Raw genomic sequence first — 72,089 nt, forward strand, 5'->3', positions numbered from 1 at the left:
ACATGTGCTTCGGAAGATGATAGAAAATCTCCCAGGTTGTGTTGAGTGGGCGGAGGTGAGTTTTCGTGAAACGGCGTGTGTGAGAGGCGCTTGTTTTCCCACAAGTCTTCAGGGGATTCCCCTCTCCTCTCTGTGCTGTAAACCAGCATCACCGCGCTGCTGATGGACGTCTCTGTTTGGCAGGTGCTCATATACTTGGCGCCTACTGTTGCCCACAGCGATGAGGCTGTCAGGGCAGAATGCCTTCCAAGAGTGCAGGGGAACATTATATTTCACATTATCTCAGAACAATAGGCCATTTCCTGCTCGCTGCAGGCCAGAGAGGCTGATCAGGGTCTGCCAAGCTCCAGGAAGGGAGCACAGACTGCAGGAGAGGTTGGCGTCTAAAGGGGGGGGGGGGGCTGTATGAAGTTGATGAATTGTTGTGTGGGTGGTTCCAGAGTGGGTGCAAACTAACCTGCCAGTTAGTGTGAGCAACAACAGCCACGGAGTTTGTTTCAGGTAGGATTTGAACAGAAACACGTGTCCATAACTTTACAGCCAGGTCGGGTTTTATGGCTCACGATAGTCAACGCTAGCTGCCAATGTCAGTCTGTCGGTCGAACACATTGAGGCTGAAGTGTCTTAATTATAAAGCAACTGAATAAATTAATTATATTTGGTGGAGGCCTCTATGGTAACGAGAGGACCAACCCTAATCACTTTGGGGATCTCCTGACTCTTAGCGCCACCAACAGGTCAAAGACATCCATGTTTCCCTCGGGATGAACTGTAATCACTTGGGTGATCCCATCACTTTCCATCTAGCGCCATCATCGGGTGAACTGAAGACAATGTTAGCACGCGCTAACATGCTGAACCAAGATGGTGAACATTACCTGCTCAAAATAATATGTTAATACCATCAGTATGAGCATGTTAGCCTGCTGATGTTAGCATTTAGCTCAAAGCACCGCCACAATACGGCCTCACAGAGCCGATAGCAGGCCTGTAGCCTGCAGTCTCTGCTGCAGCGGCTGTAGTAAACCCTGTTGGCAAATCTCACAGATTTCAACACACTGTGGTTAACAACTGGGAGGTCAGCCGGGGTCACTGGCTCACCCTCCACTCCACCCGAATCCATCCAACCATTTAGCGCCGGCGCCAAATACTTCGCAACCTCTGGAAATACCTGTGTCACTGAGTTCTCTCTCTCTCTCTCTGTCTCTCTGTCTCTCTCTCTCTCTCTCTCTCTCTCTCTCTCCCCTTTCTTTGGGTTGCGTAACTGCTCTTGTGTTGTATTATTGAAACGTTTGGCTCTGATTAGTGCATCAGATGAAACGGCTAAATGCTAATGTGTGATTTCCCAGGGGGCCGCCTGGCTTTGTGGGCTGCAGGTGTTTGCAGGGGAAGGGGGGGGGCTTTTAAAGCGCATCGATGCCAATTACGCCCTGCATTGTTTGTGTTTTCTGTTACTCAACGGGGCAGGTAAACACTCCAGGTCGGCTCTCTAAGTATTTTCGCGGTGCCTGCGGATGCCCGGTACGCTGGGTATCGAACCCCCTCCTCCTGTGAGCTGTTAGGTTCAGTCAGGCGTTAAATATGAGAAATGTTGGGAGCACCAGGACCTCTCCTTGGCTGTGCTCTGGCAAGTAACATGGTATTGATTATCTTGATGGACACAAACCCTCCCACATATCAGCCCTAGGTCATCTATTGTTTGCTTCTCAATAAGATCTATGCTACCTGAGTACATTTCAACAGCTTAGCATCGCAGGCCTGAGCCCATTCTGCTCCGCATTTATGTTGAAAGATGTTTTTACAGCTCTGGCTCAGGAGGCGAGCTGAAGGCTTCCAGCTGTACAATATCCTGTGAGCAAACTCAGCTGCCTTCAGGATCACGCATCCAGGGTCCAAGGTGAGTAACTCTCTTTTACTGTCCCGTTTCACCCTGTCACTCCTCTTTTTAATCCCTCCATCTCCATCCTCCCGGGGTGGACTGTGCTTTTTTTTTTCTGCTGTGCTGAGCAGGAAGGCTGAGCCTCGCAGGCTTCGCTTCTCTTCTCCTTCATTTCATTTTTTTTTCTACAGTACATCGCCGCAGATTTATCACCTCTCGTCGCTTTCCTCCCGAAAGCGCCGGAAAAGGAGGGGAATTATTCCTGGGTCCTGACAGCAGGGGAGGGGGGGGGGGGAGGGCCTCAGGGCGGTGTGCAAAGGGTGGGGTGTGTGTGTTGTGAACGAACGAACGGAGGGAAGGAAGGAAGGAAGGAAAGAGGATGCTTGAGAAAGGGTCTGAAAAATGTGACTCATGTAAACGCTGCCGAGGAGAAAAAGGGGCATGAGTATAATTGATTCTGACGACCCGAGTCGGATGGCGGTCTTCCCCGGGGGGGGGGGGGGGGGGGGGCGGTGAGCGGATCCCAGCCGGAGTCGCCTCTGAGGGGGAAGGGACAGGAGACGAGATGGGGGTGGAGGTGGAGGTGTGGAGCATATCTCTCTCTGTTTTACACACACACACACACACACACTCAACTCACTTACCATGTAATACAACACATCCTCTTCCCATCATGCCTTGGACAAAATGCACTGAATCCAGGCCGCCCTCCTTAATCTACTCGATCTGTAGTTAACTGCAGAAGACATTACATATGCATGAGCTAATTGACCTATCAAATCAGTGACGGGAATTTCCCCACTTGTCTCTTTCTTGTCTTAATTGCACGTGGGAGGGAAAAGAAACAATGGGCGGATGATGGGCTCCGGCTCTCAAATCAAAACCTCACTTTCTCTCTCTCACACACACACACACACACACACACACACACACACACACACTCGCACACAATTCTGTGCAGAGGAACCTTCTTCCACTTATTAGTCCACGCCCACGGCTCCTTGGAGCCAGACTAAATAAATAAATTACCCATTCAGATGCCTGCTTACTTGCTAACCTTGTTAGGGTTTGCGCTACAGCAAACAGAAAGCTCCTTGTTTGTGTGTACGTGTGAGTGTGTGTGTGTGAGTGTGTCTGTGTGTGTGTCTGGTATGATTGCATTTCCGATTGTTATATCTGTGTGTGTGTGCTGATGTGAAGGGTCCATTCGTCTTCCAGCAGGCCTGATTCATTAACCTTATGTGTAAGTCTGCTGGGTAAATGTAGGTTACTGCTCAGGCAGACGTAATTCCCCAAAGGCGAAGGGCGGCATTAGCATCCCGTTATCTCGCCACATTCCCCGGAGCTAAGATGACTCCAGAAAGATGCTCTCTGTCTCGTTTGAATTATGCCGGACACCCACACACACACACTCATACACACACACACCCACACACACACACTCATACACACACACACACTCATACACACACACACACACACACACACACACACACACACACACTCACACACAAGTAGCAGAAATAGAAGCTGATAGAAAAGGAATGAGGACAGGACAGGGGTAAAATAGACCCATCATGACAGAATAAAGACGGCCGCATTTTTTCATCAGCTCCTGTTGCAGATGTTTCGATCTCAAGGTGACCTTCAACCTTCATCCTGACTGATCCGGAGCCTTTTACATGGAGCGGATCGAGGCTCAGAGAGTTATCTGAGAAGAGAGGAGAGGATTGGAACAGATGGCGGCTCCCCCTTGGGGCGAACGGCGCCTACCCCCGCTGAACACTGGGAGCCCTTGACCATCTGGACTAGAAGGCAATGAGCAGCACCCCGGAGCGGATTCCCCACCGAAGCGACATGGAAGTGAAGAGGCGTGCGCACCCGGAGCAATGTCACCAACACGCTGTCCATCAGCTCCATGTCAGAATAAGGTGTCCAACATACACAGTGTAGGGTTGAGCACGAGTTCTGTCGCTCTTCCTCTACAGGAATGAAGCGCATGGTGGGTTGGAGGTTAACACCTTTCAGCTGCTTACTTTTCCTGACATTGCACACACCGATAAGCTTGTCTTGTAGGCCATGTAGTCTCAGTGCTTACATGTCCAATCCTGGAAAGAAAAATCTTTTATTTCTAAATCCGGACAGATGCAACAAGATCCCATCTCGATCTCATTGTTCCATGTGAGCGCTTGCTTGCTGGAAGGTATGAAGTTGGAGCGGTTGGCTAAGCTTGCTCCTTTGGCAGAAAAAAGTCTTCTACAAATGAAAAGCATATTTTTGATTTGGCGCAGTTGGCTGTACCGCCACCTCTCATGCTGAAGAGATTATTGGATCCAGAACGGGAATGGAACAGGAGAGAGAGACGTGTGTTTAGTTCAGGTACTTGATACGAACCAGCGACTGAGTTGCTCTCTGCACACAAAATCTGATCTTTATATAGTTTACTTTACCATCCAACCCTTCACCTTATCTCGGCTGACGTCGGCCGGGATGACTAACGGTTGCTACTACGTATTGTCAGACGGACTTTTAGGAGTTTGTCATGTTGCGCCATGCAAGACTTCAGTATTATTAGATTCTAAATTGGCTTCATGTTATAAATAATGAAAAACAGGTAGAATGAGGAGGAAAAGAAGTGGAAAGTTTTGCAGAGAAATGGCAAGAAAGTTATTCCTGTGTGACTGTTTGACCTGATCTGTCCCCTTGTGGATGAACTTTGGTCTTAGATGAGGCAACACAACTACTTGGTTAGGTTGAGGAGAAGATCGTGGTTTGGGTTCAAATAACTACAGAAGAGTTAAGTACAGAGGACAAATAAATCAACATTGACTCGCTTAATGCGCGGCTTAAACAACGGCTTCCTGGGTGAAAGACCAGTGATGTTTTTACCCACTTCTGCCCCCAAAATGTGGGATTTTGTGGTCTTTATAGTTCCTTGTTCATAAATACTTGGATAATATATATTAGTTTTTGTCGGTATACCTACAAACGCTGTATGAGAGAAGCCTGATGTCCTCAAGTCACAAGGAAACGGCACTTAGAACATCTTTAGCTTCTGTAATGTTTTTGAGCCAAATATATGGGCGAGGTTAAGTTATTAGAGTTATGCAAATCAAATTGTTCTGCGGATTTGATTGGGTATCTTAAAAGTGGGCGTGGTTTAGCAATACAGAGAAGTAGAGGGCTGTTGGCTTCCACCAGCACACCCCTCACTCACGTTGTTCAATCAGGTGATCATCCGCTTATAGGTTCATCAAAATGAGCGACAATGTCACAGTTTTCACATTGTCATTTGATAAATTATCGTCATAAAAATATTGATAATGGCCACTTTAACAGTTGACACTGGGACATGCTACCAATGCTACTAGCGTCATAGGCCTCATCACAAGCCTAAGGATTCTCACACTTTGCTCCCCTTGAAGCTTCTGGACCATTATACTCAATCGCTGCACGATTATCCCCACATTGCACAATCTAAACAGAATTTAACAGAACTCTATAAGCAACAAACATTGTTCCATAATGTGGAGGTTGAGTTTCATTAAAGGGTGATCTCATGCATGCTTTTGAGAGGCCCGTGTCCTCCTGAGGCGTCTCTTTCATGAATCTGAGTCCCAATCAGCCCACACAGTGATGTACCTGCGCCTGCTCATCCTCCTGAGGTGTCTCCATCCCTGCTCCTTTTAGAGCCACAGCCAGGCTCGGATCGATGCCTTTCTCCAGCCGCCCGTCATCAATTATTCACCTGATCAGCCCTGCTGCTCATTAGATGACTAATCTGGGAGGGTGAGGAGAGACGGGACGCTTTGAAACCTGAGATCGAGAGGCAGCAGGGAAGGGAAGGGCGGATCACATCTCTAGATCGAGAGAGAGAGAGAGAGAGAGAGAGGGAGAGAGAGATGGAGGGAGAGTTCATAGATGTGGGATTACCGATTTGTACATCTAAGTCCTGACATCCAGGAGAGTTGATAAATCTTTGATGAAACCGTAGAATCACTTTGATGAATGTGCACACGTATCACCAACACATCACACGTGCAGACAGAGGCTTCACGGATGTTAGTGTATTGAGGCAGACTAGCAACAGAGCATGAACAGTGAGAAGTGAGAAGGTGGGAGTGGAGCTTCAGTCGGCCAAAAAGATTGCATGTTGCGCTCACATTACACCCCACCTAAGTTGTTCTCGAGAACATCTGTGGTCAGTGTTGGTCACATTTTTACTGTCCTATAAATCTCCCCCCTGCATTCTCCCAGTGACGCCAGTTTTGTTATTTTCCGTCTCCCTGCTTGTTGTTTCGCGGCCTTGTTTCCTCCCTGCTATCAGTGCGCCAGGGTCAAAACTACAGAGCTGTAGTAGACACACTAAGCAAGTACATTTCTGTTCATACATACCGTTTGTCCCTCACCTTTCTTGCTCAATCTCGACACTTCTTGGGGCTGCGGTAGTGCCGAAGGGGGAGCAAGACCCAAAGAAAGAAAGAACGAGAAAAAGAAAGAGAGCAGTTCTCCTTCTTTCCCACTGATCATGTACAAGCAGGGGGGGGTAGCTTTGATCTCCCCTGTCCCCCCTGAGAGCCACGGTGAGGTGGGAGTGCAGTGTGACGGCTGCGGTACACGTTAGCTCTGATTAAAGGGAAATATGCATCACCGTATAGCGCTTTCCTTTTTATCTGCGCCTGCGATGTGGTGCGATGGCGATGCGAGATTGGGCCCCGATATGTTCTGATGTCGCAGCTTTATCCGTGTGTTCCACTGGAGCTGAAAGCCACCTGAAGTTGAGTCGCTCTCATTTGAAACCTTTGAGTCCATGCAAAGTAGTTTGAAGAAGTTGAGGAGTTGACGTAAACCTTGCCGAGGTTGTTTTGTGCCGGGGAGTTGCTTCTTTTTTACTTTCTCTTGTCGAGCTGTTGCTTGTTTGAGGAGCAGCAGAAATCGCACCAGAAGTGCCCTTTGACCTTTGATACGGGGTCATTTGCCTCCAAATCAATTAGAGCGGAGGACCTGCATTCCACACTGGTGTGGCAATGACTCCAAGGGCCGGGCCTGCAGCAGAGCAGAGAGTATTTGGTACTGACGGCATTGAAACAAATAGAAAGCGCACTCTCTCACCAACATATTTGTCCCTCTCTGTTGTCTGTGAATTTGAATTCTGAGTTGTTTAGTGTTCCTTTTTGCTCTAAATGCATCCTGCAAAGCAGAAAAAGACACGCAGAGGGGAAACAGACATACTAATGTCATCTCCATCCATTAAATATGAAGCCGTCACAAGGAATATAACCATTGTTTTTGTGCTCATCTCAGAACATGGAAACCTTTCTCTGAACCTCGGCAGTCTCCAACCTACTATCATGTTGCAATGCAAAGCTACTTTTTGTAATGTGGCTCATGTGTGGTTCTAGATAGTTAAAGAGACATAGCAGTGTAAATTAAAACCAAACTGTTGGGAGGGGAGGAGCACAGAGGTGTGCGGCATATGTAGGCTCTCAAAAGCCCTTTGGCGATCGACCCTTACATACCGCACACCTTTCCAGAGTGAAATATCAATTAATCCCATGCTCTGAATCTCTTCTGATGAACACAGTGACTCTACAGCTCTTCACTCAGTCTGTCCTCGTTGGCTACAGTAGATGAGGCCTTTGCATCTGCAGGGCCGTAAATACACACAGTGCAAGCAATGCGGTTGCACTGGGGCCCGCGAGGTTGCTCTCTCTATGAGAGAGCGGAACGACTGGCAATGTGTCGGGCAGCGACCAAGACCGTCGGAGTGATTTAGAGTGCCACCTCAGACATACGTCTGTGTTCAAATGTCTTTATTTAAGCAGATAAGTCAATTGAGAACCAGAATGATTCAAATATTCGATGATTTCTGTGTAAATATCTTAAGGGCTGATCTGCACTGCATGACAAAGCAGGTCAGCAAACTCGGCGTGGTGCACCTGTGAAGCAAAACTGACCCGTGACTCACAGAAAATGGATATAGCACTCGCTCCCTTCAGCCTGCATGCAAGTATCAGGACATGAGAACGCACCAGACGGACGGACCACCCAGAACCAGCCTCTATTTTCTTTTGTTTCTGTCCCGGTGAGGCGTAAACACAGCACAGACACAACGTCCTCAACAAAGCATATCTTTATTCTCATAAACACAGGGTTCTTCAGGAACACAAACAGTCACGAACACAAACACTTTCAGTCTTTTTCTTTTTCTTTTTTTTTGGACACAGTCAACATATTAAGTGAGTCAAACACATCACATCACCTAATGTGGGATTTTTCACTTTCCGACTTGTGCTAACAGTGACAGTCATGTGTGCTGCTCATCTAACTGAGGAGGGAAGAGTCTGACCCTTAATTCTGTCACTTCCTGGTTTGTGTTGAAGGCTTGAAAACAAAGGACAGCTCACTGATGTCCACTCAGACATGCATTCAGCGGACAGCAGAACACGATAGTGTAGATGACGCCTCAGTGCTCTGCCCTTCATCCACAGTCCTGTGTTTTGTGTCAGACACATAAGGACAGCTCTGCATGGCTTTTGTTGCCAGTGTTGGCAATGATATATTCATCTCTCGTTTCGTTCCTCCACTATGACAGAACACAGCAGCTGATTCACTAGTTACTCTATGTAAATATATATATATATATGTGTGTATTTTTTCTCAATATATCGATATAATCTATCTATGGAATAAGTATATATATATATATATATATATATATATATATATATATATATATATATATATATATATATATATATATATATATATATATATATATATATATATATATATATATACACACACATACATACATACATACATACATACATACATACATACTTTTGGTAGGGTTTTGAAAACATTCAGGTACATTCACTTGACCCTGTGATGTTCTTTTTTTCTTCATATGAAAGATAAACACAGACAAATGTTAGCAGAGATACTTGCCTCCCATCAACAAACGAGACATTAAGCATCCCCCGACTTAGAAGAAGCAAACATAAAAGTCTCAGTGCCGGTTCTTTAAGGACCAACAACAAGCATAAATATACTAAAAGACCTCTGTATTCATCGAGAGTATAAAATAGCATATTTTCTGGACTTGACAACAGTTTATAATAACTCTAATAATAGAGTTTGGGTGCACACAATTCCACAGGTGCGTACATAAGCTGGCAACAACAGGTAGGCAATTCGATGGTTTCCTTTGCGTATCGACTAAGTCAACAGAAAGTATTCTGTCAGTGGTTAAAAAGCTTAATGCAAAACTCACTCTTACAATCACTAGTGTGAATAGACCCTTGGCATAATCACAGAATACACAAATAGGCATTAATAGACAAGTCAAGGAAATAGAACCTGGCCGACAGAGGACCATGCCGACGGTAAGCCACACCACGCATGAACACAGATGTTTCTTCAGAAGGCCACAAGAATGTCACTTGAGTGCTGGTTAGGAAAGTGTTCCTTCATGGGTCCGGGTGGCCAGAGGACCCTAATACTGCCCTTAATCGGACCGTGAAAGTTCAAGTCATAACTGAAATATTGATCTACCGTAACAAGAGCAATATTACATTAAAGGATTTTTAAACTGTAATAATCCAAGGCCAATAGATTAATTGTCAGCCAGGGTGCCCTTGTTAAGAGATTGACGTTTCTCAGTGTTTTAAAAAGGGTCAGTCCAACCAAACCCCTTGTGCTATCTAGCCATGAACGTGTGTCAGTTTCAGCGGAGAGAAAGAAGATCTTTGAATAATCCACGGAGTGACAGGGATACCGTTTCCACAATGAGATGTCGTTAAAATATTACAATGTAATTCTTCATTGGGGTGGAGGCAGAAAACGGTGCTCATAAAATGAGATTCATGAATTCTGGATCAGTGTCAGACTCGTATGCTCGGGTCAAGTTGTCATACCAACAAAGTCCCCTGTGACCATGAGACGACGTAAGGCCCAGCACAAAACCCCATCAAAGAATCTGTTCCCACACACTGTGTTCATAACTCTCGTTCTATTGCATTCTTGCAGACAGCGTTGCTTTAGCACTGTATGATTTATACCAGCAAGGTCACGAGGAACGCTCGCCGCACTCAGGAATGGAAGCCGTCGACAGGAACGTAGCCTGATGAGCAGCCGTGTTAGTGAGCCGCTTACATGACGATGGCCAGGTTGCAGCAGCACAGATGTCTTTGTGAGACCCCTTTCCAGGACGTGGACACACTCCCGAGTAGATTGGCACTTTACATTACTAGGTGCAGGCAGGACCAGAGACATACAAGCGTGTAGAATCACATCCACAATTCAATTAGGAAGTCTGTGTTTTGACAGGGGTTCACCCACTGTCTGCTCTGCTCTCACGTGTCCTACTGAAACTACCACCATCAAACGACGACGGCAGGAAACGCAGAGTGAGCGGCTCTAGAGGGACCTGGTGGAGGGAGCCCTCAAAGTTAACACAGTGTGGATCACTGACAGTTCATAAGCTTCCAACGGCCAGACAAACGGCAGAGGGCGATTCACATTTGTACGCCTCACTCTAGATGAGAGAGGTCTGGTTTCCCAGGGAGGCGCCATGGCACCCCATGGAGCAGTTTCAGAAGCACTGGAAACCACGGCTTCCCGGGGAAGCTCAGGGTCTACTAGCAGGAGGACGTGGCCTCCTTGTTGTCCAGCGTCACACAAATGAGTGGAATTCAGGAGAAGGCATTGAGAAGGCAGGCTGTCCGAGGTCTAAGTGAGCTAAGGCATCCTGCACCAGAGGATTGGTCCTTTATGCCGGGACAACCAGAGGGGACAATGCACTGGTTACAAAGCTAAGCACCAACCCTCAGGTTATGAACTACAAGTGACGAGTCAAACTGACCTACTATCAGTTTACTCAATTGCGAGAAAATGGAAGGAACAGATTGCTTGACAACATAACGGTTTTGTGCTGACCCCTACATCGTCGCATGGTCACAGGAGGCTTTGTTGAGTTGGTTGAGTTTATCCACCGAGTGGCACCAAAGAATGATGTAGAACTACATTATCTGGATGGCTAGATCCCATAAGAGGTAAGAATTTGGGAGAAATGACCCTTTGACAGTATTACTGTGTCAGCTAGGTTATAAATGACCCTTTGAACAAGATTTAAATAAGCAGTAGAAAAAAATAATCCAACAGGATATTAAATACCTCCAAACAAAATGTCCAAAAACAAAACAGTGCAATCAAAAAAACATGAAAAATAATATTACCTATAAAATTGGATTCTCTGACCTCGAGAGAATATCCCTTATGAACTGTAACACTAAGATCAATTTTCACCATTGATTTGATATTCTTTTATCATTTTCTTTTTTCATGTCAAAACCCTCAACTGGTGAGAGATGAAACTAGTGATAAAAGACATAACAGAAACTCTCCATCCCTGTGATGCTGTTTGTTAGGACTGAGTGTGAAAGGAGTCACCATAAGGGCTCAATGCCCATCTAAGGGCTAGGCTGGATAGTGTGGGCTTGGAGCAGGAGTGTCCAGGTCCCCATCCGCCTCAGCCTCTTCCTGGCCAGAGTAGGAGCTCAGTGCATCCCACAGAAGGTTGGACTGCTCACAGTGGTGGCGACTCCTCCAGTGCTCCAGAACCCCCTCTTTAGTGTCCAACACCTCGCTGCAAAGCACACAGTTGAAGGCCGCACCTGCTGCAAGGACCCCAAGGCCTCCACCCCTCTCTGGTGATGCGAGGGTCTCGGTGTCCTCCCCCTGCCTTCCACGGTGGTGGGACATGATGTGTCTCTTAAGCTTGGAAAAGGAAATGAACTCCTCGTCGCAGCTGCCGCACTTGACCAGGTTGCGCTTCTCGTTGAGCTGTCGCCAGTAGTGGGCAGCATGCTTTACCAGCTCATTCTCAGCCTCGCGGCCAACCCGCACCGATTGGTCATCATGTAATGGAACCTGGATCTCCTCCCCATGCACATGCAGTAAATGCATCTTCATGTCAGCAAAGGTGGGAGTGATGGCCTGGCAGCGGCCACATTTAATCTGCAGCTCCACCGGGTCTTCGCGATCCTGCTCGTCTGATGGCTCTGGGAAGTTGGCCCTTGTGAGGAAAATAACACTTTGTTATGACAGGAAAAAGTTGCCTAGTCAGGTCATTAATCAATGTATTTAGCCATTAAATGTATATGTTGACATCTCTGCATTAAACTTGCTATAAAGTAAAGGTCACAATGAAGTAGGTGCTCAATCTATAATCTCACCCCTCCACAGACGGGTCATCCTCATGGTGGCTGATGGACGGCTCCACGGTCAGCACCACCTTGTGAACTTCTCTCAAATGACTGAAGTAAACGCCCACATATCCAAACACTTTCTCGCAGAACTCGCAGCTCAGCGACCGGCGTGGGCGTACGTCGGAGTGGTGAAGCTTCATGTGGGTGCTCAGGCTGCCGGAGTGAGCGTACGCTTTGCGGCAAACTGGGCAGACGTAGGGCCGGCTGTTCGTGTGGCTGTTCATGTGGCTCTGGAGGTGATGCTTGAATTGAAAACAGCGGCTGCAGGTGGGGCATCGGTGGAGCGGACGGCTGCCTATGAACACTCGCGAATGGGAGGCACCTCTCAGGTGGAGGGTTACTGGGGCTGGTTGGGGAGGACAGTCCAGGGCCTTGGTTGTGGTAGTGGTGGGGAGCTGATGACCAACAACGAGCTCCTGTTCTTGGCCATCTGGCGTAATGGCAGGCAAACTAACCAGTTGGGGAACTGTCTCCATAACTAACATGGGCTTGGGTCGGATGCTGCGGTACTTCTTTGAAATATCAACTTCCTTTTGTTTGGAGCCTGGAACAACTGCTGGTGGTTTCTCTGGGACCCTCCTACGGAAGAAAGACAAAGACCTCTTCTTTCTGGCCTCAAATGCCAAGATGTCTTCCATGGTCTTTCTCTTTCTCCCCCTTTTCTTGCCAGGTGGTTTCTGGAGGGTTCCCAACACAGGCATGAGTGTGGTCTTGGCCTGGGGCTGAAGAGTTGATTTTGGCACCTGGTTGTGACCCAAGGCGTCAGCTGTCTCGAGGGTCTTGGATGTAGGATCTAAGGGGCTGGTGAGTCCAGTCTGGCAAGAGAAACCCTTCTTCTCTGGGGACAAATTGCTGAGCTTGGCAGCTGGGATAAGGGTACTTTTCATTTTAGAGTAGGGCAGAATGGGCAGTTTACCTTTAGGTGGGGACGGGATAATCTGGACTGCTTTGCTGAAAATGGCTGAGGACAGGACAGTGATACTGCTCTGGGGCTGGGCTGCAGCGGACTTAGATTGGCACAGCCTCAGTGTAGTCTTACTTTCTTCCTGGGATTTGCCTGGAGAGCCTTTGACAGCAGCGGGGGGGTACTGGAGATTCTGAATGAGACTAGTTGCAGTAGGTAGTTCAGAGCCATCTTGTGCTCGCTCTAACTGAGGACCCGGGTACAGGACAGCATTGTCTGGGAGCAGAGCAGTGACTGAGATGTCAGAGGAGGCTGGTTCAATCAGAATGACCTGCTCTGAAGGCTCCTCTTTGGGCACTAGGGTTTCCTTTGTGTGCTTGCACTCCTGCTGTTTTTTCTTCATCACTGTTGATGGCCCACTTACAACTGACTTAGTTTGCACTGTCACAACCTTGGAGGCTGTTTTCACCCTAGCAGATAGTGGAGGTGACTTGACCTTATCTGTGGTGCCCTTGCTCCTCACTGGCTGGTATCTGGGAATGGGCAACTTGAGGTTCTTTTGGGTGTGTTGCTGCTGCTGCTGTGGTGTCTGAGAGGACACAGAAGGGGGCAGTGCCACCAGAGAGAACGTGCCATCCTGACCTGCTATTTGCATCAGCGCATAGTTTTGGGCGGGCACAATGATGGACTTGGGGCTGGAGGCGGTGGTAGCCTCAGGGAGGGCAGAGGGAGGCTGGCAGGACAGGACCGCAGGGGAGGGGGAGGGCACCACGGCCTTGGGGGCGATGCTCCGGAACTGAAGGCTCTTCATCTGAAAGGCTGGACTCACTGGCTACCAACTGAAACACAACAAAAGAAACAGTTTTATTAGCTGTTGCAGTGACACTAGATAGCCCTTTCAACCTTTATTTGCCATTTTAGCCCAAACCCTCCTACCTCAAGTTTCAACATCAACAATAACTGCCACAGTCGTATGATTGCAGTCTTTAATGTGTTTGATCTAATAGGAATAACTGAGACCGCTGCATGACTTCCGCTGGTCTCTTCTGAAAAGTGCCAAGATCACGCCTGTAGATGTGGCCTCACTGCAAATGCATCAGTTTTTTTGAAAGGTGTTATTACTGTGCAGCCCAAGCAGGAGAGAAGCAAACCCACTGTCAGAAATACAGGCGTCTGCACGAGTGTGACAAGCTGTCCTATTACCATGTCTCTCTGGTCACACACAGCAGACTCACTCTCCCCCCGGCTAAGGACAGACTGCCCCCTTTGATTTGGGCTCAGCATGCAGCCGTGGTACATGCTGGGGCTCTGCGGGAGAGGGGGGGGGGGGCTTCTTATTGCCCCCCCACTTCCTGGAAGGATCAGCCAGTGGAGCGTGAAAGCTGCCAAACGGCAGGATCTTTACTAGATGAAGAGGGGCTCCCCTCTTCATCTCCCCCTCCACCGACCGGCACTGCAACCTGGCCGAAGGCAAAGAGGATGCCCCAGAAAAAAGCCCTGGATTTACTTCATCATCCCCTGTTCACAAATAAGGTTTCATGGTTATCCAACGGGGAAAAGGCTTTTTCACTCAGTGGATCACCATTCTGACTGTGTTGATACAAAATACTGCTGAAGTCTTCGGGGAAACTATGACCTCAAGAGTGAGGTTTTAAACAAGTCTATATTATATAAATCTACCGTACACTTTCCATCCATCAATCAAAAGCCACAGGTATGGCTTTAAAAACAAAAGTCCCTTCATGTATATCAATACTGAATCTTGATATCAAAGGGAGGGAGAGATTACAGAGGAATGCATCAAAGGGCCTAATTGTAAACAGCCTGTGAAGTTTGAATTTCACATTATGACCCGACTTTCAACAGCAACGTTTGATACAGGCACTCCACTCTGTAATAATAATCAGCATTAAGTGCAACAATCTGGAGGTGTCACAAAAGGCAAATATTCAACAACATAATTTCTCAATAAAAAAACCCTCTGCATTCATTTTCAAAGCAGCCGGAGCAAGACGCTTTATGCATTCAAAAAGAAACTCTGCAATGGGCATATTGTTTAACAGCTGGAAGTGTTTCTGTGCGTGGAGATTATTTATACAGTACCCCTACCGCATTACGACTCCATAAAACTGGAGATATTCCTTCTCTGTGTGGATAGTTGACTCCAGCTTGACTGTGACTTTGGCTGACGACCGAGTGGAATAAAACCGTGGGATGAGTGTTCCTCTTGGCATATTATGTGGCTCCAGAAAGTGGGAATTTGGGGTAGAGGCAACGCTTGGCGATTAATTCTGCCATGTGAAGGTTTACGGTTGGTGTGTAAAAAAAGGTGTGTATCAACAGCTGGAGAAGCAGAACCAGTAGGCCTATAATCCTTTAGTCACAGATGATTCAGCAGACGTCACCTGACACCAAGTAACTCCACACAAAAACAAGATGTGTTTTAATAGATCCCTTTGTCTTATTCCACCTGGAGAAGTAGCTAAAGGGTCAGTTAGTTAGTTACTAAAGGGAGCAGCATGTCTTCTTTCAACTTGGAGATGGCTAAAATTGTAAGAAAATCAATGCAGTTGATGCTAGACAGTAAGATAGCATTAAATTCATCACCAGCACCCTAAGAATGTAGGAAGCACTTAAAAACACAACGCTTGTCCCGCCAATTGTTCTCATTACTATGCAAATGTGTTGAGGAAGGTGATCCCACATCTAATGCGATCATGTACACAGATTGTTTCTGTCGTGATCTGTCCTTGGCTGCTGTGTCTACAAGCGTCCGTACACAGACGTGTTTGCTCAGACACACAGACGGCACCATGTCATCGGTGTCCCCGGCCTGTAGCAGGAGGACGCAGGGACAGGGAGGAACAGGAGGAACTAGACAGCAATTATTACCATCATTTCATCGACCTTATTTTTGCCAAATTAATGTATAAATGGAGATATGCGACTGTACTGACGATGTTAGCCAGCTGATCTTCAGCAGGCTGTTTACCATGTTCAACATCTTAGTTTAGCGAGCTAACATTTGCTGATAAGCACTACACACAAAGTACAGCTAAGCTTGAGGTTTTTGGACATGAACTAATGGGTAAAAAAGAATTCAGTCATTCTAAATTTGAGAGAATTTGTCAACTTTTCCACTTTCAATATTTCCAAAGTTATTCTGTACCAATCATTCAGTGTAGGTGGTTCTGGATTCAGCCACTTTCTAGTGATTGATACTTTGACTTGCCTCTGAAACGTGGCCCTGGTTAAGAGTCTCCAAGTTCAGGAGTATTTGAGTCTTGAATACCGTGCTTATTGATTTGTGAATGCCATTCCAATATAAAATCAGCATGGGACATATATGGAAATGATTTGCCTCCATTGAGCCACATTGTCTCCAGCATGTTAAACTCATATTTGTCTCCTGGTATGGGGTCTTACAATATCTTCATTTTTCCAGCAGTGTTCCAATCCATGGACTTAATTTAGTTGAAAACTGCAAATCTCCCCCACGAGTGTCCTCAGAAAGCCCCATTGCTGCTTCCTTTGCCCACTTTTTAATGTACGGGGCGTTTTCATTCTTAGCATAAAAGAGAGTATTGTACAATCTACAAGAGATTGACTAACCAAAGACTGATTTTAGGATTTTGTAAAACTCTGCTTCTGCTGTTGATAAGGCTGCAGGTCTGCACTTATGTTATATAATAATAACATGATGTCGTAACTGGAGGGGTCTGAAAAAGTCTGGTGACAATCCAAACAATATCTATATTTCAGTCTGGACTGGTGAAGTGGTGGATTCCTAGAGCCATTTCACTAATATGGTTGAAAATAATGAGGGAAGACAATCGAGTAGGTTCCATAGGCTGGTTCATTCCAGGCCTAGAGGGCCTTATTGCGAAGCATAACATTTACTACAAGTGTGTTTGTAGTTTTCAAATTCGTATCGGAGAAGACTTGGTAAGAAAAAGCTGCCAAGACCAACTGCATCTGTAACTGATCCGGCAGCAGCTGGTATCAGTCCTGATTCCCGGAGGCCCTGAAGCCACCAGTTTAACACATCCTCACACTCCCTGGGCTCTACGACAGGAAGTAGGCCGATACAACAGGTGAGCTTCTGTGATGAAGACTATGACTGTACAGAACGGCGCAGTCACGATGACTCTACAGAATCTCAGTGCGCCTCCATCTGCATAATCAGCATGAAAACAACTCTCCTTCTCCAGCTCAGTCCCCTGAGAGACGGTTGAGAAAAAGGCTTTATTCACTCGTTATGCACCAGCGGCGGTTAGCTCGCCCTGCGTCATCCTTCTCTGCCTTGCTGAGGCGGTTCTTGTTCACAGCGAGACACAGAGAAAAAGAAACAAACTGTCTGAAAGAAAACCAGAGAGCTGGGCCTGCATCTGATCCCGATGATCTAGACTCAGATGGGACAACGGCAGGGACACTGTGGTCAAACGCAGAGACAAAGCAAAGGCTAGTACTATATCAAGACGGTGTCACCATGTCCTCCAGTTGGTATTTTTAACACTTTTCCAAAAAAGGGACAATTCAAAGAAGTCAAAGGCTTGCAAAAATTACATTTTCAGTTTTTCAAATCATCTCCAATCAATTGAATTTGCCTCCAATCAAGTTCTACAGTATCTACAGATACATTATCTTCAGGAAACTATACAAAACACAAGGTAGACCTAACTCACTTATGCATGAAATTCAAGAAATTCATATTTCTAAAAACATGTTTTCTCTTTGTAATTACGGGTTTCTGTGAGTGGACAAACGGGCAAAAGGTACCCTTAATCTAATAAATCTAAAACACAAAGTGAGCAAAAAGTGAAGGGGTCTGAATACTTTACATGTAAACTAAAATGTATCTACATCACATTATAGGACTCCGGCCCATTAACCAGTTTCAGGGCTTGAAGATGCCCTCCACTTCAAACCTGTGTCTAACCAACTGGTGCTGAGGTCCGACGGGCCCGTCTGGATTCTGAGGGGTACAACACAGCAGGGCAAGGGGAGAAATGTGCAGGGAGGTCACAGATGCTACTCAATCTGCTGCTGGATTTGAAACGCCAACCGCTCTAATCTGACTGGGGTCAGAGGTCAGGGCTAGGGTGATGCAAAAACCCTGGTTTCTGGAGAGAATGTGAGACACAGGGGGAGAGAGAGAGAGAGAAGAAAAACAAGGTGGGGGTGATCCACAGAGACAGATTATCAGGTAAAGCCAGAGGGGTGAGAGGTGAGGATCTGCTGTTTATGCTGGAAACAGGTCAGGGTTGAGCAAGAGGGCAGTGTGGGGACGGACCAGGCATCCACCGGGAATGGAATGAAACGGTATGAAGTGAACTGCACACGCTTCAGCTCACACCTTCAGACCTGGACCAGCGTCACGTGTAGAGGCGCTCCAGCCGAGACCGATGGGCCGACCCGCCAGAAACCACCTGCCTATTGTTAGCCAGCGAGAGGCGAAAGCAGCGCTCTGTGAAATGTCAAAACACGGAGAGCGCTGTGTTTTCATCCCACACGCATTCTCCTCCGACTCTGTTTTGTCTCGCTTTTGGCCCACTACTGTTTCAACTGCATGGTCCTGGTTTTGCTCCCACAATAGTGCACGGGAAAAAATCAAAAATCAAATGTGAAGTGTTTTGAGGAAAGCAAAGCAGGGAGCGGAGTAGTGTGAGGTTTGTTATCTCCCTTGTAGGTGAGAGCAATGCTCATCTGGGACTCGAAGATAGAGCCTGGAGATGGAGGGGGTCTGGAATGAAGCGTGTGGTGGGGAGGGAGGGCCAAAAAACCCCCATCAGAGGCCAATCTCCCCCAGGTTTTAGCCCAGATGAAAGGCTAGGATCTGGGCTAGATAAGAGGGCAGATCACGGGGGGTCGGGGCCAGCCGGCTGTGAGAAGCCATGTCCAGCGGCCATCTTTCAACAACCTCCTCCCTCCCTCTCCCTCACACACACAAACACAGCATGTTGGATTAGTGAACCTGAGAGGTAATTAAAACAAAACAAATTTAAATTCTCTCTCGCCCTTTACAGACCATTATTAAAACAACAATAAAAAGGGACAGTCAGAGAATCTTGCGGTCCAAGAGGGAATTAGATCATTCCATTTGTTTTTTCCTCCTGAGTGAACTTAAGTGTTATCTGTGCTCGATTGCTTCTTCCTGCACGCATGCTAACTGCTCATCTTTGCTCCCCAGCCTAAGGTGTACGTGTGTGTACGTGTGTGTGTGTGTGTGTGTGTGTGTGTGTGTGTGTGTGTGTGTGTGTGAGCGAGCTAGGGGTCTGGAGCAAAGGCAGTCATGGGGAAAATGAAATCACTGTTTGCAGAGGTCCTTGTTTCATCCCAGAGCTCTGCTGAATGAGAGGGAGAGAAGGTGAACACACACACACACACACACACACACACACACACACACACACACACACACACACACACACACACACACACACACACACACACACACACACACACACACACGATTTGGTCGCCTCAAACTGCTGCTTTTACCTTTTCACGGCGCAAACCAACAGTAAAAAAAAAATAGGACATTACAGCATCATATGGTATTCATGGCATGCGCACACGCACATGGCCTGTTTCTCACACACACACACACACACACACACACACACACACACACACACACACACACACACACACACACACCCACCCATATGTCATCCACTGTCACCTGAGCAAATCAATGCAACTGAGAAATCCATTCCAATTAGGGTCCCGCTGCTCTGCCCTGCATGTGGATGTAGATTAATCGATAGAGAAATCCCTCTGCTAACCCGCCGTTCCTCTCGGAGAATACGCTGAACCGAGACCCTGGCTGCTTTGCTTTCATTGAAATAGAAAGAAAAAGAAATAAAAACTAATTCACTAATCATTTTCTTTCGTATCTAAACAAGGAAAGGCAAAAGAAAAACTCTCCCTCCATGGCTTAAGGATTTCAGAATTAGCGGTCACTGCAGACAAGCTGGACCCTCGGTAAAACAAAAACTAAAAGCGAAGCTCTTTGAAGGCAGGATGCTGTAAACCCTGACAGCCAATGACCTTTGACCCCATGTCCAACAAGGCCATGTGTCCTCCCCGGAAAACTGTAACGTCCTCAATCATCCATGCTCGCAGATGAACCAAATGAGCACTCACTCACACACACACACACACACACACACACACACACACACACGCACACGCACACGCACACACACACGCGCACACACACACGCACACACACACGCACACACACACACACACACACACACACACACACACGGCTGCCGGCTCAGAGCTGTGAGTGGCGTCGGCGTGGAGCGGAGGTGACAGCAGTGTGTCCTGAGTGCGCGTGTGTTCAAGGTCTTTGGTGTTAACGTGCTCCTCTCCACCTCAGGCTGCCAGCACTGCGTTAGCCATGCTCCACACTGAACCTTTACCCGACCTTTCCCTCTGCCGTGACATTTGGACCCTTCTGAATAGGTCAAACAGCACTAAAGAGTGGCGGAGAAAGGGAAGGGAGCTGCGGGAGGAAATGAAATAAAAAGAGAGGAATGAGGGCCGTCGGTGCAGGAAGGTGACGACCGACGCTGCGTGGGAATGTGTAAGAAAAACAAACATTGGGAACTGAAAGTTCAAATATTGCTAAAATTCCCACAATTGGACCTTCGAACCGAGGGGACCATTTCAGAATGCTTTACTATCCCATCACTCAGTGTGACGGCATGTGAGAACTCAAGTCTGTGGAAAAACACCGGCAGAGTCCCAATATTTTGAGTCACTGATGTCAGGAAGCTGCTGCGAGGAACAGGAAACGACGATGTGCCATAAGATTGCTACAGAAGTCGATAACGCACATGAAAGAAAGGGCAAACTGGTGGATGTATGACATGCAAGGTGAGCAGATAAAAGCATGGTGAGCTCAGTCAGATGTAATGTAGGACGCAAGGTGGAACATGAAACAAGCTGTCCCAGTGTGCTCACAGTGAACAGGGAATAGTGACTTTGAAATGGTGGCTACACATAGTTTGACACGGAATGACAGAGATGGAATAATGACCTGATTTAACCAGCGGATTTGTGTGGACTTGGACCGATCGGTCACCCTCTGAGAAGCATCAGCCTAAACACCAAGACCCCGTCCTCATTCCAGCTGGACAAGACAATACCCAAGACAAATTCTGTGACCACCAGCTGGTTATAAAGACCAGCAATGACTCCCAAAAAGGAGTCAGACCGTAGATCACGACGTTTCAAATTTCGAGAGGCAGGCACTAGGTCAAGTCACACTTAACCCTTCACTACCCCCCCCCTCCTCCATTAGCAGAATGTACTATGCTAATGTTAGCTCCACAGGTTTCTACGAAGAACGTAACGTTGTAGAAACGTACATCTCCTTCCAACCTCTCCGGGTAACGAGTATCACTATTAACAACATTTAACCATCACCAGCTCCACATCCACCACACCAACATCAAAATGAAGAAGATCTGAAAGGACTGCATGAGAGTCTATGGAGCAGAGCCGGATAGTCGTCTGCGATCAGTCTGCGTTCGAGGTCAGGACTAAGCGAAGCGTCAATTAAATAATTGAAAAGGACACGCACTAGACTTAAGGGTCCCCGGAATGCTTCAAACCAAGTCTGAACCCCTTTTTATCTAGACAGTGGGGGAGTAAATGTTATAACTTTCAAAAAATAATCCAAAATGATGCAGAGTCCCTGAGGTATAAAAGTAGACACGGTCCTCGTGTTTTACGGTTTCTATTTTTTTTATTCTTCACACAACTACGTCGATCCCTTTATGCGTGAAGCGTATGAAACGGCGAATGCCTTTGAGGACAGACTGTCGTGTCACACTTTGGAACCGAGATACAACATTCATATCAACGTCGTTACGAACACAGCGATATTCTCACTCCACAACCCAACCAAAGCTACATGAAGGGCAGCTTGTTATGTCACATGACTCAGAACATGAGGATGCTGCTGCAGGACACCTGTCATTTACTGTCTCCCTCCAGTTGACACGTCTCTTCTATTTGTTCTATGGAAGAAAATTCATCCGTTTTTTAATCAGGTACCGTTACAAATATGAAGTGTTTTTAAAATAGCAGATAAACACAGGTTGCGCACACACACACACACACACACACACACACACACACACACACACACACACACACACACGACAGGACCTGCCCATTTCCATCTAGCTCTGTCCTCCTGTCCTCTCCCTTCACCCTTCCTTTATTAACTCACACAAAGAAAGACGTGCATTGCGCGCTGTAACACATACACAATATGTAACACATTGACACACAAACACTCCCAATCAGGATCGTGAATGTTTTTGTTCCCGTTGGCCCTGCCAAGGAAAAAGGGGATGCCACCGCAACCTCTAGTGGGACGCTGAGATAACACCTGCGTTCCCGGTCCCACCTTAATGATCACTCCACGCAATGGGAGCACTTTAATAGGGGCTCTGGAAGGAGGGAAGGAAGGAAGCTGCCAGCTTGCTAATTTTAGGCACTCTGCATCTCAGATGAAACGCTGGAAAAGGCAGAGAGGAGGCGTGGAGAGGCGGGGAAAGTTCTCCGTCTCTCACTTTCTCGACTTTTTGCATCATGTCTTTCTAACTATCATTACCCTCTGCATCCGCTATGAGAAAGAGTCTCACAGCTCTTTGATTCTCTGAATCATTTCTCCCTCTCTTCCTGTTCCCAGCCCTCCCGCTCTCGCTCTCTCTTCCTCTTCCCGGCTTTCTCTGTCTCTTTCTCCCCCTTTTCCGACTCTTTCATTCTCACCTCCCTCCCCTTCTGTCGGTACCTGAGTAAATAAACAGTGTTGTGTGGGATGCTAATTAGAGCAGGTTCAGGGACGTGACGAGCCCAGAGACGGATAAACAGCAAGGTGAGGGAGGAGAAGAGATGAGATGGAGGGGGTGGAGGTGGAGGTAACCCACCCCAAGGGCAACACGGCGCAGACACAAACACGTCAGCTTAGCGGTGAAGGACGTGCAAGAGTGGTTTTGGCTTTCAAGCCAACTTTGGGCGGCTTTGAAGCGAAGGGCGGCAGCAGGGTGGAGGAGGATTTTGAAGGGGCTGCGACGGAGTGAAGGGCACTAGCAGGGAAGGGGGCGCGTGGTGGAGCTTCAGCCACGATTAGAGGAAGAGGGAACGTCGAGCGAACTTCCTTAATGACGGATGCTCCAAGAGACCCGGTGCGAGATCAAAAGAATATGCAGATGATCCTAACCGTTCTTCTCCTGTTGAGGTGAGCCTGGGTTTCCAAAAGCAGGTCAATGTGAGGCAGCTTTACTAAGTTAGTGAGACCGAGTGAAACCAATGCTTCATGTCTTAAAGCTGCATTCTCTCTAGTGTCCACCAGGGGGCGACTCCTCTGGTTGTATAGAAGTCTAGTCTAAAATGACTCTACTACTCTCTTGATTTATTCCCTCAGTAAACATTGTAAACATGGTAACTTCAGTTTATCGGTTGCAAAAATCAACAAAACGGCGACAGCCGTAATCTAAGATGGCAACGGCAAAATCTGGGTTTTATATCATCAGTCTGTGTGACGTCACGATGACTGCGTCTACTTCTTATATACAATTGATTGCAACGCTAAACTGTCAAAGCAAGAACAGACTTTCACCAGACAGGCTACTCAATGACCGTGTCACCTTAATTAAAGGTCTTCATGAATTTAAGTGAGTGAGTGTTTTGAGGAAGTCTTTTTAAATAGCAAAGTTTGTTCAAAGGTGCATGTGTTCAAGAAGTAGTGAGATCGGCATGAGTCATGTGAGAGCTTTTAAACATGTATTTTGATGACGTTTTGCTGATGTTTAAGGCTCCATTTACTTCCATTCATCAAGGCTTTTTTATGTTCTTTGATTCTTCGTCATGCAACAAAAACTACTTTTTCTTCACCAATTCCAAGTCACACGAGGTGAGTAATTGATATTCAAATGGTCATTTTGAAGGCAAAGTATTCCTTTAATGGTATTATCTTTTACAATAAATCCTGAGCAACATTACATGTGACATTGCAACAGAACTGCACACTTGAAACTTGGATTTAAGATAGAAATGCGAGGAGATGAAGCTTGTAGCTCTATTTCACAGCAAGAACTTCCCACAACCTGAATCTTTAAGGACTTTATGAGGCTTTGGTACGACTCTCCTCCTTGTATATGCATTGCATTTTTTTTTTTTAAAGTGGGACACTTTAGATGTGCTTCAATGAAAAGGCGAGAGTGCAGACATCATGTTTATACGCCGTTGCGTAGCGGATCGAGGTAATCATGTCATTTCAGACACCTGAGAGACCTGCGGCGGACTTGCACTTCGCCTCTTCTGACACGACTTGAAATTCTGAATTGGACTCAAATACCTTGAAACTTAAATCTGCTCCAAGAGACTTGGTTCCGACTGAAATCAGCCGAGCGTTAAACCAGCACAAGGGGGCTGCGTTGCTTCAGGTAGGAGGCGACGGATGAAACACAGTTTAATAGACCCGTGAATGTGAAGGCCAGCATTACATCCCCCCCCCCCACCTCCTAATCACCGTGGTTGAACACTTTAAACTCCGTGGAACGCCTACTGCTGTTTATAATCATTTGTGTTCTATTGTTTCTGCAGATCTCCAGCAGCCCGAGCTGCTCAGCGGAGAGGCTCAGTGGTCGACAGTGCAGCGCTTGTGTAAAGAGCTCCGGGGTGATGGTGTGTTTAACTGTGAATGTAAAACAAGACTTCACTGGAAGAAAACAGCACAAAAGCTCCATCACATTTTTTTCCCGCCCAAACAAAGTCTTCCGAAGAGAATTGGGTTTTTAATTTTCAGGGGTTTTTAATCTTTCAAAGCAATTTTGCTTCATGAAGATTTGGTGATTCCCTTATGTGTCTGTCTGTCTCCGTCTTTGTCTGGAGTCCATAAAGTGAGCATCTGCTCAGGTGTCGTTGTTGAGTTATTAAAACCGTAGGAAACGCTGTCTGGCAGGATCAAAGCCGGCCTTGGACCGTAATGATCACTGATGCTGCTGTTAAATTAACCAGACGGGAGCGCTGTTCACTCTATTGGGTGGTGGTGGTGGTGGTGGGGGGGGGGGTCTTACTCCACTGGCAGAGGTGGACCAGGTACAAGAGAGGAGAAGAGTCCCGGGGAAAAAGAACCAGCAAGACACAATGTCAAGAGAATCGTGTAAACGCCGTCTTTACTGTTACTCAGAGATGTTTTATGATTAAAAGACATCTTATGATCCCGGATTACGACAGATTGGTAATGACAGGTGGTGGTGGTGGTGGTGGGGGGGACCTTGCCGTTACAAGGGCTTGCGTAAGCTTTTAATCTCATGTTAAATCCAAAGCAAACACTGATGGAGAGACAGAGAGAGGAGAGGGAAAGGTAGAGTGGATCACGATATATATCTAAGAGATTGCGGAGGAGAAGGGGAAATGGAGGGAAATGTGATGGCTAGATAGATGAGCTATTTTTATAATGAGGTCAGTGTGAGCTGTGGGATTTCATTCTCCTGGGACACACACACACACACACACACACACACACACACACACACACACACACACACACACACACCATCACACACACACACACACACACACAGACACAGACACAGACACACACACACACACACACACACACACACACACACACAAAAGGGAACTGTGGCGATGTATCTCTCCTGAGTGGGGCTGCCTTTGTCCACAGGAGGAAGAAGAAGGAGAATATGAGGAGGAGGACACGGGCAAGAAAATTACAAACCCAGATGTCAGAGAGAGGATTTTAAGGACTTTTGATGATAACCCGATTGGTCGGAGCGGTTTTATTTCCTCCCTCAAAGTGCTGGAACAAGAGGGCCGATGTTACATAACAAACTGACATGTAATCGTCTCGCGTTTGTTTCCGAACAATCAAACAGATTCCTCCTCTCCCATGACTCCCGCTGTCTCACGTCCTGCAAACCGTGCGAACGCAGTGACAGAAAACGCCGCTACCTTATCGTATCCTAAAACAGCTGAAGTGTTTACCGATTGGATGGTCCCGCCTCCTCAGCTGCTCCTCTTTCTGGGTGGTGCCCACGTGGTGGTCCTGTCCCCCCCTCTCCACACTCCCCCTGTAAAGACATAAAACACTGACATTTAAAATAAAGTGGACAAAATACATAAAAAAAAACACAAGGCTATATATTATTTAAGCTATAAATAATACAACAAGTCATTATTATTTATGCTATTTAATATTGTTAATTCATTATAGAATTGTTCATTTTAAAGCATCCCTTGTCAAGAGTCGTATTATTTCTGAATGGCCGTTTGCCCCACTTTCATTTTCATGATGTCACTTTTCACAACACTGGCGCCGTCATAAGTGCCCGCCCCCTCAGCCAAAATTAGCCAGTTAGCTCCCGTTAGCTACAGCAAAAACAACGTCAAAGTAATTCTGAATCTACCAAGTAAAGGCTGCGGCTGTAAATACACACAGTATACACGCTTATAATATACTTAAACTCTCCTTTTATTTATCTTAATGCACGCTACCTAGCTAACGAGCTAACTAGCTGGGCTGGCTTGTGAGCTTAGCGCGAGGGTTGGCAGCTGTAGCTAGCTGGTTAGTTCAGTGTTGTCTCAGCAGCGTTGTGATTCTTATCAGTTTCTCAAACCAAACCATCAAAAAGGAATGGAAGACATTGTGAAGAAAATGATGATGAATAATGCTTTTTTCAGTTTATTAAGGTCTATGTTTAAATATAGTTAATGATATGATTATCATTAATAATTTAATGACGCTTTAAGTGTAACTTCACCACCAGGTCTGCGCTTCAGTCCACCCACTGCATAATGTTGAAAGATGGAGATAAAACCTGCTTCAGGGTCTGACACACACAACCAAACCCACCTCCGTGTGACGAAAGCCTCGACAGACAGGAGAGCCAGAGCTAATTAAGGAGCTAACTAGCCAGCCGCTAAATGAGCTGTGACTGTAAAGCTACACAGTGGTTCAAATAAAGTAAAAAGCATAGAGGCATGGGGGAGGGCCGAGGACGGGGGTCTGATTAGAGGGCATTAGTATCGATTCATTTCATGACTTTTATTAGTCAAAAACCTTTGAATTTATCTCAGAACTGACATCGCAAGATTAAGGCTTCGAGACAGCAAACGGCGCTTTGAGCCATTTTCAAACATAAAATGCAGATTTTTATAAATTTGGTAAGAAATACCAATATTAACACTGATGGATGCATTTCATCACAGTGCATTTAAATCATTTAGTTTACAGCTTAAACAACATGTTCAGGTGTGCAATTACTCTTTATATGTCCATCTAATCGTGACCAATTTTGTGCTCCATAAACTATAACCAAAAAAAGATCGGGGATATACTATAATACTTTGCATAGGATGGAGCAATATTCCAGAAATTCCTGGAAGCATTTTTTTTAAATAGTTGAAGGGTCTCTCATGTGATCTGTTGAGAGAGGTATAAAGAGTAGCGTGGTGCGACAACAATGTACATACAGCAGCGTCTCTCACACACACACACACACACACACACACACACACACACACACACACACACACACACACACACACACTCTCTACAAAGTCTCCCATGTACCCCTTTGCTCTCTCTAAATGCCTGTCGTCTTGGCCCTCCATTAAGCCGAGCGTCTCGTTTAGCCAGTGTCTTGGCAGTCGGGGACGCGGGGCTGCCCACTCAGTCAGATCCAGCCGTATTAAATAAATAAGGAGCGCTCTTCTGTGTAAATTATTCATTTAACACGCCTTATCCTCTTCCAACAACCTTGTTAGAGCAACTCAGGAGTGGAGAGGGGGGGGGGGGGCAGACACCGTGGCTCATGTGCGACTCAGCAGAACCTGTGGTGCATCTCTAAGCTCTCTGGGCGTTCAGTGGTAGGGGGGCCTAATTCGCCCTGACACCTCCTTTGTTTCGGGCAGGAAAGAGTTGCATACACACAGCCGCACATTTGCCCCGCATGCACACACACAAACACACACACACACACACACACACACACACACACACACACACACACACACACACACACACACACACACACACACACACACACACACACACACACACACAAACTAGGGGGAAAAAAGAGCACAAGAAAGGGTTTTTAGTGCATATTCATAGAATAATCATTGTAGTTGTCTGGATAAATTATTGAGAAATGGGAGTCCAGGACACGCCATGCTGGAACCGCGCTCTGTTTTTGTGTGCTGCATGAACTCAAAAATCAGACAAACGCAGCGAGTCATCCACTCGAAACAAGCCCATTCTAATGAGGCGGGATGAGGACGCTTCATGCTCACCGTGAAGAAAAGCACCGCTCTGGATATTAAGCTGGAGGACACACAGAGCAGCCATCGTTTGTACGACGCCAGTGACGTCGCTTGGTATTCTCCGTTCCCCCAAATGTAATTATTCAGTTATTTAGCTGTTATTCATGACAAAAAAAACATTTATTCAAGGGGAGTTAGGATGTACGATAATGAAAATTATTTTGAGGCTACGCATGTACACAGTACACAACTTCTACTTCAAACATTGAAGATCACAACGAGGGCAGCTCCTCAATCTTCAGGCTAATTCAGAAACCAAACTGCAAAAAAAACAATTCCTAATACCTGAAAACTCCAGTGATGCTTTCAGTGGCAATCTCAAAAATAAATGTCTGTAAAGAAAATAATTACTCAGAAAATGAGGAAACACAGTAGTGACTGAGCCTGTGGAGCATTAATGAAAGTATTGCTATTTGTTGTTTATATATTTGCAGTTTTACAAAAATGTGCCAAACTAAATTGCTGCGAATGCAAATTTTAACATTGTCTACTGTTACAGCTTCACGTTAAAAGCATTTAACCGGTGAAACACAAACAGACTTTTATTATGAAGTAGTCACAGGAAATGTGTCACCAAGTCTGCCATTCGGTTATTCATCCCAGGTAAGAGGGTATTAAAATGAGTAACATGACCTACCTACAATTTATTTAATTATTAGTTATTTATTTAGTTGGTCACATGTCACAGCGAAGGCAGTTTGTAGAAAAGGGCAAGTAAACATTGTAAACATGAGTTTATGGTCTCAATCTCTAGTTTACAGTCAATACAGCATGATGTTCATTTAGTACATTATGGTCCATTTAGAGTCACACAGACCATAAAGAGGAGATGATTTAGGGGCGGGGCTACACGCTGATTGACAGGTCGCTGCTACGGCAAAATAATTGAAACCTTTTTCTCGCTTAAAAATGTCTTACTCAGCGCTCGTTTGTACTTTGCTCCACCCTCTCCTGTCACTTTTGGTTTACAAAAAAAAACAACAATCTGGAGATGACCAAAAAAATAAACAAGATGGTGATGTGGCAAAAACAAAGATGGCGATGGCTAAAATGACAAAATCGAGGTTTCATCTCGACTTTAAATGTCAAAGTCCAGGGCTAAACTCAAGAGAGCTCCGACTGCAAAGAGAAACCAAAAGTGAAACACAGCTGAAACTGAGTGGGAATTTCAATGGTTAAGTTGCAGAACCACCCAGCACGGACAGAACCCCCTCCCCCCCCCCTCTCTACTGTTCAGCCTACAGAGCGGGAGGTTGTTATGTCAACTCTGACAGTGCTCATTACCAGCCCCTACGCTCTGAATCAGAGCTAACAGGCTTTGGCCCAAGCAGAGGCCAGCTAGACCCGACTGGTACAATGGGATCAGTGTGTGTGTGTGTGTGTGTGTGTGTGTGTGTGTGTGTGTGTGTGTGTGTGTGTGTGTGTGTGTGTGTGTGTGTATGTGCTGAGAGTTAATCACAAAATGCTCTTTCATTTCCAAATCACACCCCGAGGCCACTGTACATTACAGAGCCTCCGATGCCCAAATGCAGGACGACACATCTCCGGCTTATTTTCCCGCTCACTCGCAACCTCCTCCGTACGAGGGCTGATCACAGCCAGCTTCTGTTTCATCACAGCGCTCACCGACTGATGTTTGGATGAGCTCCGAGAGTTCGCACATTGGACAATTCTGTGGTTTGAATGATGAAACATGCCTTGGTTATTCTCATGGTGCAATCTGTCAGCATATGTTAGGACACATTTGTGCGTCAATGGCAGGCATCTCTATTTTACCTCAGTAGAAAGTACCACGGTGTATAAATACTCTGTTCAAAACAAGTCCTCATGTAAGAGTACAAAGCATTCGCATCAAAGTACACTTAAAAGTAACAACAGTAGAAGTATTTCAGAATAATGTACAGCGTTGGTTTACAATGATTAATGTGTAAAGTAGGAGTCAATATGAATTACTTAATCTACTGCTGGGTAGTCTAGTCCACTAGAATACATCAAAAAGTATTAGCTGAGTTTCAGTTATAGTTTGTATTAATAAATCAGAATCACTTCAATTGCCAATTAAATGTAATGAAGTAAAAAAGTACAATATTCCCTTCTGAAAGTAGTATAAAATGGAAAATACTCAAGTAAAGTACCTGAGGATTGTGCTAAAGTACAGTTCAGTATTTTGCTTTCAGAAGTAAACAAGTGGAAAGAAGAAAACAGAAAAAGGAACATCTGTCCCCAGAGACGGAGTGTAACGATCACACAGTCCTAAGCTTGTCTGGTCTCCTGCTGCTATCAGATGACCCCCCCCCGTCCAGTAACCAGCTAGCTATGTCAATGATTACACTTCTGATTAAAGCTTCCCACTTCAAACGGGCCTCGACATGGCGGCAGGAACACAGAGCAGCTCGTCCGACGCGTGTTTGTTTGTTTGCCTGGATGTCATTACGCCCAGGCTCTGAGGACACGCCCCAGGCTCTGAGGACACGCCCCAGGCTCTGAGGACACGCCCCCGGAACGACACACAGAGCGCCACTCTGCACATTACAGCCGCTCCTCCCTCGCTCCCCCCCTCCACCTACGTTGGGTCTATTTGTGTTGCTTTACATCCAGAGGGGGAGCGTTTTGTAAGGCAGAGGTGGGGGGGGGGGGGGGGGGGGGGGGGGGATTTATTTCTTGGAGGCTTACTTGAGAACATTGGTGGTTTTGCATCAGGCACTGGAAAGAAAATGTTACGAAAAGCTTTTTTAAGTCCAATTTCCATGTCAGTGTTCTGTTGGATGAAAAGTCTTCTAATGTCTTAGCAACAGTGTATCGACTATCACTACGTCTAAGTCTGGGCATGTCCTTTACATCACTGTATAAACAAACTGCTTTTTCCATATATATATATTTTTTATTATTATTTCTAGGCAGAATGAGAAACACAAAAGTGTGAGGTGTCCCACAGCTGCAGCACTGCAGCCTAAATTAGACCCGGACCACATGAAAAGCTGTCGTCTCTATTCCAGGCCGGGGCGGGAAAATTACAGCCCTGCTCTCTCTACTCTAGCATTAAACCTCAATTAGTGCACAACTACACCGGTGATGTCATCACCGAGGGACCCAGGAGCCTTGAAAATGAGGGGGGGCTTCGCTTAACGGCGAGAGAGAGGCGCCCCGTAACCGAACCGCCTCGAAACTTTCAGGTTCCTCTCCGAGGGGCTCGGCGGCGGAGACGACGAACGGCTGTAGGTTCCAGCCAGCTGGCGAGAGACGAGGGTGATGTTCTTTTGACGCCGCCTGAAAAAACAAAAAGCGGTAAAAAAAAAAAACAACCTGTGGCCAGGTTTGGCTAAATTCACCAAGAATTTTAATCCAGAGTCGTGACTGGAGTTCTCCTAAGAGACGAGAGGTCAGTGAGGGAGGACCTCCAGTGACCTGGCAGGAGACACAGGAGGAGGTGTTTGTACTGCCCATTCCTCAGAAAACCACCTCTATTACACTCACATAATCATACGCTGAGGAAATATTACTATTATTATATCTATTACAACCTGGGTCGTATTTTCATGAAATTGGCCATCTTCTACGGAGGATAAGGTCTGGGTTCCATTCCATACTTGTGCCTCATTTTCACCGCACGAGGTGGCTCTGCTGGGCTCCACCCACTGACTGCGTTTAAATGAACCAGATATTCACATGAGAAGTATTTCTCAGCTGATCGGCGTAGCGACGCCGTGTGAATCACCTTCAACGGATCATGGTAATTACTTTGTGGAGTACAACATCATAACCGATTAGAAAAAGAAAAAAAACTAGTCCAAGTCTATAATAAGTAATGTAATAAACCTGGATTATCCATTAACAGCGCTCTAGGTTTCCAACAGGAACATAAAAGCCTGAAAAGAGCACTCCCTGGCTGGTTATTGTAGTCTAATGTAGTCCCTCTTGCTGCGGGGTCATTGCTCCTTCATGTCGTACAAAGGAGGGAGCGACTTCAACCAAGGCTCAGCATGGGAACGCTCCCAGGCACCACCTCCTACCTTTCTCCTCTTTGTAACGCAGAGAGCCGTTCCCCACGCGGTGTGAATTATGCATCGCGGCTCCCAGCAACTTCTCACCGGGTTGTTCAAGCGAGCTGCCCGAGGACCGCGAGTCCTCTTCGGCGTACCTCCACCTGAAGAGACGGAGCGCTCTCACATCTTCAAAGAGAAGTCAATCACGCCATGGATTGTGAGTACCACCCAGTGGGTTTACACAACTTTCACTCGCTCTCTCGCAGGTGCAGAGAAAGGGGATGGGGCCCACATTTCTCAGAAAGTGGAACAGGATTTTTTTTTTTTCTTTTAAAGCCAAGCTCCGACAAAAACTTTCGAGCAGAGGGTGGGTGGGGGGCGGCTGAGATCAAAAGCCTGCAAGTTCCTGGCGAGCGGACCCAATCAGCCGAGAGGGCCAAGGAGAGGAGGAGAGACAAGCGCTTCCCTTTTAAATTGATCCCACTGAGACCCTCAAGGTTCCCCTCGCAGGACTCGCAGAAAAGCGATAAAAATCTGGCCCTGTGGATCTGACGAGGAACTGGGAGGGGAGAAGGCGAAGAAGAAAGACGGTTTTTGAGGGGGGGAGGGGGGAGACACAGAAAGAACAGAGGGGAACTGGTAGGGGGGGAGGGTGAGGGAGAGGAGCCGGTTGAGGCAGATCAAGGGAAGATGAGGGAGACGAGAGGGGTGGGCTCGTCCTCCGAGGATCCAGGGATCGCCGTGTGCCAGCGAGGAGCCGGAGCGGGGAGGGCCGGCGCTATCAGCCATCAAACCCGTGTTACACGTCTGACGGCGTGCTCAACCAATCAACCGCGGGTGCATCTCTATTCTGCCCAGGTCCTTGGCAGCCGAGACGTTGGACGGGTTCGCGCTGGCCTGAGATCAGACTCTGGACGAGGCTGGTGTCGTTATCCGCAGCATGTTGGGGTCCTCAAAAGGAACAAGCGCTATCAGAGCAACCCAGAGACCCAGCAGCCTGCCAGACACACCGCAGACCTGCCCAGCCACCAACAGCAGCACAAACACACAATGAAGCCCCGTGTGTGTGTGTGTGTGTGTGTGTGTGTGTGTGTGTGTGTGTGTGTGTGTGTGTGTGTGTGTGTGTGTGTGTGTGTGTGTGTGTGTGTTCGCTCCAATTCCATGGATGTATTTTGTGGTACAAAATGAAGTCATTATCACCAGGGCTCCACAGTCAAAAGAGGTAACGTCTGTCACATGTCAAGACCAGAGCCAGATGAGCAAATAATCACCTGCGAATGAAATCAAGTGGGATCTAAAAATACATTTGTTCTCAATCACATTCACCTCCTGCAGCTTTGATATTATAAATTCCACATCTTTCTCATGACTTTTCAAAGCAGGGTTGGACCAATTCCATGACCTAAAACTATGATTTCCTTCTGGTTTCTTATGTTGTTTGTTTTCTCAGAACGTGCTGAAGGGGTAAACAGCTTAAAGTTGGGCTGCGACAACAAAATGTATCAAAATAGCTGAAAAACAGAATCTGATTCGATTAATGTGCAGAACACGCGAGTGCATTCTTGTATTTTTGCAAAAAGGACCAACGCATACTGGAAAAGAACTAGTTCTGTTGACTGTGTGAAGGCTAACAGTCGGCCGGCAACTGTAAAATGTGATCAGCGGTTCTGTTGGAGTATTCTAGCAGCTTTATCTCACGTTCTACGATCCATTGATGAGAGACAACAAAGACAATCCAAAGAGCTCTGAGAGAGAGCGGGGAGGCGGTGCGATGCGGCCGTGTGACGGCAGGCTTTTTGCAGCACATTCAACTTTGGACGTTTTGAACTTTTGCCTTTAGACGCATTTTACAAACTAGACCGTTCTAAGCATACTGCACATGTAACAAGAGGAGCAGGAGGGAGGTGAAATCAGAGGGAACCGCTACACCAAAAAAAGAAAAAAGGCACTCGGTCAAAAGGAGAACTGGCAGGCTAATCGCCGGCATAATAATCCTGCGTTATGATCCGAATGAATATTACAGTAGTGAATGAACAAAGAGTGTGATTATCAGCTACTCCAGTAGCAGCACAACTCCGCTCTGTGACTGTTGCAGGCTGCAATGAGCCAGCCTAGCTGTTGTGATGGATAGCCGGTGCTGAGCATGAATAACTTAGGGTCCTCATAAATAAGCGGATCTCTACTAATATCATTAAAGGCGCCCCGGGGGCTGACACGCCTCCTTTATCCCTGTGCACCAGCTGCACCAATCAGCCTCCTTTCCCCGTGACAGACGCCCTGAAATCAAGGAACTATTTGGCGTCGATATTTTTGACATTTCATTCAGCCGATTCTCCAGACAGGGCCATTCATTTAACGGGCTGAATGGTAATCGGCAGGAGAGGGAGAAATTCAAAGTTACGTGACCGCGGCTCGGTTGCCACAGGTAACCTTTTTGGAGGGACTTAGCGTTGCAAATTGATTGCCGAGAGCGCAGACTCATCACGAGTGCTAATTTTCAGAAGCAGTGCACGGCAAAGCTGGGAAAATAAGAGGCTCTATTTATAACAGAGGGAAAGGGGAGAGGGGGGGGATTAGCTTGTCATTAGAATAAAGAGCGCAGAAGAAGAATCAATTTCAGGGGTTTAAAAAGCTGACAAACACAGTTCACTTATTCTCTCTCCCTCCTCTGGCTCTCAGCTCACCTTTTGACTGAGCAGCCTACGGCTCGCAAGATACCGAGGATTCCAGCCTTCGCGATAGCTCTTTTAACTAAGGGACTATTCAACGACACAACGGCTTGAAGATGGTAGTGAGTTGTCCTCATACCACCAAGACCGGTGACAGTTACAGCTACCAATTTCTCAAAAACATCATATCACTACTTTCTTAATTTGAGAAACAATAAATTAATTTACTTCCTGTGGATTAAACAAATAGAACTGATTGTTTGTGAATTGTCTCAATGTATATTAGTCAGTACGTGGTTTGTTTTAGCCTGAAGAGCCAAACAATCACAAACATCCAGGTAATCCGAGCAAGACCGTCACCGCCACGACATCAGTGACCACGCTGTATCCAAACCGTAGTGCAGAGGAGAAGGGGCCCCTCGTTATGTCAGCAATGAGACATCTTAAAATGCTAAAGATGGCGACACACGGACGGGCTTTAAGGGCAGATCATACAGGTGGGGTCAGCAGCAGCAAGACGTTATCATTTTCACCATTCACACCATTCACACCCACCTGGTCTCTGTACTGGTTGGAAAGAAATGTTTTCCCAGCATGCCTTTGGGAGCTAGACCAGGAAGGAAGCCTGGGGCTGGTTTTCAGGCAGAGAGGCGAGCGCTTTACCCGATCACCCATCGCAACGAAGCCCTCACCCTCTGACCCGGGCCTTCATGTGCCCGCTGTATAACCTGGGCAAGTCTCGGGGACAGGAACCACACAGGAAACGTACGCAACTCGACACGAACAGGAACTCACGCAAAAGAGGGGGGGGGGGGGGGGTAAACTTTTTTTTTTCCACCAACCAAACTCCGCAGCTAAGGCGAGTTCCCGAGGCACTGGTGCTTTTCTCTTTTCAGCCTGGGCTCACGTGGAGGAGCTAAGCTGGCTGTGGGAGGCAGCAGCGGAGGGATTTATCATTCAGAAGCAGGCCTCCAAAAGCAGGGATAACCTGAAGACAGCCTCCCGGTGTCGCCTGCGGAGGATGCTGCCAAAGCTCCTCGAATGACTGATACAGTAACACATATTCAATTAATACACAACGGCGGACAGCAACACTGAACTCTCCGATCCGATCCGCTTACAGAACATCTAATAGCATACGGGGAGGATGGATATTGTGCTAATTTGTCTTGTCTGCGGAGCGCTCTGACAGCCCCATTGATGCCTGCGTCTTTTTAACATGAGGTTAGTGGGTGTTTGGCCTCCCCTCCAGTCGTTTGTGAGCTGCAGAGCCTGGAAATGATTAGGCCTGGGAGGGCAATTAGCCTGAGCAACGCTGGGCTAAATATAGTCCGGCTTGGCCCAGCTCTGCCCCTGGGTCACATCCACACCGCAGCCTCCACGCAGGCGTGTTACTTCAATCTGGATCCCGTTTGTTTCATGACTGATGCGAAGGCCCCGCTGACTCAGGCGAGATACCATAACTCAGCCGTCGATCAGCTGTCTCGGGAGGGAAGGAAGTGAGTGGGAAGGTGCCGTGGAAGAAAATATGAAAGGGGTGACGTATTAGAAGGGAAGCACGTGTTAACCTCGATATCAAGAGAGTCAGAGAAGCATGTTCCTGAAGTTGACTGACTCGTATTTATTTATTCCCTCGCACTTTAAATGGGTCGACATGCCGGGCCTGGCTTTTTCACGATCAAACCTTCAGCTCGAGCACAGCCTCACTTCCCGAGAAACGCTGCGTCAAACGAACCACGGTTGGGAAAACATGCTTTCCCACAGCCTTACACCAACCGAACGGAATGCAAAGAAAGAAAAATGCTTTCCCATCCCACGTCTCCCTGCCCCTCCAGTCCCCGTATCTCCCACCCCCTGTGAGAAAAAAGAAGAAAAAATGAGTCGAGATTTTATCCTTAAAAGCAGGAGGTTCGCCCACTCGTTCACCTGGGACGGCTCTTGGACGGCGGAGGCAAGCTAGAAGGTTATAGGAGCCTGGGAATGTTTAACATCAAGAAAGCAATCAGAACGTAGCTGGAGCTCTGGGAATTGGACAGGAAACGTGGAGAGTAACCCCTTCCTGCCTGAGAGGAAAGAGAAGAGGAAGTGATTTGGGTTATGTGACGTATTTCAGCTGCAACCTGAAAGGCATTAATAATAGGTATACTAGATTTTTACAAAGGCTTAATTTAACAAGACTTTTTTTAAGAGCCTGAAAAGAAACAGTTTCACTTCTCTTGAGAGTAACACTTTTTTGATCTCTAGCTACATCCTCGCTCAGAAAGGTGATGTGTGAAGACCCAGGGCTCAAATGTGATACAAGAAAAGCACTGAAAAAAAAAGAAGAAAAAAGGTAGTGGCCTCTAAACTCAACATCCGCTTGAATTTTCCCATCACAGTCTCGACCCGGTGTGTCTTCCGACAGAGCGTGTGGACCGAGGTGAAACATAAGTGGAAATGTTCCGGCGCTGCACTGAGCTCAGCACAAATTGCACAAGACAGCTCAGGAAACAGGCGTTTGCTTTGTACCCTGAGCAGAGAACCAGTAAGTTCCACTGTAAGAGGTCTTCTGACCCAGACACACAAACCAAGCCATGGTTACATACAAGGGGGTTTGCCAGACTTCTGATTACTGACACGGTGCATGCATACACATGTGTACGGCACCCAGGTTACTACAGGACATACAAACATTGTCAGATTGTTTGTTTCCCCCCCAAGTTAAAGGCTATTATACACATATGCCTAGGGCTTTTATTGTGAAAGGTAAGAACGGATGGGGTGGATCTGGTCTGTGCTGCCTTGTCAAAGTTGAATGGAGTAATAAAGTTTGCCGTCTTGGTTCGGACTACAGAGCCTCCGAGCAAAAATATAGTGCGCTACTCAAACCGCTCAGCACGTGATTGGTTGATGCCTTCAAAAGTGACAGCTTGTAAAAATATACTGCACGTTCAAATTAATCACACAGGGCGAATAAAAACACCCGGTGTGTAAAGGCCTTTAGTGGTGTTCTGCGCATGGCATTTGTGATTCATAATGTTAAGCTTTCTGGTGTAAAAACTTAACAACCGGGTATCAGATCTTAAGCACGCATCTGAGAAAAAGATACAAAAATTGGGGACATAGTGCCAAAAAAAAACACAAATACAACCAGGTGAACCGGCAGGCGGACAAAGCTTGTTTTGTGAATGGAGAACATGTTTCCACTCAGTGAGTGGAACTCTTTTGACCTGCTGGTGGGGTTAGAGGAAAGGTCAGGGGTTCATTAGGATCCATCCTCTCGGGTACATTAATAACGGAGAAAAATGTCACGGTAATCCATCCACTGGTCGTCAACAGGAGCAGCACTGGACTGACTCACTGACTAACAAACACTGCCACCCTTTAATAAAAAAGACGGGAGTGAGTGTGGCTATTCTAAAGTGAATCCAATCGCGTCTTCAAACAGTGTTAACATGACATGAGAGAGCGCTGCAGCACTTCTTCAAAGTCCAGAGAAGCATTCTGCTCAAGGAGCCGCAGCGTTCAGAAAGCCGACACAGTAATGACAGCACCACCTAAACGCTGACTACCAGGAAAAAAAAAAAACTTCATCCCAGCCATGGATCACATCCACCGTGCGCCACTATATGAAACTCCCCAGTAAGCCCCAACATGATGGCCGTACCCATAGATGTCCCCGCAGCTCGTAGCAGCAGAATAAACCTGGAGAACACATCCATATGAAGGGAGTTACTCCGGCAGTGTGCGGCGATGATAAACCGGTGGACATGACGGCGCCCTGTTTAGAGACCGTTTGTTAATCTATCATTTGCCACCAGAGGAAGGAGATAACAGTACGGTGTGGCTTACAGTCAGCGCGGCCGCCGAGGAAAGATCGAAGCGTGTCCTTGGAGTGACATTATTTATTGAAATAAATTCACTCAGGCTGAAATATGTATAGCGAATGCATTATGAACAGTGCTTCTGATGGAGCAGCGAGGGCTTTAACGCGCCGGAACAGTGGCTCTCTCTTTTCAACAGATGTCCCTTGTGTGACACGCTGAGAGGAGAATAGAGAGGAGAGGGTCTGAACGCTTTACTTTACCCCCTTTCATGAATGGAAGGGATTTCCGTTTGATGCCCTCATTTGAACGTATAGACAATTTAGAGTCGTCCTCCGAGCAGAGATTCTGATCTTAATTACTTCGTTAATTAGCCGTGAGGCTTAGCCGGGGAGAAGCCTTGCCCTATCCAAGGGGGGGGGCTCCTCAGAAGCCCCCGGATCCTCGCTCCCATTTTTAGAGCAACAATCCTGCACTTGTGACACTGATGGGCTCTTTTTTCCCCATTTTTCCTCAAATGTCAGCAAACTCCATAGAGCTCCAGCTCTCTAATTTCTACCGCCGGAGGAGAGCGGTGCGATTCAGGGTTCTTAATCCCCCCCCCCCTTATAGACTTATATCACACAGACGCATTTCACAGATTCACGTTTATCGTTTAACCAATGAAAAGAGGGACGGCCGGTGCAACATCCAGCATGCTCCTGCGTGATAAATGAGGCTCCTTCGCTCCGACTACCTCAACCTGGCGGATCGATCGGGCGCTTAGCTAATCACAAAGCAAAGCCACAGGATAAAAAAAGAAATTAAAAAGGGTCGTCATAAGCATCGGGTGAACTCGCTGGACCAACAATGGCGCTTTTCATGTTGTTCGTACCGCTCACTCCAACAAGGCCTCGCGGGAAGTCGTCGCTCATCGAGGCGGACCGAGCGACACCTTCGCCGGTTGTTCTCTGGAACGAGAGGCGCGGAGCTTGAACACAAGTAGGTGTTTTGGCACGCGGGCTAGCTGGAGCCAACGGCAGGCCGACAGAAAGGAAAAGGTAAGGTCCAGCTGAGGCAGCTGCTTACCATTACTCCGCCTCCCCCCCCACCCCCCCCACTCTGGCAGGAAATAAGCAATCATTTAGTACTGACAGGTGCATGCTGAACCATTGCTATCTCTGCTCTCAAACCAACCAAATAATGGATTACAGCAGTTTAGTATTAACCTTAAGCCTCTCAAGTATCTTCGCCAAGGTTTGTCAACTTTGTACCTTTTCGGAGAGCGAACGTATCAAACATGAAGTAATGCTGGTGTGGAGCGTGATTGGTTTACTCTTCAAAGATAGAAGATTTGCAAACCCTTTCTGTGTGTACTCTAGTTACCTCCCCTCAAACATATGAGAAAAAGCAGTAATTTAGAGGTCTCTGGTGGGCTGTAGAGGGCTTAGCGTGTCCAACTGGATCTGGAGTGTAGCTGCAAACCGGCCTTAATGCACCGCCAGGTCAACTTTGCTGCGTGAAAATGGCAACACAAGGCCAGTTAGCATGGCCGCTCGAAGCGCTGGGCGCATAAACAAGGTAGCAGGACGAGCTAAAAGCTAAGAATGTTTAGCGACTGCCACTGCGCTCAGCCAGGACCACCAGAGGTAAGACATGTATCTATACATGAAACTACACTACGTCAGGGTGCAGCCAGAGACAAAAACAAATGCTGCTGTATAAAACTGGAACGGTACAAGAAAGTAGAGTAGGAAGACAGGGGCTGGCACAACTTAGAGGCAGCATAATGTTCATGTGTTTGGTAGCGTTGCACAGTATACTGATCCTAGAAAGGTATCATACCCTGCTGTTTAAAAACGGTACGATATTCCGTTTTATTAGTACCGGTACCTTAAGAATTGAATAAGTCCCAATCCCAAAGCAGAGAGCTAGCGCTAACCTCGAGGATGGAGTCAACAAATTAAGTTGAAACGGCAAAAAGTATAGTATCCAATATATTCTGTTTTCAAGCCTCGGAGTGGTGAAGACTGAAACAGAAGGGCAGCTAGATGACGGGTCTCTCTCTTCCTACCGTCCCTTTAAATAGCCGTACCCTTGGCCTATATGTTACTATTCGTTCCAATGAAATAAATCTCATCCAACATCAGCGACTGAGACCAGTGTTGCTGAGACGGCGTTGGAGCAGAACAGGAACACCCATGTACAGACGCGAGTAAACACGCAGTCAGCTCCGTTGTTCTGTCTGACGGCTCTGTAAGCCCGAGGGCTCCGGAGCTGTTTCTCCCTCTACAAACAGCTCTGCTCTACAGCCCCCCCCCCCCCAGATGTCTCGTTACTGTAACGCAAGCGGAAGGACGAGCGTTGCGCACGCCACTGGCCTCCAGAAAATGCCTGCTCTCCTTTCAATTAGAGAGGATTAGCCTGAGCGGGCCCGCGATGCGATAGCCGTGCATCTAGCAGGACGCTCATACGTCAGACCCTAAATAAATTACAGAGGAGCCGAGAGCCTGGCGGGAGCAGAGGGTGGAGTTATGGCTCCACTAGACTGTACGACAGGCTTAATAGGAGGAGGATGCTGTAGCCTCTATAAAAGTTGACACCCTATGAAAAGGGCACAGGCGGAGAGACGCAGGTATACGCCTTCACTGACTCTCGTAAATTAGACCTATAGGATCCCACGCAGATTTAGCAGCTTTGCGCCGCGTGCATTAATCAAGCAATAAAGCCAAGTCAGTGGAATTTCTGCAGTGTCATGCCACCTGTACGGAGCCCCATCCCGTCCCGGTGACACGTGCTGTATAGGGAGCCGGGCCGACCACAACGGGATAGCGCCGCAGCCTGCATCACTCACTTTTATGGGAATGGGGCGGCGTGGGGGGTTTAACAAGAGGTTTTACTCGTCAAGGGGAACCGGCATTACATAACCATAAAACGATGAGGGCCCACAAATCACCGGACGACTGGTGACGCACGGTACACGGAAGGGGCCGGGCTTGTTGTTGTAGTAGCAGTGCAGCTCGCGGTCTCGCCGGTAAACACTCTCTGGTTGTGGGTGTAACCCATTTGTCCTGCAGTATAGGAGTTTCTGCGTGAAATTGAAAATACAGTAAACTCTCTAAAACTGCAGTTAACCTCGCTCCTCTGCATCATTTTCCAGGGAGTCCGCGCCATAGCTGGAGCGACTCCACTGACCAGGGGCGTCTGTGGTTGAGCTGAGGCTCCGCTACGCCTGACATGGAGCACCGTCGAGGGGGGAACGACTGACTAATGGCAGGGTAACATGATCCCGGGCCGGAGGGAGAGAGAGTGGGTGCAACCCTGACGCCAAAATCATAGCTGTGGGATGGAGAGAGAGAGAGAGAGAGAGAGAGAGAGAGAGAGAGACAGACAGACAGACAGACAGACAGACAGACAGAGAGAGAGAGAGAGAGAGAAAGAGAGAGAGACAGACAGACAGACAGACAGACAGACAGACAGACAGACAGACAGACAGACAGACAGACAGACAGACAGAGAGAGAGAGAGAAAGAGAGAGACAGAGAGAGAGAGATAGAGACACAGAGACAGACAGACAGAGAGAGACACAGAGAGAGAGAGACAGAGAGACAGAGACAGAGAGACAGAGACAGAGAGAGAGAGAGAGAGACAGACAGAGAGAGAGACAGACAGAGACACAGAGAGAGAGAGACAGAGAGACAGAGACACAGAGAGAGAGGTGTTTGTGTTAAAGCGGTGGGGGGGTGAGGGTCTACACGGTGTATTGGGGATGAAGGTGAACGCCTCTCTGCTGCGCCCACCGCTGCCGTGGGACGGACCGCTGAGGAGCGACGTGGAGCAGCTCGGGTTTCTCAGACGCGTGGGCCCAAAACCACTTGGATTTTCCCTTAATGTCTGAAGCTAATTGAGAAAATTTAGGCTGGTAGTCAGAAATAAACGCACACCTCTACAGGCCCAAACCTTTAAACCAGGAATTAAGCTGTCCCTGCAGCAACAGAGAACCCCTTAATTACAGTTCATATGCACCACTTAATAACACCATTACTGACATGATCAGGGGCTTGATTTGGGTCTAGCTGATCTTAAGGTGACGCTCCCTGTGAAGAAAGAAAAAAGAAAGACATTAAAGGGTACCTTCATTTTTCAAATCAGTCTTCAAACAATAGTCAGGTGATACGTTGTTTATTATATTCCTAAATAGATTCATTGATTGTCTAAATTGCTGCCGTTTCATTTTCTGTCGATCCACTGATCGATTATTCCATTAACTGTAGCTCCAGTAAAAAAGAAAAGCAATAAGTAACAACATTATTAAAGGCAAAACATTTTCAGTTATTTATACTAATGCCTTACTGGAAAAGATTTTTTGATAACAGGCATTACACAAAGTGAAAGTTCCCGTCGAGAAAAATAGAGTTTTAAAGAAGTTCCCTGCGAAAAAAACCCAATAATCCCAAAGTATCACTACGTTAAAATAACCGACACAGAAATAGGAAATGATGAAAAAAGCCTTGATTGCGATAACTCTTACAGCAGGCCTTTCTGACCGTGGTTGAACACGACTTCCCTTTTTCTTTTTTAAAAGCCTTATTCTCTTCAGCACAAAAGGTGTTAGGAACTGCCGGCTCCACACTTTCGGACAGGTTGGGGGCCTTGCTCAAGGGCATCTCGGCAGGGGCCGGCCTTAAAAAAGTCCTCCTACACTTTTAAAAACGGTCCGACTCAACTTTCACTTTAGTGGAAACTTATGATGTAATCACAGAGCGAAGTGACAAGCAGCCGTACGACCCGGTGCTCAGGTCTACTCATTAGGTAACCGCTCGACGGCTCACCGTGAGCCACGCACGCCGCCGACAAAATGCTTTGCAAAAAGAGGAACGTAGCCAGGAACCACGCTAATGCTCGGAGCGGCGGCCTAATATAATAACATGCCTCCCGCCGCCTGCAGCCTCCAAATCCAGTAAAACGTCAAGTCATTAGGCTTCACGTGTCATTTTCATTGACTTTCTTTGGAAGCAAGAGTCTGGCAAGACCCACAATTTAGCAGAGAGAGAGATGTTCACCAGACTATTACTGAACCACATCCTCCCAGTTTTCCATAACACAATATGCTCTCCATTCATTATTCAGACAGGAGATGCACTTTCCTTGTTCTTCTGCTCTCCGCTCATGACATCTTCGGGCGGCACTTAACAGACGGGGATGCATATCGGCTGCTTACAATGAAATGCGAAAAAAAGACCACTTCAAGGGTTTTGATCAATTAGACTTAAACAAGCTGATGGACTTTCTAATTTTGTGGCAGAACTTAACACGGCAGAGGATTCTGTGCTGCATTCACCCTCGTGTTTTTTTACCATTACCCATAATGTGGAGATGACATAATTGGAAAAAGTAGTCCGAGGCTGAGAGCACAATGTAAACTCAATCAGAGTCCGATACAGAACGTTCGGCCGTTATCACACCCCTCGTGCAAAATCTGAGATATTTGGAATCGCCTCTTTTTTTGTGTGGTTATTGCCCATTGCTTCACTTCAAAGTCTGGAATGAGTTGGCACCCGAGTAAAAAAAATAAATTGAAAAAAAGTCTGTTACGGTAACACCATCTCGGTTACGATTGAACGGAAATGTTAGACAAGCGTCTAAGTTTCCTCCGCCCGACTTCCAACCTCCCCGTCCAGCCACATGTGAAACCACGCCGGAGCTGCTCGCCGAGCCAAAGCAAACGCTCCCGTCGCTCACGGGCCATGGGCCTGGCGCCGGATGCCAGCCCCTCAAACTCACACTGTGGTGATGAACGATATCACGCTGCCCATGCTTAACAACGAAGCTTAAAGTGTGTGCTCCCACAGTGAGCTGCGAGATAGAGGAGGCCGTCGCAGCTCTGTGTGTGTGTGTGTGTGTGTGTGTGTGTGTGTGTGTGTGTGTGTGTGTGTGTGTGTGTGTGTGTGTGTGTGACTCATCTATAAAGAGCTGAGTCTGCAAAAGCATCTTAACAAATAAAAGAAGTGTGTATGCTAACCCGGTTTTAGACCAGTGAATGGAAGCGGAGCCAGAATGAGAGCTGATTTCTGCGTATGAGGTCAGGCGCTCTGGAACACACCTTACCTGAACTGTACGCTGTGTTTACTCTGCTCCACTGAAGTGACCTGCACTCACACAGCGTGACACACACTCACAAGGCAAACGGAGAGCAGCCACTTAAAGCAGAGTCAGGCCTTTTATCAAAGGCTCACTTCACCCAAATTAAGAAAAAAAAAAAAAACATATTTTGCCACTTAGCTCCAGTGGTGTGAGTGTGTGTGTGTGTGTGTGTGTGTGTGTGTGTGTGTGTGTGTGTGTGTACATATACACACACACACACACACACACACACACACACACACAGTCATGACCGCATGTTTGGTTTGATTTTGAAATATTCCCCTCTGAGGTTACGCATCACAACATTCCAGAGCAACAGCTGACGTCTTTGAGTGTCTTATTTTGTCCAACAAACAGCCTCAAAAGCCACTAATGTTTAATTTAAACTGTTACATACAAGATGGAACGTAATATTGTGAGCAGTGCAAACAAATTACCATTCACTTCCATTTTACAGGCAGAAATCTCAATGACAGATAGCAAATACAGAAAGAAAAACAGTGAACTGGCCCTTTAAGCTATTCTATTTTGGAGGAGTTTACAAGGTGTTTTTGAGAGCCAACCAATCATGACACACAGAAAGCAGGATTCCCCACAGATGACAACCACAGTCAAACTGGAGCGCGTGGGGGGGGCGAAAGAGTGATCCGTGGAGTATTTGTTAACTACGATAATCAAGAGCTGGCATGGAGTAGGTGTCGGCTGTGCCGTGGGAGTTTCTGTTATGAGTGTGAAAGTTTTACCGAATGCGAAAAAAAGAGCGTTTACCGATTTGACCTGCTTTCCATCATCAGCAAAAAAATACTGCTGAGACAGCAGTATTTTTCTACAAAAAAGAAGGTGCGACAGTGAATGTGATTTTCTCTCTAGGTCCCAATAATGTTGCCTTACCATGAGTCAGAGTCTGACCGAATTACGTCAGGTTGACACCAGACCCCTAGAGCCCCAATGGCTCAGAATTCTCTCTCTGTTTTATGTTTGTTCTGGGGAACCCCCCCCCCCCCCCCCCCACCCCACTTCTGAATTTGTGATAACTGATCAAAGTGAAACCACAGTTTAAGAAACTGTTTTCAGTCAACTTTTCCTGCATTAGGTCATAAAGAAATGTGACCTTTCACGGCATCTTTCATGGCCCTCAGCAGAGCGTGAAAATAAAAAAAATTGTTGCATCTGGAAAGGAAAACCCAAGAACTCTGTGGAACATACCTCACGCCACGGTGAGAGAGACTGGACGGACTGGAGGGGAATTTTCTCCTTCTACCACGATCCGTCTTCAGTTCACCACAGAGGATCGCATTCCTCATTTTTAACTTCTTAGAAGGTGTTTAATCTAAAAGCTCGGCGTGGGATGGTGAATTGTCACACGGCCTGTTCGCCGACACTAGATCAGCGCTCCAAAATAAAAAAAGCCGTATGAACTCATGATCTCAGAGCTCTCAGGGTGGCCCGCGTGGAGCAACAAGCTACAAAAGCAACATTGCAGGAGAGCTGTCCCGAAGCTACCCGCTGACCTTTGACCTCCCGGCGGAGGCCAGCAATACGCTAAGCAACAGTGTAAACAAGTCCAGCCAGTTCCAGCTGATGAGGAGTGATGTCAGTAGGGTCAGGACCTGCACTGCAAACGACTGGCGCATCACTAATGACGCAGTAACTGTAAACAGAAGCACCTCCTATATGTGTGTATATGTCTCCACGGTGCAGTCTGTGATGCAGATCTGAAGGTAACACATCATTTGCAATAATTTAACATACAGTGGCCCATACTATATCAATACTTTAAAAACGGACTAACCACGATCAGAGAACACGACTCCAAGCAGTTATTAAAGTGATGAGGGCCCTTTAGTGGTGGGTGATACAAGTACAAATATAACGCAGTATATTGTAATGTATAGCAGAATCTAGGACATATTCTAAAAACTTGAAAGATCAAGACATTTCATCACAATGATGCAAACAAAAAAAACTACTGGCAACATCACAGTATGTCATCAAATTGCACAATCACTGGGCCCCATCTGCATACATGGATTTAAAGAAACCTGCAATAAGATAATAACTGGGTTTCGCCTTCTGTTCTCTGGATGTGCAGTCCTGCTCTAGGTGGGCAACAGGTGTTTGTTTACATCCACAGCAACCAAATAGTTGGAAATAACCCTAACGTTGATCATAACTACGTTTGTGGAAAATAGAGATGACCTCTCTCCAAATGCACAACGCCTTTAACCAGAAGAGAGCACACACCGAGCTATGTAACGCACAGGTGCACATCCAGCAGTGCCGCCGTGCAGGAGCAGAGTTGGGGGACAGAAGTGAGGTTGTTTCACACAGCACCACAACAGTCAGGCTGTTATCTGCGCATCTTCTCACGTGTCGCTGATGTCTGTGTGCAGATATCACTGCGGGGAGCCCTGGTCTGATGACGTTTTAATGCGATGAGAGCACAGCTGCAGGGTTAGCCGCAGGCCTGCTCTGCGTTAGCTACACACACACACACACACACACACACACACACACACACACACACACACACACACACACACACACACACACACACACACGGCCATACGTTTGTGTCCCTCACTGTTCGTTGCACGCAAACCCCTACCACTCTGCGTGGACTGCTGTACGAGTTTGCAGCTGTTATTCGTCCTGTAAATGCAGAGCTAAAGCTAAAGCTCCTAGCTGCTGCATGTAAATGCTACCGTGATAACATTGCAAACGAGCGCCGTTGGGCTTCGTTTTCCCTCTCTGCACAGCGGCGGGCTGGGTGCTAAACGCTGGATTAACTTTAAACACAGCTCACCTGGATCCCCAGTTATGTGGAGGAAGCGCCTTCAAGCTACGACGCGCTCATTTTGTCGTAAATACCTGGTAATACCGTCGATCCTCATAAATGTTTCTCTCCAGCCATTTTTGAGCCAAACCGTCAACTCGATCCGGCGGGTGGAACAAATATGACCGAGTTATTAATATATGCCAATTTCTCATTTTAATGCGTCCTAAAATAATTAAATGGACTCAAACAGCCATCAAATTCTGCTTCAGTAAGCAATGTGTGGTTCAGGCGGGTGGAGAAGCAACATTCCGCGGTCCCTATTTCCCCGTGCAACCCCGCGGAGGCAAGAGTGGTACAGCTCGTAATATTCCGGGGACCTACTTTGCCCTGCTCGGTCAATGCAGCCAATCAGCGGCTCAGTAGTAACCTGTAGCCGCACATCACAGCGCTGTCACTGACGGACAGCTGAGAGGACGTCACAAACGTCAAAGTCATGGTAGATGTCTGCTTTAACACGTCAGAACAATAACGTAACGTTGCCGTAACACTGCGGGCACACACACACACACACACACACACACGACCGCATGTTTGGTTTGATTTTGAAATATTCCCCTCTGAGGTTATGCATCACAACATTCCAGAGCAACAGCTGACGTCTTCGAGTGTCTTATTTTGTCCAACAAACAGCCTCAAAAGCCACTAATGTTTAATTTAAACTGTTACATACAAGATGGAACGTAATATTGTGAGCAGTGCAAACAAATTACCATTCACTTCCATTTTACAGGCAGAAATCTCAATGACAGATAGCAAATACAGAAAGAAAAACAGTGAAGTGGCCCTTTAAGCTATTCTATTTTGGAGGAAGCCTATTTGGAAGAAGTATTCGGTTCGTTTATTACAGTAAAAGTTGAAATACTGCATCTTAGAACTACGTCGTTAGTGGCAAATGTCCTGCTTTTAAATTTAAATTACAGGGGCTCACCTGCAACTTTACTAATTATGTTAATGTCTATGACAAGTCCCCCAACTTTATGAAAGGATATTAGAGTGCTGCAGAAATTACGTATTTTGGTAGGCCAAACCCGGAAGTAAACATTGCACTGGTTCCTTTGACAAAAAGCCAATGGGATTTTGAATTATCACACAAAATAACCTCTGTGGTTAACACAAGTCTATGACACTTACATGATTTGTACAGCAAGATAATCTTCACAAATGGTCGCCACTTTTATGATTGTTCTAAGCCTGAATGCAATCGGCAGAAGTAAAAAGCTAACATTAAGATATGAACTAATTACACCACTCTATACACACTGAGGCTGTAAACGCGTGATGACGTTTATTGGCGACACTTGTTGGCAACCGCCTTTTTTAATACATGTAGAAGCTTCAAAATTCACAAGAGGGGGATTTACTGAAGCATTTTATGTTCCAGATCAACACGTTAAAACCTCTTAAGCTTGTGTTAACCACACACCCTATTGTTTGCATCTAACAAAAACCCCGTTCGAAAAACCCACTGACTTCCAGACGAGGGAAAGTTATGTGAAAACGCTGACTCATTTCCGTGTTTCAGGACTCTATACTAAATCACTGGAGTACCCCTTTAAGAAAGTAAACTACACAACATGAAGTAAAAACAACCTTTGTGCAGGATAAATGGCCTCTGTCAGTGTTGTGCCGTTATAAACTGATGACTGTATTTTTTATTAGAGATGTCTAGAGATCGGTTGCTTTTCATTGTCGGTGCTGTTCCAGATGGAGCTCACTTTAAGCAGGGAAGCGCCGATCGATCTACTCCTCTCCTGATGCTGATTCCAATATCAAGCAGATTAGATATCAATCCCTCTTCCTCACATATTCAAAAGCGCCATGCCTCCTCGCTGTATAGAAATCACTGAGGTCATGTTTGTGTAGGGATCGTCGTGGCCCTAAAAACTGAGTTGGTGAACCACATGACTGAATAGAGGAAACACTAAATAAAACAATGACATGTAAACTGTAAACTCATTATGTCACAGCTAAATTCCCCCTTGATAAGGTCAATATCTATGTTTAATCACCAATCCAGTGAATCTGCTCCGTGCATTCAAGTAGTTTATTTACTGGTGGGTAATGTGGTTCCCTGTATAACGATCAAGGCTGGATCACCAAGCAGATAAAAAGGACAACTGCCTAAAGGCCACCGACTGTGAGGAAAAAGGGCACAAAAAGCCCCTGTCAATTGATTCTAATGATTACATTTATTTGGGAACCTGAACCATTAAAATACAACATAAACTCAGGCAATGTTGGATTCATTACTGAGACATAGATGATCCTTCTTGTCCCAGGAGGGAAAGTCATGTCTCAGATGAAAAGCCTACACACAAGACCTGTGTTGGTCATTTATACACACATACTGTACATCCATGAATCCCCACATAGACTTACATACACAGGTCCACACATACATACACAAACATCTACATACAGAAGTCAACATGGTATTTTATGTAATGCCGCTGTGGCAGAAGGGACAACATACAGAGTATGTTAAATGTATAAATACAGCCGGGTACATATGCATACATTGTGACGAGAGTGATGGTGGTCATAAGGGGCCCAACAGCAGCATCACTTCTGTTGCTGCTATAATTGTTACTGTTCCCATTTATATTTTATTCCTACTGCTAGAATTAAATATATATATATATATATATATATATATATATATATATATATATATAAAATTACATTTAGAACTCTATCGATCATTTTTTATTTGTTTTTTGTTACAAGACTATATTAATTATTGCAAGACATTAAAGCACCTTTAGGCAGCACACTGTAGCTTGACCAATAGTAGTGTTTGGTGACAGTTGTGCCACCTGTTATTTACGGTGGTTTCATAGTCGTCGTCAACATTGCATCCTAATTCATTCATTTAAAAATGGCACTTCATGTCAAAAAAGCTGCATTGTAAGGATCCGTTGTGACACAGATGCATACCCACGAGCACAAGCATTTAGACATGCATATGAATTGACAATCACACACACATGCACACACACATAACACACGCCCTTCTTACTGGTATTTCACACTGCGTTCTTGGTGCAATGAAGCATGGTGTTGTTAGTTTTGCAATTTGAGTCACCTGGGGCTACACATGTCCTGTTCTGTTAACCGCTGTCACAGGCCTCAGTGTATAGTCTGTGGCAGGTGGCGATGTTTGTTTGTGTGTGTGTGTGTGTGTGTGTGTGTGTGTGTGTGTGTGTGTGTGTGTGTGTGTGTGTGTGTGTGTGTGTGTGGAACACAGACGGACAGAAAAAGATGTATTCAGTTTCATGCTGCTCAGGATTCTCTCTGTGTCTTTTTCTGTCTCTTTCGAGCAGCAGCAGCAGCAGCAGCAGCAGCAGCAGCAGCAGCAGTTGTCAGGAGCCTCGAGAACAAAGACGAGCAATCAGGAACTGCAGTACAGGTGTTGTCACCGCTGTGTTTCTGAAAGGCCCCGTTTCATGCTGGTGGCGCTCGGCGAGTAATATCAACATTTCTCATCTTCCAAAACAGGATATGAAAGAGAGTTGCCTTTTTCTTTTTGTTACCCTTGATCACTCACTAGCATTCGTGCCTTATGACTGCAACACTTGGTTAAATCCTCAGGTGTCACACTGAAACACATGTCTGAACGTTCAAAATGATACGCTACTCTTCTGTGTGTTGAGCTATAAGAGCTCTCTTCTTTTTTTAAACAACGTCTTAACTATAGAAAAAAAGTAGTTGTGGCATCCCTACTTTGTGATCAATACAAGGATCTTTAGCTCAGGGCCAAATAGAATTAAGAATTGCTTTAGGATAATGACAGTATCGACCAGCGCTCAGTAAAGCGTCTCAAGCCGTGGCAGGTTAATTCCCTATCTATGAAGGTGTTCAGGGAGCCAGTCTGAGTCAGGTTTTGACGGTCAAAGTGATTCTCTCCAGCGCGGCGGTGCTGCTGTTGCAGCACTATGCACAGCACCTACTTTCCCCTCCCGTGTCCCACACAGCCATTTTAAAAGCTATAATTTACAAGCCATTCTCTCGGAAAACTCAGACACACGAGAACGTCGATGCCATCACAGAAATGGAGAAAAGCTGGCGCTCGCGTGGACCACACTAGTAAAAACTGAACTGCGGCAACGTTGTGGAACAATTTATCCTCTCTATTGGCATGCGCCTGCATATCCGTAAACCCCAAAAGTCCTCCGGCGACTCACGGATGACATGTCGTGAATTACAGGTCAGTATGAGTTATGGTCAGATCAGGCTACAAAGCATTAAGGCTGACGCTGTAATATAACATAATAACACAATTACAGCGTCGCAAAAAAAGAAGAAGAAATGGTTAGGCAAACAATCTTAGGAAAGAATTAGCTCTTTTTTGCATGTTAAAACGGCCGCTTCCTCCGAGGACTCAAAGAATTCTGGCAAAAACACACAGAAAAGTGTTCCGAGTTCCCCCTCTTCTTCTCAAGCTGATCTATTTTTTAAGCAAGGTGCTTTGAGTGAGCACTCCTTGTTGCCTATTCCCTCTGTGAATAGAACTAATTTACCTTGCTCATTATGTGAGACGTTGAGGTGTTTTGATGTTTGGAGATGAAAATGCTTTGAGATGAAATATTCATTTTTTTCTAGTTGGCTTAATTATGTATGTGTCCACTGTCAAGTAGAAAACTCACTGCTCCTGTGAGGGATGTTTCAAGCGTACCTTTTTGCCATTGGCACAGAATACATTACCTCCTTATTACAGGGATTGCCTGGCGTACACTCATATGCAACCTTATGGAAATATTAAATGAAGAGGCTGCACACCTCAGTGGACACACTGAATAAGCATGAGCGTCTCTTTTCGTGACTCATAACGTGAAGGTTGGGCTGATTGTCGTGTTTTGCTCATTTAATCCGTCGTTTCAGCCACAACTTTGTTCCTGTAGACAAAGAATATACCTGAACTCTTTGTTCTTTTATTTGAAATAAACCTACTCCAACAGTGATGTAATGAGTTAATGCGCTGGATTATGAGCAGATGGTAGAGGTGCCTTAGGTGTAATTTGTCTAACATCATGAAAGTCGTGTGTGTGTGTGTGTGTGTGTGTGTGTGTGTGTGTGTGTGTGTGTGTGTGTGTGTGTGTGTGTGTGTGTGCGCAGCATTATGGTCATGTGAGAATCAGGTGTCAAGCTGGGGCTTTTCAAAGGGACCATGTCAAAGCAAGAGGTCAACACTTTGAGATATACTCAAAATGATCGTGACATGAGAAGATCGATACGCCGCTCTGTACAGTTAATATGAAGCTACAGCTGGCAGACAGTTAGCGTAGCTCAGCATTAAGGTTGAAAACGCAGGGAAAGGTTTAAGACAAAGATATAACATGTTCATTTATGATACAAAAAATAGAGGCAGGGGCAACAGCTAGCCTGGATTAACACACAAACTGAAATGTGTTAACTAGTGTGCCAGTATGCAATCTTTTGAACTGACTAGCTGGCAGGTTAGCTGTTTCCCCCCTATTTTCAGTATTCATGCTAAGCTAAGCTAAGCATGAACTGACTCCAGCTCCACACTCAAAGGAATAGTTTGACATTTTGAGAGATACAATTTGCTTTCTTTAGTTAGATGTTAAATATGAATGTACAGGCAGCAGCTAGTTAGCGTAGCTTAGCATAAAGACAAAAAAAGTGGTGAAACATCTAGCATACACCTCTAATGCTCACTCATTAACACACACTATGTTGAACAGTGACGTGCGGTGAGGTTGGTGTCTGGTGAGGCTCTGACTCTACATGAGTCAGATGTACAAACATATGAACCAATAGAGACGCTTACATCACCATTCAGTGGAAGCTTGACCATTGACTACTGGTTGTTTTTCATACCAGCATTATTTACACACACACACACACACACACACACACACACACACACACAGGTAAGGTACATATTTGATTCCACCGGAGCGCTCGCGAGCGTGAACATCGTGAGATTCCGCGATAATCTGTGTAACAACCAGGATGTATAAAGAGAAGAACAAACACATAACAGGTTACTTTACCTGTCCGACGGTGAATTACTGTTGATTTGGTCACATTTCACTGTTTTTTGAGAAATTTTTAAGCTTGGATATAGAATCTTACATTCTTGTGGTCAAAGCAAAATAGAAGAAGAAGAGAAGTGTAGAAGAAGAGCAACGACAGAACAACATAAATCGACCCGTGGGCTCTCGCTCGCCCCCTTCAGTGAGGCAGAGGTACTGTTTGCCTCTCTGTGCTTTTTCACCGGTTTAATGTCAGATCAGCAACACTAAACATGTTCTACACACATTATGTAAAGAAAGGACATATAATAAAATTACATTATAAATTATAAATTACATTTATAGCACAGATCAGTAGAGAAATATTAATATTTATTTTATTTTAGCATTATTTGTTTTTTGCCTCCCCTGACCGCACGTCCCTGGTTGTTTGTTTAATCTGTACAGAAACGGAGGCGTAAAATGAACAATTAGTGGTTTTACTGGAGTCTCTGCTGGTTGTTTGACAGCATTAGCCTACATAGTCACAACTCCCGGACAAGAAATAGTCCCACAACCCCCCAAGTTAACCATCTCCTGGCTGCAGCTTCATATCTATCTCTTGGCAAGAAAGAGAATAAGTGTATTCCCCAACATGTCAAACTAAAGCCTGAAACATGAGATTTATATAAATCTTCTACTACTACTCCTATTGAACATGTGGGGCAGAGAAAAATGAAACAAGAGTGTCGGCTGAAATGTCTGTAAAATGAAGAAAGGTACTAATTACCTTTAATATTTCCTTTCTCCTTGTTGGACAGTCTGCCTGTGCTCAGCATGTGTGTGTCCTAGCGTTTGTGCACGTGTGTTTGTATGTGGGGATTCCAACAGCCTGGCTTTGATGCTCTTTGGACCTCTTCTCCTTTCCAAGCCATGAAGTCAAGGCCCTCTCGCTCTCTCCAAAGTTGTAAAACATGAAAATGAAACACTTGCCTATCTCACTTTCAGTTTTGTCCAGATGTCACGTTGAATATGTGATGCTCTCCACATGTGTGTAATAGGGACTTTTGGTGGAGCGAATACTCAAGAGGTGATCAGGGTAGAAAACAGTTCAAATACACATGTACGAGAAAATGCCCACACCAGTCTATTATACATGAAGTTCTGTCCTTCATGAACATCTTCCTCAGCATCTGTATCCTTTTCTTCAACAAACAGTATGAGCTGTTTTACATATTCTTTACATAATGCTGTCCTTTTAAATATAGCCAGGAAAAGCTTCAGAGGAATTCAGTAATTGAACCAAATCTTGGAATGCATCTCTGATCATTTCAACATAACTGCAGGAATCCCACTTGATTTCTGTAAACCTTTCCACACCCGATAACCGATCGCTGCTGAGTCTCCCCGTCCCCAACACTTCATTGCAAAAACCCTCAACGAGGACTATCTCTGTACATGTTTATTTCCAAAGCCTTATTGGCTGTTGTGCTATTATTGCAGCCATTTCCTGTGCTGGAATTTCATTTTGGGGCTCCCTCCTCGCTCCTAAAACTTCCTAGTGGCCTGTCACCCTTTCAGCGCCTCTCGCTGGCTCTTGTAAAGGTGTGGGTGGCCATGGTTGGACCCTGAAGTGGCTGCACGGACGCTGAGCTGTGAAATTACATTAAGCCGCCAGCCTAAGGCCCATGGCAATCCTCCCTTAATGAAAACTGTTTCACGGCGCGGGCTGCTCGGAGCACCGGAGACAATCTGTTTGACAACCGGGGCTTAATATGGAGAGGTTGAGTAAAGGGACACCGTAGTAATTGGCTGGCATTTTGGATGTTCATTTATAGTGCTCCGCCGCTATTTGTGTACGGAGGAAAAAAAAATTCTCTGATGTTCTGTGAGTGTGTGTGGGAAAAGAGTAGGTGTGCGGTATTCATATTCATCCAGTGAAAACAGCAGTGGCCTATCACAGAATGGAACATAAGCACATACACAAACATAAACCACCCACACACTATTCACTCATAGAGCCTCCCCATTGTACCCATATAGCCACAGCGTCTCAGATGTGTTCCCTTGTAATGGAAATGCAGTGTACAGACAAACGCTCTCATCTAGGGGAATGTAACCTGTTAATGGGTATCTAAATCTAAAAGGTCACCTTATTCATCAATGAAAAGTGCGCTTCATTGTATTTTTGTGAGCTGCCACGTGTATTTTTTTTTGTTTTAAAGTGAAGCTCGTTTATTTTCTGAGACTTCTGCCTCCACTCCATTGCAATGGAGAAGAATATCATTTTGTTTGTGGTGCGCACCGTTTTGGACAAATACATTTAAAGCTGCACAAATTGTTTTTGTTGTAATAACGGCTCAAACGAATATCTGTAATGTGAAAGGGGTGACTCCAAGTGACAAACCCACAGAGAATCATGAGCCAACTCTGCAGTGCTCCTCAGTTCTTTGCAGCTCTTTGTTTTGGTTTTACGGGTCAGTCAGTGAAGAGGCTCTGATAAACCTGCTTCACACTTCTGTACATCCCCACCTCCACAACAGCAGACAGACAATGTCACCGATTAGCTGCTGAGCACGGTGGAGCCTTTACCAAACGAAGAAACTAATATTTCCCTCAAGAGTTGGAGGAGACCAAAAACAGAGCTCAAAAGAGAATTGATACTGTATTTACATTCACCAGCTGACTGCCCCCAAGTGGCCAAAATAAATAGTTTACACATTGTCCAATCTGGTCGGATGGTCTTCACTTGCTATGCGCAGGATGCAGGATTGATATATTTTGATGTACAAGGCAATTCTAGACAGGTTACCCATGTACCTATACTCCACGTTTGTACGACAGTTGTTGGACCCACAGTTCTAGGTCCAACAATTGACTTGGATTTAAGTTCGGATGGATTAAGACTGGAAAAGGGAGTCTATTTCAAAATGCTTTTGGTCAAGGAACGATCTGCGGGATAGACTCAATCTAGAGTCACTAATCCCTCTAGCCTGTTAAAATAGAAAGTTAACCCACGTTTTAACCACTTCTTGTCACCTTGTGTAACGATTGCGTCATGTCTTGATGCCCTTTTCTCTTACACACTATCTGTGTCTATGTAACCTCTTCTGTTGATGCGTGAACTTTAGTTTTTACTCTGTATGGATAAAATGTACAACATTCGATGTTTAACTGTGCCTGCCCTCTTGGCCAGGTTTTAAAGTCATGATCAACGGCTCTTTAAAGAAGTCGCTTCGATAGAGAGTAGTTCCAATGAGCTGTTCACAGTGAGGTCGTGTTGCAACACCTTTAGTGATGAATATGAAATTCCGCTCACCTTCACCTCAGAGACGTATCTCAAAACCTGAGCAAATGAAACAGAAACTATCTGCAAGGCCCCAACAGTCTAAAATATGCATTTCTTAAAAATTGTGTGCAATACCCTTTAATAACGCAGAATTGCAACTCCATGCAGGTAGGAATTGGACAAACATTCGAAAGACAGAAGCGTTTAAGAGTCTGCAAAATGTGTCTTTGCTGCATCGCCGGATTAACGGCATCGTCTTGTCACTGCAGCACACCTCGGTTAACGCCTATCGTTTTTTGTTGCACACGGGGCTTTCAACTGTGACAGAAGACGCCTCCAAAAATAACGCCTCGAACGTCTTCGCGGCGCAAACACCGCTCCAGCCGCAGCGACAAATGAACAGTAAAATGCAACAGGTGCTCCAATAAGTATAAATTTACAAATTGCTTTCCAGAGGATGGCTGTCTCCTTCTTTGACAGTCACAAGAGGAGGGAGAAGACCGTGGCGAGCCTGTCTGGAGCACCAAGTGTGTGTGTGTGTGTGTGGAGTTATCCTAACACGTGCGTGGACACACACACACACACACACACACACACACACACACACACACACACACACACGTCTGGCTAGCCAAAACAAGTATATATCTTGGCCTGCAGCGGAGACAGGCAGCGTTACGTTCACCCGCAGGTCAGGAGCTCTCAGCCCCGTGGAATCATGGGAGTGGGGGGAGTTTTGTGCTTGTTTGCATAACTCTGAGCATCAGAGGGGGCTTCTTCACCCCCTGTCGTGGGCCGATCCTCCATGAGAGCTATTGTCTCACGTTGGTTTTTTGACTCCTAAAGTGAAGACGGAAAGAGAGGAAGGAAGAAGGATTGGGTTCCTATCAGTTTTGCCTCAGATTAAAAGGTGCATTTCACTGATTTTACAAATTTTTCTATTTATTTGCCAGGAGGAGTCCCACTCGGCCTCTGACCCCGATGATGTCATGAGGGTTATCTCGGGTTGGTCTTGAGGCTTTTGTTTTTTACAATGTTACACCGTCATGGCCGCGGTGGTCATGCAATTGTAATTGAACAAAAACGCCTTGCAGCATTACAACGTTTGAAAGACATGAGTGTTTATTAGGGAGATTGTAAGGCTGCAGGGCCGTGTCAGCTCCTTGATGATTGGCTCGTTGGTCTGTGGTTCCCCTAAGCCAATCACATCCTTTGTACTTCCATAACAAAGACACATCACAAGACACATTTGGTCAGAATCAAAGCAGCATAGGAAAATATATATACTGTGACTTTTACCCCCTATGGACCAAGAATCATAAAACCTACACTTCCCATAATGCAATTTGATTGCATCTTTACTTTGATCCTCTCCTTCTGGTAAATGCAGAATTCAGATCCTTTACTCAAGTAGAGCAACAACAAATACTCCAGTATAAGTAAAACTCTTTCATTGTTACTGAAGAGCTATGAAATGTACTCAAAGTATTAAAAGTAAAAGTACTCGAGCCCATGTGGCTGTATTATCATCTATCACAGGATATCATGTGAATATTCTTTTTGATGTGTTAATGCAGAGCTGTGGTTCGTTAAGGCAAGGCAATCTTATTTAAATAGCACATTTCAATCTCAATGTGGAGCAGAGTTTATATATTTTGGGTGCTGCAATCAATTATTATTATCATTATGTGTTTTTGTGTGTAAAATCTTAATCTGTAAAGTGACTATGAGTAAAAGTATAATATTTACCTCAGTGGAGCAGTAAAGTTCAGGTACTGTACCTGGAAATTGAAGTCATTTAGACTTTATTACATTCCTCCATGCATACGCTTTGTAATGCAGGCTTTCTGTATAAAGCTGTTGAGTCTGTAAGTCCACGTCTGATAACATCAACAGGCTAGATTTTGCTTCAGACTTTGGAGCGCTGATTAGTGCTCCTCATGACAGGTCAACAGAGTCCGTGGCGTTCCCCTTTGATACAGGAGGAGCACTCAAACACTTTGGGATGTACGACTGGCGCTTTGGTTCCGTCACCGTTCACCTTTCATCCCCTGACTCAGATGTTTGGGGTGCGGCTCCCTCCAACAAGTGTGTCAGCCACTTCCTGTCTCGAGACGAATCCATAGAAGAAGACGGAAGCGAGTTGCTAGGTGGAGGGAAACCGAGAGATCGGCATCTCGTCCTCAAAACACTGCATTGTTGGGTTTTTTGGACTCTCAGACAGTGTGTATTCAACTACTGACGAATACTTTGGCTGACATTTGTTTCAACCGTTTCCCCCAAGGGGGCTGACTCGACCTCAAGAGAGGGAGAGACATGGGAAAATTCTCAGGCTCGCAATAAGATCTGTTTATTCGCCCGCGAGCCAGATTATAAGCAGGAGAATTTATAAATAAATTTGAGAAAGAAACAGGGTTTCCCTCCGAACCCCGCTCATTCTCGCCGCTCTTTTTGTGTGCAGCGTGGCGCTTCACTTCCAGGCTGAAATGGATCTTTCCTCCACAGTATCAGTTGCACTGTGGGCTCCACCGGAGCACTTTAAAAATGTGTGTGTGTGTGTGTGTGTGTGTCTTTTAGCTGGATAACCACAGCTGAGCAGAGTGCCATGGCGGTGATAGGGGGGGGGTTGCCGGTCTGTGGAAAAGGGGAGGAGGAGGAGGACCTCACATTTAGCTGCCGTCCCTTGGGAGAGATTAAGCAGTTTAGTCTTTGCTGTGTGTCTCTCTCTATCACTGCCTCCTGCCTCTCTCCATGCTCTATTTGGAAGGAAGGCAAAGGGGGAGGGGGGGGCACCTTTTCCCCCGTCGTCTTCCCTCTGCACTTTCTGTTCCTCTCCTCTGCTCTCGTTTCCTCCGCTCCGCTCGCTTCCTTTCCATTCGTCCTGCCCGCTCCTTGCACACTTTCGCTTCTCCTCCCAGACCCCCCCCCCCCCCCGGACATCCCAGCTGATTCTGTCAGCAGACTGCCCAGATGGCACAGAGCTAGTGTGGTTGGTTAGATGTGCAGAAACCCCCACCACCCCCACCACCACCACCACCACCCCCTTAACCCCTCAGCTGCACACCAGCCCCTCTGTCCCCAATCCCCCGATAGGCTGCTTCGGCTCGGCCGTCCCACTGAGCTGACCCCCCCCCCCCCCCCCGGTCCCACGTGGAGCACCACGGAGCTCAACCGCTACTCACATTAATCTCCTAAACGATCCCGGACCTAAGAGGATCAATACTCATTTTCAGGGAGCAGCATGATCCCTTAATGTAGTGGAGGATGGCTGCTTATCCCTCTCTCTCTCTCTCTGTCTCTCTCTCTCTCTTTTCCCCCCCGCCACCCCTCCTCGACTCAGTTTCAGCTCCCCGTAGGAGCAGGAGTCAGGCTTTGGATTCTATTTCAAGGCCCACTTTAGTTGAGACAATATCTACCTTTTTACGGCTCATGACGTCATTCAGGAGAACAGCACCTTTGCTGGGCCTTCCTGATGAAAAACAAACGCTCTTCATAAGCAGAGGTATTCGTTTTGGGGCGAGGTGGCCGTGTTTTTATGATTTTAGATAATTGACCTCTCTGACCCGGCATTCATCCTGATCACAGAGGCGTCACATGGGAAGCCTGCTTGTATCCAACACCGAAACCAGCTCCACGTATTACTCATTCGCCGGTGTATGAATTCGCTCCGGTGCAAAACGCACAGTAAGTTTTGCCAGAGAAAATAAATACCCCCCCCTCCCCGTTTTACTCCAGCTCCCCGTCGAAACACAGCAGAGACGTCTTCAGGCTATTTCGTTATAGTAGCGGTCGCGTGATTGTTATTCTTTGTTTTCCACAGACGCTGAAAAATGACCCCGCGCTATAATAGCGGCGGGATCCAAGGAAAATGGGAGAGGATCGGACTTTCCATTGGATAACAAGCACCTCGGTTTTTCCAGCCCGCGACTGCACGGTTAGCGAAGCGTCTCGCCATTGATCTTTGCTGATGTCGACTGTTTCTGGGGTCTTTTTCATCAAGGGGAAGGCAGAGAGAGAGAGAGAGAGAGAGAGAGAGAGAGAGAGAGAGAGAGCGAGAGAGAGAGTCTGGGGGCACCCTCCCGTCAACCACGTCCCTCTCAGGCAGGCTGTCTATTGGTGGGAGAGGCTACCTGGAGCAAGTTTGGAGGTGGTGTTGTTTATCCTCGAGCCAATGCTCTCTGTCTGGGCAGCCTGCCCCGTTCTGCTGCTACTGAACATTCAGCCCGGAGATCTGCCGTCCTATGTACACAAGCTGTCGCATGCCGCTGAATGATAATCTGATTGTCCCGTAAAGAGTATAAATGCTTGACAGTATCATATCGTACGCTCGTGACATAGTATCTATGGTTAAAGCGGTGAAATCTTGGAGCTGTGATCCAAATGCATCCGGCAGAAAGACAGACGTCAAACCTCCGTTTGCTCCCCTAAAACGTTCCCAGTGATCGTGAAATGTCACGGCCTCGTTTCAGTCAATAGAGGAGACTTCAGGGCAGACCGGGTTACGCAGTCTCGCCGCCTTCGATGGACTGACCGATGACAGCGCCTGGCATACCAGAGGTCCAGGCACCAGAAACGTTACAGTCATCTGCCTCAGCGACAGCCGCAGCCGGGCAGCGAACGCCGCTCCTCCGGCCTGTAATTGCATGTCACGGGATCTCTGGCATCATTTCACTCTGTGCTGAGTTTGTAAACTTCATCTTTCTTTGTCGCTACAGGTCTCCGGGAGAAATTCACCTCAAACATGTGATCCTGGATTCTTGTCTATTTACACAGAGCCTACTGTGATAAGTGGTGTGTGTGTGTGTGTGTGTGTGTTGTGTGTGTGTGTGTGCGCCCAGAGGTTTGTCTGCATCCGCTGCAGCGAGCTCAGCTCAGGAGAACAGCAGGGTTTTTCTTTAGGTGGAGGATCGAATCGGTGATGACAGTCTCATGACCTCGCTCTTCCTCTCTCAAACAATCACACACACACACACACACACACACACACACACACACACACAGGCTCTGTTCTGTCTGCTGCATTTCTAACCTACTGTGCTACACAAGCGCGCACACACACACACACACACACACACACACACACACACACGCATGGCGTAAACAACAGGTCGGTAGGTCAAAGCTGGGTAGCAAAATGACATACTTGAAGGTGCTTATAATAAGATAATGTGCAGCGATTATGTCACAGAATAATTAATCGTCAACCAATTACGTGTGTGTGTGTGTGTGTGTGTGTGTGTGTGTGTGTGTGCGTGTGTGTGTGTGTGTGTGTGTGTGTGTGTGTAAGAGAAATACATTGTAAAATACAGCACACCTTTTTTTCTTTTTCTTAAAAATAATTTATAAAAGAGAGACAGTCATGTTATAGTTGATGTAAACTACCATACAGACGAACCACTATCACCTTTACCTTTTTACTTACCGCTGTAACAGGAGAGCTCGTGCCGTTAGCACATGACACATCAGTACAACGCAGAGCAGGTACGGCGCGCGTGCACTCATCCCTCTCACTTCCAGTACTCACCATGAAACGGTATTGGCAGCGTGGGTCGGGGAGGTGCGGGAAGGTGATGTCGTAAAGCTGAGTGTCGTAAACCAGGTGCGGAGAAGGGGAGGTGAAGGGGAGGGAGGGAGGTGGAGGGAAGGGGGGGGGGGGGGGGAGAGGGGGTGAGAGAGGAGGTGACTCTCCGGCAGCATTTAGACACAGCGAAAGGATCATGGCGGATGGCCCCAGGTGTAAGCGCAGAAAGCAGGCGAACCCGAGGAGGAACAACGGTGAGTTGAGCGACTTCCGACGCGGAGCTTTTCTTTCGGGGGGACGGCGCGGAGGCTGTTCCGTCTCCCGGTAATTTCGGCGAAAAGTTTGGCAGCCCACGAGTCCGGTTTTTTAGTGACTGAAAGTGCTGGGAAGTAGCAAGTGAGCGCTGTATTGCAGCCCTATGTGGTGTACCGTTATACCTGGGTCGCGTCTCTCCCTCCGCCTAGCGGTCCGCTGCACTGGAGACCGTTATACGCACCTCACCCTGTTATGAGTGGACCCGCTTTTTGTGTGCACTTAAATGACTTCTTTACTCGTTTTAAACACACTTTGACCCGCCGTACACACTCTGTGTTCATTGATTTTGTTTCATTCTGTCGAGTTTTGTTGGAGCCCACCGCTGAACTCGGACCTGTTTCTGCGGGGAAACGGCGCTACCTGATTGTTATTGCGGACCTCGACAGACGGGTTGTCTTTTTTTTTTTTACAGTTTGGGTTTATTATGTGTAGCTTTGCTTTTGTCAAACACGTCGCGTTCATCTGGAATGTGTTTGAAGCAGAGCGAACGCAACTGTTTGGTTCTTTCTTTCTTTCTTTCGCTCACTCGGAGCAGGTAGCGGCAGGACACTGTTGCTGCACCGCACGGGCGGCGGACAAAACGCAATTCTGCCCGCTGTGTGCTTCTAATTAGCTTCATATCATCGACGACACCGTGATGTATTAAAGGCAGAAGAACAGCGCGTTGTTGTGCTGAAAGCACGCTTTTTAAAGACAGGGCTCTTATTTCTTCGTCCTCCAACTTATTGCAGTTTTTAGTTCGCGGATCACGTCGTTCACTGTTTGATGTTTTTAAACACCGGTGTTCGGTAGCGAAGTAACGGCAGAAAGAAAAGCTCAGCAGCAGCGACACGGTTGGGGCAACGAGAGGTTCCGGAGAACGAGGGATATCTCACGCGCTGTTTGTGTGAGCAGGGCGAGCGCAGCCCATATAAGGACAGCGGATCCTCTCTGTAGTCGCGAGCTGGAATCCTAATTCTTGTACGACCTGGGGTGGGGGGGACCTTTAAACACACTCGGGTTTCTTTCTTGCTTATTTCAATACAGCCTGTGAGCTATACAATACAAGTGGACACATTACCAGCTCTGCGGGGTTTCACCCACCTTTGCGGTGTCGGAACAGTGTTCATGTGGTTACAAAGTAGCCTACTGGCTCTCTACGGATACTTTGTCACTGTATCCTCGTGTAGCTCTTATCCACCTACGTGTTCATTTAGCTGAATGTCAAAGACTTTTGCGAGTTGTTAACGTCTTTTCCCCGTGTATTTACGTCGTGGTGCGGTTGTGATTGAACCACGGTCCTTTCTATTTTGAATTATTGTATTCCTCTGGGTTAGGCTTCTCCTTGTTGCGGCTCTGACTGTTGTCCATCTACTAGTCGCGCTCATGCGTTGTGCCACCCAGTGTAGCTTTGAGGAACTGGGCTCTAAAGCAGCACATTCACCGTTAATGTGGTCAAAACAAACATGGAGCCGCCGCGGACGGACTCGCTTCGTGGGCTGTTGTACTTTCTGCGGCGCTAACGACGGTCATTCGTGACGGCGAAGGCGACCCAAACGGTGTTTTCTCGCGCGGGGTTTGCTGGTGGTGTGAATTGTCTGTGGATACCCGAGGAGTGATGTGAAGAGAGGCATGATGTTGTTGTTGTTGTTGTTGTTGTTGTTGTTTTCGACGGGTGCTATCGGTGTTTCCCACTGTCATCTCGTTTCTTTATGGGGTGTGTTCAGCTATGCATTCCCTCCCCGGAGCGTTTGTGCAGTTTAATGCGTGCAAGGTGTGGACACACCTTAATAACGGTCCTGCTGTCTAGGTGTGGGCTTCTCTCCTCGTGGGAGAAAGAAAGGGAGTCTTATTTACTCAGGAGAGACTTTCTTTTTTTTTTAAATCTACCTGTCATTTGTTGCTTTTCCCCCTTTAATTAAGCCTGGTTTTATTAAATAATGACAGTCCTATTGATATTTAAAGTCGCCTCCTAAACCAAACAGATGTGTTCTCTGTTACTTTGCCTCATTTGCATTTGCTTCAAAGAGCCACTGAAGGTCTGCTTTTAAGTCCTCACTCCTGCCACCTCCTGACAAGACTGCAGAGCTGTCATGTAAATCAACATCTTTTGAAGGGAATTCCTCGGTATAGTTAGATTGCTGGTGTTGCATATTATACCTCTTGGTTTCTGTCACAATGTCACAACAACTTGGAATTTAGATATGGGCTGTTGTCTTTGCTGAAACCAAAGCATCAGTGGCTACTTCTTTCATAATACTAAATAGTTTCAATAGTCGTTGCTCGGCTCTTATAATTAAGCAAGCCCTCAAGTTGTGCCCAGCTTGTTATGGTCAGAGGCTTTGCCAGGTCCCCGGTGAGCAGGAGGGGGGTTTAGATCAAGGTGAGCCCCATTCCCCGCTGTAAACAGAGAGGTGTTAACAGCCCGCAGGACGACAGTGTTTGCAATCGGCGGGATACTACAGCTTCCTTTGTCGCTTCTCCCCAGCCTGCTCCCCTAAGGAATAGCAGCCGTTCCCTGCAACGGTAATTTAACACAGCAATTTGGAATAGAGGAATGCGCCCGGTGTTAACATTCTTTGCAAAAATAAACAGGGCCCGCGCTGGGACAGCTTTGCAACCGCGCTCGGGGAGCTGGGGATGATGTTTTTTCTGAGCGGTGTTACCGAGACTGCTTGACATGAGTGTGTGCATACAGGTAGCTAGGACTGCTGTTTATTTGACAATATCACACGGGTCATTTGTCTCATCCCCTAATCTGTCTTTCTCTCTTCTTTCTCCCTCCATTCCCTCTCTCTCTCTCTCTCTCTCCTATAAATATATATATAAATATATATATATATTATATATATATTAAATATATATATATATATATATATAAATATAAATATATATATATAATATAATATATATATATATATATTTCTGAGGCATTCTCTCACACACTTGCACCTTGATGAATCATCCATCAAATAGGGAAAATGAGGTTGTGGGCTTGGCGCTTGGCAACAACTTATGTGATGTTGAAGACCATGTTTATTGGCCTGGTAAAACTACACTTAAACTAAACTTAGTGCCCCTGGACTCGCTCACCCTGTCTCCACACTATTGAACACGAGCACATGCTGCACGTTTCTGTGAGAAAAATAAAACCAACCGATGGTTTAGCTCCAGTTTGTGAGGTGAACCGAGCCGCGGTGCTTTCGGGCCACAGCGGAGGCTCCCAGGAGGTGGGGATTGGCCCCGTGGCTCCACATGCCACTGAGGTGTTTTTAAAGACATCTGTTTACATTTAAAAGGTCCGCCCCTGTTGTGCGAAGAAGTTTAGCGGAGGAGGAAATTTTTCATTTACCTCGCTGCTTTTCACCAACTTCCTCGGCAGCTTCATTTAAAAGTGCCAAGTAAGAAGAGAACCCCCCCCCGTCCCCCCGTCCCCCCGTCCCACCACCCCCGCCTTAACTCCCTCTCCCCATCTCTCCCCCTCTCCCCTCCTCCCTTCCCAGAGCTTGTCCTTTATTTCGGGGGGTTAAGACACAGTAGCCAGGGGTGCTGTTGATTGCCCCCTGACCTAGGCACCCATGCGTGCCTGGAGTATGACTTCACTTTCCCCCCCCTGTGCCTTTGTGAGGCTTCCAGCATGTCCAATTGTGTTTGTGTTAAAGTCTGTTCAGTGAAAAGGGGAGAGAGGAGGAGGAAGAGGGGGGGCGTTGGAGCTGCAGCTTTTCCTCCGCTCCCCTCCGACTCTCCGTCCACTCCTCCCTGACCCCTTAAACCGTGGGCTCCATGTTCCCTGTGGAGCCGAGAGGGGAGGGAGGGAGGGAGGGAGGGAGGGAGGGGGGAGTGGGGGGATGGAGGGAGTTGGTGAGAAGTGACTGAGGTGACTAGAGAATTTTACAACAGGTGACATCTGAGGGGCTGTTGCTGGCAGATGAAAAGCATGACACGCATGGCAGCTGTCTCCCAGACATGGATTCTGGGGTCAAGACTCTAGGAGTATGTTTTGCACTTAAACCCCCAAATGAATCCATGCAGGTAAAGATCCCAACTATTTACTTGTCTGTTAATCATCTAGGGAAACAAAAAAAGTTGTGTTTGTGGCTCAACAGGTCCATCCGGGTGGGAAAAGGCCCGTCCTCATCTGACCATTCGGCAGAATTAAAATGATGTGATGTACGACCACACTCCCACCACTGTTAAGGCGGCTTAATGATTAGCTGCTCCCATGGAGGCTGAGAGCGTTAGCCCATAAAAAAGGTGCTCTCCCTCCGTAAAGCAGGAGTTTTAAACCCAGAGTCAGTTTCAGTAACCCCCTTAACTGCGCTTGGATGTGCTTTATTGGGGTTTGCGTGGCTGAATGCTTAAATGAACCATTGTGTGTTTGGGCTTTAGTGAGAAAGCCCGAGGAGAAAGAGCCTAGTTACCTTTGCAGTTTGCCTGCTCTACCTCATACACTTTCAGCGGCAGAAGAAAAGGCCCATTCAGCGGGCCCGGCATGGGGAGGGAGAGCCCTTTTCACACTCGGCTTGTGGGAAACTTCTCCTCCATACTGTGCATGCCATTTGCATATGACCCATTCTTTTCCCAAAGGTCCCCGCGAGGGAGGAATCTGCGGAACGTTCGCTGAATTCATCAAATCCCTCTCTCACACAGCCCTCTGGGCCCTCAAGAGTCTGCTTCGCAGCCCCCCGTTTGACATTTTTTTGCCTCGGAAGCGCAGCTTACGCTCGCGTCACGGTTGCTCGCTTTAACGTTAACGCCGACGCATCTCCCCGTGGCATTTCGTGCGCCGTGTACTCTGGAGTGGCGACGTGCTACCCAGCGTGCTATTTTTAATGTCAGGGTGAAGGCTTCATTTGGCACAGCCGGCAGGAGTTTCCCCCAAATCCCCCTGCAATGATGGGCCATGAGGGGGTCCATCTGCACGACAGGACAATGCGGCGGGGGCGGCACGCCTCGGAGGCTCCCTAACTGACACGGCCAGATTGTCCAACACTCTCCCTGAAAGGACACAAATATTGAGCTTGGGGGGGTAATGCTCAGTGAACTGTACAAAAACACAACCGTCACTCGGGTGCAAAATGCCCCCCTCCAAGAAGAGCAGCCCGGGCTGCCTCTCGCCAGCGTTGAAGATGATTTAGGCACCGCAGGAACCAGAACCGCACGCTGACGCGCTCGTTGTTGCCGAGTGAGAGTCGGGTTGGTCTGCAACCGCTCTGACAGCCTTGACCCCAGCGCACTGATACTGACACTGAAAGTGGTGGAGGCGAGTATTTGAGTATTTGTTGCCGTGCAATGTAGGGAGGAGAGCTCAGCTAAGTGTATCATGTAAGCCAACTGGGCAGAAAAGCCTCCCTCCAGACTCCAGAGCAGTGAGTCATGGGCAGACAGGTGCGCTCGCAAGAAGACTTCAACCTCACTAACTCTCAACTTCTCTTATAACCCTTTCTTTCACTTTAACCGTCCCTGGTTCCCCCCTCGGTCTCTCCCGCCTTCTCAGCCCCTCTCCACAAGTGTGGGTGGGTGAGAGGGGGATGGGGGGGGAGGTAATATTCTCCAGCAGTGTGTATACTTGAGGGAGAGATTACCTCTAAATTGCCGTCCTGGTGGAGGTAAATATTGTGCATGGCGTAGCCCAACGCCACCTGCTGATGTGTGTTTTTAATCACGTATTCGGTGGCTTCTCTTCAGGTCCACGGCGGGACCCTTTGGGTCTGTCTGCAGACCCTCTCTGTTTGACCCCCCCCCCACCATCCTCGCCACCACCTCCTCCTCCTTCCCCTTCCCGCCCATCTATCCCCTCCCTCGTGGTCCTCAGTGGAGCGGTTAATGAAAAAGACTGGACTGACACAATAGGCAGGAGGCGGGCCCGGTGAGGGGCTCTTACGCCAGCTTGTGTTTATGGCTAAAACTCATCGGGGCTAACCTCTGCTGTAGCTTCACTTCAGACCACCTGACTGTCTAGTCCATTTTAAATGGGCTTGACCTTACCACAGTCCCTCAGTGTCTCCCGTCTACAGGGATGAAATTAGATGACATCAGATGAGGAGTAATCCGCCGCCATGCTCTGTGCTTTGAACACAGCCTACGGCTGGCTCTCTGCCAGCCCGTTATGATGACCATATTGATTTTCCTCTCCGTAGCACACAGAACTGATAATGGCCCTCCTGAGGGGGTACACATTCATACTCGCATACTGATTCCAGTTGCACAGCCTGACTGTGACGTGACTGAGTCCGTGCATTGAGCTGGCTAGGCTAGGCTAGCCCTGTGACAGCTCCTACAGAAGAAAAAAACGCCTTAGTCACCTTGTTCGTTAGTCGGAGAGATGGCCGGCTGCTCTGTTGAACGTCAACATGGATACACATCCACACAGGATTAATGAGGGGAGAATGGCCAGCCGGAGAACAGGGGGTGGGGGGGCAGTAGAAGAGGGAGGCATAGAGCGTCCGCATCGCCCCATTTAACTCATGAGTGTTTTGTTGGGCTCCCCATGACCCCGCTAGTGTGACCTAACCGAAGCAGGCAGCACAGCCCAGACACACCCATTGACTGTTATAGGAGAAGAGATACAGTGTGTCTTTGTGAATGAAAAATACATGGAATAACCTTAAAAGCAGCTGGATGGAATTTACACCGTCTGTAGAGAGTTAAACGGAGCAAAACAAAGACAAATAGTAGTTTTCTGCACTGAGGGTAAACTCAGAAACGTACTGTATTTCCTAGCTATGTCCGGTCAGTTGTGTTTTTCTTAAAGTTTGGGTGCTGTTTCATGAAGTTCCTCCTTTAAGAGACTCAACAGAGCTGGCCCAGTTTGACAAATACCTCTTTATATACACTATATTTCATTGTAACGTCACTCCATATGTTTGTCACTTCTGCCACCTGTAGTGCCGCTATTCTTTCTACTAATCTTACATATTGCTGAAACACAAAGTTAGTCTCACATTCAACCTTTTGGATTTGACGTCCTGTACAGTGCAGTTAGATCTGGTCCATGTACGCTCTGACCCTCACCTGTGGCCGTGAGCGTTGGGTAGCGACTGAAAGAAATGAGATTGCGGATTCAAGAGGCAGAAATGAGCATTCTTCGTGGGGCGGCATGGCTCGGCCTTAGAGATAGGGCGAGGAGCCCGGATGACCGGAGGGAACTCCTTTGCGTCAAAGGAGCCAGCGTAGGTGGTTTGGGCATCTGATCAGGCCCGACTCGGCCTCGGATAAGTGGGAAGATGGCGGATGGACGTTGTCACTGTGACGTCGGCCAATGGTTTGTGGACTACGGTTTTAAATCCTCGAATTCAGCATTTTGTCCGGCAGCATCATGGTGTTTTGGAACGAAAAGGCGCCCTGTGATACGCGATCCGTAGTCTTTTGGAGCAAAGTATATAGCTGTTGTTTTTTGGTTTTACACTGGGTCTTTATGTCTCAAGCCAGTGACCTTTGACCTGTCTCAGCCAACCTGTGCTGGCTCACCGCTACGAGCGTCCAGATGTTTACAGTCAAAACACACCGTGGCCTCCCCCCCGAGCACGTGACACAAACACACGTGTGGGTGTCGTGTGTGTGTGTAGTGAAGGGAGTAGATACCCCCGTCACCCCGTAGCCAGGCGGCCATACATCTGTCTGCCTGCTCGCGCTGACAGGGCCCTCCCTCTCTCGTTACACCGCCGCCCGGCGCTTCTGCCCGCCAGTCAATTGAACCGCGGCCTTTAATTGATTGCGTTCGGGGTCGCACGACACTATCAATTAGTGCTTGCTCAGCACTTGTTTGTTTGTTTTGTCCCACTGTTCTGATCAACACAGCAACATCATTAGTTGTCTGTCCCGTTAGCTGCCAGGGCGCTAACAAAGCGCACGCTATTCTCCTCAACATCAGGTCCTTTTGTTAAGTCTCTCTTTCTCATGACGTCTCTCGCTCTTTGACTCCTTCTGGGGTCCTGTGCATTCTTCCTGTTTGTGGTCTCTCTCTCTCTCTCTCTCTCCCTCTCTCTCCCTCCACTCTGGCAGCTGCCTTGGCTCTGATTCTCCAACACCAGCAGGTGCTGTAGGCATGCAGCGATTCAGCTATACGGCATACTCATAAATAACACCTGACAAAAAGTACGAGAGAGCCAGAGCGAGGGAGAGAGACAGAGATTGAAAGTTTCCTCTGGCAGGAGAACAGGGTGTGGCTCACGGTCAAATGCCGGCCTTCTCAAGAAGGACATGTTCAGATAGAGAGAGCGAGAGAGCAGCGAGACAAAGGGTAGGAATGTGAGCGGGGGGTTTTTCGGCGTAAATGTGCGAACGCGTCGCCCGTGCTTGTGAGGTTCTCCTTCAATGCCAACTTTTCAATAAAGCGCTTTCATGCAAATTTCCCGTAAATGGATCTTTGTGAACACAAGGCCAGCTCTAAGTGACTGGTTAAGGAGGAAGTTGAATTTGAAGGAAGGGAGCGTTATCTTTTCTGTAATTAGGGTGTAAGAGCTTGGAACTACCTTAATTGTGCCCTAAAAGCAAATGAAGAGGTCAGGAAAGAATTATACGCACACTTTTATAATCATCCCCAGTAATGAACCAGCACTCGGAATAAATGAACCCATAAATCAGACCGTTAATGAACACGGCTCAGAACCAAACCGTCCCTTTTGTCATTTTGAGCTCTTCAAATCCACGCCAACGGCAGACACACATCCTGCCTCATCAGAAGCTATCGATCAGCCTCTCGGGGCGAAGGTTAGTTCTGTCGTCTTCTCTCGGCCTCACCGGGAACAAAACCAGGAAGTGTGCGAGAGATTACGGCCCAGGATGCGACCTGAAAGCCCTTTATCTCTGTGAAAACAAGAGGCTTCCTGCGAATCCTGCTCCCATCCAGGCCACCTAGCCCCCCCTCCTTCACCTACCCCCCCCCCCCCCCCCCCCCCCAGCACCTGTGGCAGCCTATTTCAGGCTCCTCATCAGGGGCTGCGGAGACCACAAACATGAAAGCCTGGGAAGCGAATCGCACACAGAGGGCAAAGAAAAACGCGTTAAAAAGATTTGGCTCTGTGCATTTAAGGGCGAGCCAGTAAAAGAAAGCCAGTTCTCTGTCTTCTTCTTCCTGCAGAGTAGCATGTACCGCCGGGACAGGAGAACGCTAACACAGTCACTGCTGAGCTGCACATGAAGAGCGAAGAGTT

The 72,089-nt window shown here is 46.8% G+C and overlaps 2 protein-coding genes across 3 annotated transcripts in view; one reads left to right on the plus strand and one right to left on the minus strand.

The window, feature by feature from the left end:
• Window positions 1–8,659: 8,659 nt before the first annotated feature.
• On the minus strand, window positions 8,660–47,912 carry znf438 (zinc finger protein 438). 2 transcript variants are annotated; one of them, XM_068709553.1, is made up of 4 exons: window positions 47,820–47,912; window positions 26,096–26,181; window positions 12,118–13,893; window positions 8,660–11,957 (listed from the first exon to the last, which is right to left on the minus strand). In XM_068709553.1, exons 3-4 carry the CDS (start codon window positions 13,863–13,865, stop codon window positions 11,360–11,362), a joined length of 2,346 nt encoding a protein of 781 aa, XP_068565654.1. In that variant the 5' UTR covers window positions 13,866–13,893; window positions 26,096–26,181; window positions 47,820–47,912; the 3' UTR covers window positions 8,660–11,359. The 2 variants fall into 2 exon arrangements, with proteins under 2 accessions (XP_068565654.1, XP_068565655.1); XM_068709554.1 differs by lacking the exon at window positions 47,820–47,912 and adding an exon at window positions 27,684–27,777.
• Window positions 47,913–62,796: 14,884 nt separating this feature from the next.
• Window positions 62,797–72,089, plus strand: part of zeb1b (zinc finger E-box binding homeobox 1b) — a 42,682-nt gene continuing 33,389 nt past the window's right edge. The window contains exon 1 of the mRNA XM_068709556.1: window positions 62,797–62,894. Coding sequence (XP_068565657.1) covers window positions 62,837–62,894 — 58 coding nt within the window. The 5' untranslated portion in view covers window positions 62,797–62,836. The remainder of the gene's footprint in view (window positions 62,895–72,089) is intronic.

The sequence above is a fragment of the Cebidichthys violaceus genome, unplaced genomic scaffold (assembly GCF_023349555.1).
Source record: "Cebidichthys violaceus isolate CVI_PGR_0920_01 unplaced genomic scaffold, fCebVio1.0.p SCAF_15, whole genome shotgun sequence".
NCBI lineage: Eukaryota > Metazoa > Chordata > Actinopteri > Perciformes > Stichaeidae > Cebidichthys > Cebidichthys violaceus.

Coding starts and splice junctions, on each gene's coding strand:
- znf438 (XM_068709553.1), bottom strand. CDS start 13,865: ATGAAGAGCCTTCAGTTCCGGAGCATCGCCCCCAAGGCCGTGGTGCCC. Junction 11,958..12,117: donor GATGACCCGTCTGTGGAGGG/GTGAGATTATAG, acceptor TTTCCTCACAAG/GGCCAACTTCCCAGAGCCAT.